The 72089-nt window shown below is 36.6% G+C and overlaps 4 protein-coding genes and 1 pseudogene across 4 annotated transcripts in view; 4 read left to right on the forward strand and 1 right to left on the reverse strand.

Moving 5' to 3' along the window:
- The first annotated feature begins 19923 nt into the window (after nucleotides 1-19923).
- On the forward strand, nucleotides 19924-29139 carry LOC107804505 (hyperosmolality-gated Ca2+ permeable channel 1.7-like; annotated as a pseudogene).
- Nucleotides 29140-30648: 1509 nt separating this feature from the next.
- LOC142167460 (uncharacterized) lies at nucleotides 30649-32342 on the forward strand. Its single transcript, XM_075227611.1, has 3 exons — nucleotides 30649-30964; nucleotides 31063-31199; nucleotides 31326-32342. The coding sequence occupies exons 1-3, from the start codon at nucleotides 30649-30651 to the stop codon at nucleotides 32340-32342; spliced, it is 1470 nt and encodes a 489-aa protein (XP_075083712.1).
- Nucleotides 32343-53251: 20909 nt separating this feature from the next.
- LOC107806662 (U-box domain-containing protein 15) lies at nucleotides 53252-57336 on the reverse strand. Its single transcript, XM_016630864.2, has 4 exons — nucleotides 56706-57336; nucleotides 56083-56199; nucleotides 55043-55468; nucleotides 53252-54590 (listed from the first exon to the last, which is right to left on the reverse strand). The coding sequence occupies exons 1-4, from the start codon at nucleotides 57051-57053 to the stop codon at nucleotides 53532-53534; spliced, it is 1950 nt and encodes a 649-aa protein (XP_016486350.1). The 5' UTR covers nucleotides 57054-57336; the 3' UTR covers nucleotides 53252-53531.
- A 5535-nt stretch (nucleotides 57337-62871) lies between these two features.
- LOC142167461 (uncharacterized) lies at nucleotides 62872-66036 on the forward strand. Its single transcript, XM_075227612.1, has 4 exons — nucleotides 62872-63843; nucleotides 64272-64339; nucleotides 64863-65553; nucleotides 65686-66036. Exons 1-4 carry the CDS (start codon nucleotides 62872-62874, stop codon nucleotides 66034-66036), a joined length of 2082 nt encoding a protein of 693 aa, XP_075083713.1.
- Nucleotides 66037-69393: 3357 nt separating this feature from the next.
- The window catches only part of LOC107806660 (G2/mitotic-specific cyclin-2), a 3191-nt gene continuing 495 nt past the window's right edge, over nucleotides 69394-72089 (forward strand). Inside the window, exons 1-11 of the mRNA XM_016630863.2 lie at nucleotides 69394-69625; nucleotides 69781-69840; nucleotides 69985-70126; nucleotides 70225-70284; nucleotides 70371-70419; nucleotides 70491-70643; nucleotides 70728-70856; nucleotides 71230-71319; nucleotides 71415-71636; nucleotides 71729-71827; nucleotides 71917-72089. The exon at nucleotides 71917-72089 is cut by the window's right edge and continues 6 nt beyond it. Coding sequence (XP_016486349.1) covers nucleotides 69786-69840; nucleotides 69985-70126; nucleotides 70225-70284; nucleotides 70371-70419; nucleotides 70491-70643; nucleotides 70728-70856; nucleotides 71230-71319; nucleotides 71415-71636; nucleotides 71729-71827; nucleotides 71917-72089 — 1172 coding nt within the window. The 5' untranslated portion in view covers nucleotides 69394-69625; nucleotides 69781-69785. The remainder of the gene's footprint in view (nucleotides 69626-69780; nucleotides 69841-69984; nucleotides 70127-70224; nucleotides 70285-70370; nucleotides 70420-70490; nucleotides 70644-70727; nucleotides 70857-71229; nucleotides 71320-71414; nucleotides 71637-71728; nucleotides 71828-71916) is intronic.

The raw sequence follows: 72089 nt of genomic DNA on the forward strand, positions 1-72089 counted from the left end.
TAGACTAAGAACTCAGTAAAACATATTCGAAGCAAGGTAACCACAGAAACTTAACAAGAATCGAGTAGTCATGCTGACACATAGAACCAAACAAAGAAGATCTAGAAAAATTAGGGCCTTTAACATAGGCGAGTTGAAAAAGTAGTAAGAACATAGAATCATTCGAGATATGGAAAGGATAGAAGTTTGAACATACAAATCGGTTTAAACAAAGTGTAGAAAAAGTTTCGAAAAATCCTAACTTTAGAAAAAAGTAAAAACAACTCGAAATCGATAATTTTTGCAAAAGAAGTTCAAGAACAGTGTAAAATATAAAAGGAACAGACTTGAATCGTTTAAAAATAGCACAGATCTAGGAGGTGTAAACAAAAATTAGGGTTTTAGAAGAAACTCAAATAAAAACGGAAGAACCTGTTTAGAACTTCAAGTATCGTAACAAATATAGTGTAACTTTGCTCGAAATCACACCGGGGTAGCCATGAATAGCCAAAACATCAAACCCTAGACATAATTCGGCATGGCCCAGGGCCCTTGAAGGCCTCAGAGAAGATGAGCAAGGCAATGAAGGAGCCATTGGAGGCTTGGGGTTGAAGGGTGGTCACCGGAGAAGACCATAGAATGGAGGCGGTTGAAAAGGGGTTAGGGTTAGGTTGAGAGAAGAGGGGAGACGAGAGGATATATAGGCGGCTCCCTTTTGGAAATGAGGTAGGGTTAGGGGGTCTTAGGAATTAAAAAAGGAAAGGAATCATATGGGCCGTTGATGTGGGAGATCAACTGCTAGGATTTGATTTATGTTGGATTAGGTAGATGAATTCCGAGTTTGGATAAGTGTATATAGGGTCTGGGTTGGGTAATTTAGTAGGAAATTGGGCTGGGTATTGGGTTAAATTTAGGCTACAATTGAAAGCCAAATCTGGCTATAATTTAAATAGCCAACTTTCCCTATTTAATTTATAATAAGTAATAAACAATTTCTGGAAAATAAATGGAAAATAAAATTATGTACCAAAATGATTTAAAATATATACTTATTATTTTAAAAATATAGGGACCAATTTTACACATATAAAAAATAATTATACATTAAATGGGCTAATATTGCAATTATATGCAATTTAGCTTAAAAATACCAAATGCAATTATAAAAATGCATAAAAAATATATTAACCATATTTTGAACTAAATATAGAAATTGAATGACTAAATCACCATAAAAATAATTTTGGGAAATAATTATTGGGGATTTTATGAATAAAAAGGGAGGAAATAAATCAATTTAAATTCTTAAAATTATGGAAAAAATTATAAAAGCCTTGTGCATGCTTAAATATGCATGTATATGCTATTTTGAAGGTATTTATACATATTTAAAAATATACAGAGAAAATTGGGTATCAATAGGCTCCCCCTGTCATTATGGAAAGAGCAGCACCGACGGTACCTTTTCTTTCGAGAGGTCATTCCTTTTCATTGCCGTGATGTAATGAATGATATGGTCTTTAGAGTTTATTATGTCGTTATATATTTTCAGATATGGTGGCATTTTGAAAGTTTAGGGTATGACATGTGGGGCTGCCTCTTTGTTGTATGACTGTTCCACGAACCGACCGACGTCTCTTTTTTGGTAGGAGTTTCGGGGCGCCCGATATCTTGTCGAACCTTTCTTGGTGCTCCCTCATTTGGTTGTGAGGTCCTTTATTCTCGTTTTCCATTTATTCCATTTTCCATTTATTCCATTTTCTTCAGAACAGCCACGAGAGCGTCATTACCTACATCGACAGCGGTGTGAGTGTTACCTGCTTGGGGAGGGGCGTGTTGCTTGTTGTAAACTATTGAGGTGTTTTCTCTTGCGGTGTTCCTACTCGCCCATTGAGCTGGTTTGTCGAGTATGCTGCTCAGGGTACTTGTCAGCCACATCTCTAGTAACTTTTTCACTACGGGCGAGGCTTCTGCTGTCATGGACGTGGAGGCTCCCTTCTCATGCGAAGCGGTTACACTACCATGAGGAGGGGATGAATTAATTTGTCTTGGTGAGGAACTTGCATCACATCTTCCACGTCCTCCCTGGTCACATCAATGATAGTGCCTAGGAGGTTAGTAGTGACACCCATCACTACTTTCAGCCTTTCCTCTCCTTTTCCTGCCATGGTTAGCTTGTACAAACAAGGAAGGAAAAGGTTTTGTTGTTGCATTTTTAGATCTAGAAGAAACTAAACTTTTTAACTAGGAAGTCCCCACAGGTGACGCCAAATTGTTTGACCAAAAAGTGTTAAGCCCTTTTTGGTTAAATCAATTTTAATGAATGGATAAGAGGTAAATCCAAGTTAAAAGTAATAAATCCTAGATCCGAAATTTAACAACTTAGATGATGTGAACTGTATTCTAATCAATAGAATACCGAGTTAATGCTCAATGATTAGAAATAAATATGAGAATGAGTGCATATAATAAATGTGGTAAATGACATTTAATATAATAAGAAGCAATGCGTCACCCAAATATTGGATGAGGTGGACGATTCCTTCTTCAGAGATAACGTGTGACGGCATACAATGACAGTGAACAATATGCCCTTGGATCTTGTGAACTAAAGAAGAATATTATATGATGGAATCAAAGAAGACAAGACAAGCTTTTTGTATATTCTTGATAGTCAATTCTATTACAGGATATTCTTTTACAGAAGTTTCGAATCCCCCTTTTTGTTTTCTCTCTTCCTATTTATAAGGGATATTCCTATAAAACCTTAGAAAGGTACAATGTAAGGGAATATTCAATAGAATATTCCCATTCATAGTTATAGGAACGTTCTAACAATTGTAGCCGTTTCTCTGTATCTGACCTCGGCACTGATTTTCCCCTTTGAGCGACTTTTCGCTACTAGACCATACGTAATCTCAATCTCGGCCTTAGCTCGTCCATTTTCACTTGCCACACTAGATCGAATTTTGATCCATACAGTTTGTAAACCCGATACATGAATTTACACTTTTCTATTTGACCACTCTAACTCGATGAAATGAGTATAAATAAACTACTTTGATCATTGACTAAGCTTATGTGGCAGTGACATATGTGATGTGGACAAAATGAGTGCCCATCACGTAAAAAATGCGCGTGAAACCAATAGTCTAGTTAAGAATAATAAAATTAAAAGGAAAAAAATTTGAAAAATAAAAAAGAAAGTGAAAAAGGACCCCGCCAGTACTCCCCTCCCCTTTCTTTCTTCTCTTTACCAGTAAACCCTCCCCCTTTATCCCCCGTTAGTACACATTCTTCTTATCAAGTTCTTCTCATTCTCTTTCAAATCTTACATACATTGTGATATTGCTGATTTTTCGACGACATATGAAAAAGCATCCTCTCTTTCTAATTCAATCTCTTCCTTCACTGCTATACTAGCCACTATTTGATGAAGAACTTTTCAGAACATTTGACTCTTTATTAGGTCTATGAGTTTTAGAAACTTTGGAAACTTTCAAATTATTCTTATTTGATTTGGGTTCTTGAGATTTGATTGAAGAATGGGTTCCTGAAGATGATTATGAAGATTATGGAGAAGAAAGGGGGCACCTACTATTTTGGATTTGGGGTTGGTCGGAGGCTTTTCCGACAGTAGCGTCTTTTACTGATTTGGAGGGAGGGTGTTTGAGTGGAGAAGAAAAGTAAAAAAATAAAATAAAATTTTGATGAATAAATTTTAGAAATGGGACCCACAAATAACACATGTCAAGCAATAAATAGTCTAGCACATGACGTGTTGTACATGTCAGTGCAATTGGTATACACGCTCTATTAGATGTGTTTATTAGTACTCATTCTGTTAAGTTGAAGTGTTCAAATGAGAAAAATATAAGTTTGTATATCGATTTCGCAAACTAATGCAAGTTTAAGTAACCACGAGGCCATTTGACCTTCCTAAAATGGAACAACGTAAGAAGTTGGACATTTTGGCATTGACTATATATCAAATGTAGAGACAAAACTTACTATTCCACTTCAAATAATCTTGAGAAGACATTACATTAATGAATCCATCAAGTTAAATGATAAAAATAGCTTGTTATTATATATGTAAATTACTACTAGAAATCCGCTAATTTACGACCAGGAAAAGCGACCAAAGTTGGTCGCTTATTGGCCAAAAAGCGACCAAACAGGCGTGGTCGATATTAAGCTGGTCCCTTTACCTTAGGGACCAAAGTTGGTCGCCAATTAACGACCAACTTTGGTCTCTAAGGTAAAAGGACTAAATATTCCGGTAAAGAAAAAAGCGACCAACTTTGGTCGCTTTATTATTTTAATAATATAAATTTGGCGACCAAAGTTGGTCTCCACAGGTAAATTACGTTTTTATTTATTTATTATTAATCAAAAAAGCGACCAACTTTGGTCTAAAAAGAAAATATTATTTTTTAAAATCTGGATATTTGAGACCAAAGTTGGTCGCTTTAGTATTAATTTTTTTAATTTTTTTTAAAAATAAGCGACCAAAGTTGGTTGCAAAATGCAAGAATTAATTATTTTTTAATTGTAGGCGACCAACGTTGGTCGCTATATTTCCAGAAATTATTTTTTTAAAAATGGAATAGCGACTAACTTTGGTCGCTTTTTGAGAAATTTGGGTTCAATGGCGACCAAGGTTGGTCGCCATTTAGAAATTTGTTTTTTTTCCAAGGAAAAGAGACCAACTAGCGACCAAAGTTGGTCACTTTTCTTGGTATATTTTTGGCAGAAAATGCCTGTATTGGCAACTACACCACCTGTCAGCTTACCAAAAATCCTAAATAGGCATTTTATGCCAACAAAAACAACAACAACAACAATAAACAACAACAACAACATTAAAACTAACAAACTATAAAGTTCAATAGAAGTAACACATTAAGCTAACCAAACTAAGTTAAATGTTATTACAAGTCCATTCGAAAACCGATTGTATTTGTCTAGTTGAAAGTGTATAAAAGTCAAGGATTGTTTTGTACATCATTATCATCACCGTATGATGAACTTTCATCACCAAGACGGTATCTAGAAGGGTGTACTTGTCTAGGATGGGAAGAACGATCACGGGAAGGACGGGAGGAATGAGCACGGGGAAGGCGAGCTTCTGGCGATGAGTCACGAGACCGGGGAATCGAAAAATTGCCAGAAGCTAAGAGAGATTTGATCTGATCTTGCATGCCAATGTACTGAGCATCTCTAATCTTTTCTCTCTCCTTGGCGGCTTCTAGCTCGGATGTGACCTTTGTCACAGTCTCCCGCATAAAGGAGAAGCTCTCCCCATCAAGTTGCTCGGCTTGCGAGGAAGTCCCTATTCCTTGCATACCACACTTATAGCGATGTAATTTCTTAGTAGGAAGCCTGTATACCTTCCCCCATTTTGGACCCCCAGCAGCCTGCATCCGAAGGTTGGATTGGGTCACCCGACTCACTAGGTGGCTGACTGCGTATGAATTCCTCCACTTCAGCTGTGAAGCAACCCTATAAGAAAAATTACATTGAATTAGTATTTCAAAATTCATATAAAAGTAAATCAAAATACTTAATGAAAAGTGAAAACTTACATGTACAGTCGAGGATCGGCCCTCGACCCACCTTTCTTGATCCGTCTCTTTCTTCTTCTTTACAATATGAGTCTCCTTGAATAGCTCATCTTGGTTCATCGGACGCCCCAACTTCTTCTCCTGAAAACTCATAAATTTAGTTAATAAACAGAATAGATATACTTTGAAAATTAAAATAAATTAAGCAATTACGAACCATTCTTCTCTTTATTGTCCCTAGGCTGATCGCACCTCCAGTGCGCAAGGATCCTCCCTTCTCAGATGCACGAGCTTTCTTTCCTTTGTCGCTCTTCTCTAAGAACTCTGCGGTAAGCCATTGCCTTTGCAAATCCTCCCATAAATTCTAAAGCAACCAGCCAGGCTTCTGGTTCAACTTTCTAGCTTTGGAGAAACAATGCGACAACCGCTTGCGAGCTTTGAGATAAAAATTTGCAGCCACATCCGCGTTATAGCGGTGTTCCCATACACACTTGATCTGTATTTCAAAAGTTAAGTATTATATGGAAATATCATAAATTCTATATTCGATATATTATACTTAGCTTTTGTTAGCTAATAATTATTCAAAAGTTAAGTGCATTAACTGCTTATAATATAGTATATAGTATATTAGTTCATTAGCTAATATATATATATATATATATAAGCTTTTATCAAATATATATAAAAGCTATATTCGATATAATATTAGCTAATGCACTAATACTTAGTGCATAGTATAGTGTAAGTATATATATATATATATATATATATATATATATATGTAAGTATATATATATATAAGCTATATTCTATAATACATATTTAGATGGAAATATCATAAATATAAATAATTGTACTGCTTAAAAGAACATTTATACCTTAAAGTCATTGAAAATTTGCTCCTTCAGCGCGAATGGGAAATCACTCCAAGACGCATAAGGGCCATCATAAAACTTTCTGGTGGCTTTGGTGATAATCCTTGTCGTAATATTACTAGGGATGAACCTGCAATTTAATAAGAAAAATACATTAATATCTTAGTAAAACTATACAAAACAATAAATGTAAAAATAACAAATAACTCTTACCCATCACCCTCAAGGATTATGATGATCCTGCCATACTGATCATAATGCACCTCCTCGTCATCATCAACATCACCGTCCGGAGCATGTATATCAGAGGCATGTGTGAAAGGTGTAGGGGGGTCAGAGCTAGTATCTCGCAGGCGAAGGCCTGAAATAGGTGGAGTTTCAGATGAAGATGGCTGCGAGCCCTGTGCTGCGACATAGTTGTATGGCCCGCAAGTGGACGTGACACTGATAGTTATGACCCGAGTGGCGTGACCTGAGTGGCTGTGACACTGATGCCTGTGATCCATGTGGATGTGACATGGATCGATGCGATCCATGCGATGCAGATGGCTGTGATCCACATGGTCGTGCGACAGCTGGACTGTATGTCGGACGTACAGTCCTATGGCCCTGTGACGAAAGACCTGGTGTCTGCACGAAGGTGTAGGGCTGGTGATGTTGTGGCAGCTCAGAATAGCCCTGGGGTGGAGGCAAAGTCATAGGCATAGGCATAGGCATCTCTAAAGAGGCAGGAAAAGATGGAGGATTATCTTCTACTCTCCTCTTTAGTTTCTTAGCCTTTTCTCGACCCTTGCCTGTCATCTGCATAATATAATACATATTTAAATTGAAACATATAAAGAAACTAGCTATAAATGAGAGTTATTAAAGAAACCAACTTTTTAAAGCTCATCGACGTATAGTTCCTCGTCCGAGAATTCTTCTTCCTCACTAGTTTGAGCTTCATTAGTTGATTCTTCTTCCTCGTTTTCTATAATTCTTACTTCATTTATATCAACTTCTTCCAATATGTGTTCAGGATGTTCCAAATCATTTTTTAAAACTTCGTCCACTATTTGGTCAACACTGGAGATATCGTTTTGATATGCAACATCTAACACATTCTCGACTTCCATCCTACCCACATGCTTAGTTTTTATTACAACCCACCAATCAGACTTATTCCGCCGCAATGGATAAGGAGCATAATACACTTGCCTAACATTATGTGCAATTATGAAAGGATCATAACGATCATACTCCCTCATATGATTAACCTCAATTATGTTGTATTGATTGTGTACTCTTGTACCTCTTGTTGGATGTGGGTCAAACCACTTGCATCTAAAGAGTATCAATTTCTTATATGGCCAACCTGTATATTCTAGTTCTATTATTTCTTTGAGCACACCATAATGATCAATATCTCCATCTTGGTTGCCATCACCACCTTGAACCCACATCCCACTGTTGTTGCTATTTTTATTTTTAGAGCAATCCTCTGTATGAAACTTATAACCATTCACAACGTACTTAGACATTGTTGTGACTTCAACCCCAGGTCCCCAAGATATATCTTTCAAAAATTGATTTACACCATTATTTGGATCATTTACTTACATATTGTTAAAAAAATTCATAAGTTAGCATAACTTTCAAACATTGTTTACCTACATAGTGTTAGAATATTTTAAGGAGAAACTTACAAATTGTTTGAACTATGTATCAAATGTCGTATATACAACATCATGGCCAAATTGACCCACGAAGTGACTGTGACACATCAAATATTTTTAGTAGTTGCATTGAGATGTAATCACAATAATTTTTATATTTTGATAACCACTAAATCAATACTTACTTGAGAAATGGTACAACTTCGGGACAATTTAGCAACACGTGAAGTGTAGCTGACTTGAGCTCTATATCACTCAAACTTCTCTTTCTAACATCCTTAGAACATCTGCCTGCTTGATTGAATATGGACATAGGCGGATATAATGGATCATTCCTAAGGTCGACCTTGTGCCTGTTGGGCCTATTCCTAGCACATGGCACATTACTCTTAAAATAATAAGAACAAAAATGAGCAGTTTCCTTTGCAAGATAAGTTTCGCATATAGATCCTTCAATCCTATTCCTCTGCTTAACAAATTATTTGCATTTCCCAATTGTCCTACATAATTTCAGGTTAGCCAAGAACATTCAAATAAAACAGAAAATTACATCAAATATATAATATTACCTCTCAAAGGGATACGTCCATCTGCATTGAACAGGCCCTCCAAGTCGTGTCTCGTGTACAAGGTGGATTGGAAGGTGTTCCATCACATCAAAAAACCCACATGGAAATATCTTTTCCATCTTAGAAGAAGTTACACAAATGTTCTGATCCATCCAGTGTAGGTTTTCTTCCCTTAATGTGGAAGAACACAAGTCTTTGAAAAATTAACTAATCTCTGTGATGGGTTTCCAGATTCTTTCAGGCAAACCACAAAATGCAATACGCACTAAGGTGTCTATGAAAACATGACAGTCATGACTTTTCAAATGGCTCAACTTCCCTACTTCTATATCAACTTTTTCCCCAAAATTCGACGCATAACCCTCAGGCATCTTCAATTTCGTTACCCAATCACAAATCTACCGTCTTTCCTCCAAAGTGAATGTGTAACTTGCTTTGGGCTTGAATATCTTATCATTGTTTGCGGTCTACAAGTGTAATTCAGGCCGCCTGCAATATTCTTGTAAGTCCATTCTAGCCTTCGGGTTATCCTTTGTCTTACCTTTAACATCCATCACTGTGTTGAACAAATTGTCAAAATAATTCTTCTCAATATGCATGACATCAAGGTTGTGACGGGAAATATTATCCTTCCAATAAGGCAACTCCCAAAATATATTATGTTTTTTCAAATTATGAGTAACACCGTATCCATGGAATCTATAAGGTGGAGCTTCAGTAACTTTACTGAAGTTCTGGACCCTCTCCCAAATTTCCTCACCTGAAAGTATCGGAGGTTGATAATCATATTCTATTTTATTCTTTTTGAATGCATTTTTCATCCTTCTAAACTCATGACCCTCAGGAAAGAATTGACGATGACAATCAAACCATGATTGCTTTCGGCCATGTTTCAAAGTGAACGCTTTACTATTTTCCATGCAGTAAGGACAAGCTAGCTTCCCAGCAGTCATCCACCCAGACAACATTCCATATGCAGGAAAATCGTTAATTGTCCACATTAAATTAGCACGCAAATTGAAATTCTACTTGGTTGATATATCATATGTTTCAACACCATCGTACCACAATTGTTTTAGCTCATCAATCAAAGGTTGAAAATATACATCTATCAAACTTTTCGGATTACGTGGATTGGGGATAATACAATTTAAGTATATATATGGACTAGTCATGCACAACTCGGGTGGTATATTATAAGGTGTAAGAAAGACAGGCCAACATGAATACAGTGTCGCAGATACAAAAAAAGGCGTGAAGCCATCCGCACACAAACCTAACCGAATGTTCCTTGGTTCACTAGCAAAATCTGGATATGTCCTATCAAAGTGCTTCCAAGCTTCTCCATTTGAAGGATGACACATAACACCAGGTGGTCTTCTATTTTCAAAGTGCCATCTCATATGAGGAGCAGAACTCATCGACGCATATAACCTTTTTAGCCTAGGTATAAGAGGTAAATAATGCATTGCCTTGATAGCGACCATCTTCCCGCTGGAAAGCCTCTTGAAACGAGGCTTTTCGCAAAATTTACAACTGCTTAAATTTGCATCAACTTTATAATATAACATGCAACCATCTTCACAACAATCAATTCTCATTGACGAAAGTCATAACTTAGAAACTAATCTCTTTGCCTTATAGAAATCACCAGGTAATTCGATATCGGAGTCAACTAGTTCACGCATAAGGTCAATGACAGAGTCCATGGCTCCTTGAGAAATGTTCCAATCAAATTTGATACTTAGTAATCTAACTGCAACAGACAACTCAGAGTGCAGACTTCCTTTACGTAGTGGACGACTAGCTTCCTCTAACTGTTCATAAAAATGTTTTGCTTCATCATTAGGAGTTTGTTCTACATTTTCATTGGGCTCACCCCTAAGTGCATTCCAAAAGCATCCGCAACCATATCATGCATTCTGGAATCACGATTTGTATTCTCCACCGACCTACTACTTTTACCAACAACCATATTATGAAATATCCCATGGCTACCATCGATCTCTCCATGATTAGTCCACACAAAGTAATTCGCTATAAACCCCTTACTATAAAGATGAACCTTAACATCCGTCGGTTTTCCAAACTTCATACAGTTGCACCTAACACAAGGGCACCTAATTACTCCTTCATTTATGTATGGCGGAAGTGACATTGCATGTCTAATAAAGTCATCAACCCCTTCTACAAAATCCTCCCGCAATCCCCGCCGATTAGGATAATTCCTATTGTACATCCAAGTATAATGTTCCATCTATATAAATAAAGCAAGAACAAATTAAATTAGTTAATTCATATCCTAATCTTTTTTTAGTTAACTAAAAGTCTAATTCATATCCTAAAAGTCCAATATGACCTTAAGTTCATAATTAATACATTAATAAACTCCTCCCTTTAATTCTTTTTTCTTATCTTATAAATGTATAATGCATAGTTTAAAGCATGAATTTAGTACTCTTATTTAGGTATTGCTCCTCTTCTAAGACAATGGATTGTTTATTTTCACAATTGAACTCAATATATATTAATACAAGAACTAAAAGATTATAATTTCTACCTTAAGTTCATAAATCTAATGTAGTTCAAACCAAAAACCCTAATACTAAATAGACAAAAACTCTAAAAAATTACATAAAATTATATAGCAAAAATTAAAAATTAAAAAGCTACTAAGGTAGATTACTAATCTTGGTAGATTAAAAGGAGGATTAAAAAGCAGTGGTGGCAAGGGGTGGGGGACAGCAGCTCCGGCGACAGTGGTGGCGGCGAACAACGGCTCCGGCGACAGGTTTAGCAGCGGCTCCGGCGTGGTGGCGCGCGGTCACAGTGGTGGCAAGAGGTGGGGGGATTGATTTGTGTAAGGGAAATAGAGAAGGGGGAGAAAATAGCGACCAAAGTTGGTCGCTATTTTACAAAAAAATGAATTTACTTTTTTTTTCTATTTTGATATTAAATATATATATATATATATATATATATATATATATATATATATCTTAAATTGAATTAAAATCCTAAATTTCTACTATATACATATCATATATCGAATATAGTTTTTATATATATATTTCTACTATATACATATCGAATATAGATTATATATATACACACACACACACACACACATATATATATATATATATATATATATATACTTACACTATACTTTTTTAATACAAGGAACGAATAGTACTACGAAGCGTGCGTGTGTGTGTCTATATATATATATATAATATATCGAATATAGTGCATATATCGAATATAGCTTATATATATATATATGTGTGTGTGTGTGTGTGTGCCTTACATAATCAAATTATGTATTTTGTTCCTTGGTTTATAACAACTTATTTACCTCTTTATATAAAGGTATTAGAAAGATCTTATAAAGACGGGAGTGGTAATATTACTAAAGCAATTTATCCGCCTCAGGCTCCCTTTATTCTACCTAATAATACTGGTATTACTTTCACTGCCTTTCAAAAATTTATTGATGATAATGTGGCAGCTATTAGTATTGCAGAAATTAATAAATTGATTTCTCAAAACAATTATTTGGGTTTATATGTTAAAATTTTAGGAGAACATATTGGTTCTCTTGATAAAAAACTTGATGATTTGACTATTTTAATAAAAAAAATGGGTACTAAGAAAGGACCAACTGATATTGCCTCCACTTCAGGAAGTAAAACAGTTGATCAAAACATTCTTACCCATATTCAAAGACCTCCTGAGATTCAGGATTTTAAATTTAAATCTCTTGATGACTTAGCTCAGCTTTTAGATAAAAAGCTTTCTGGTTTAAATATTAGACCTATTGATTTATCAAAAAAATTTGCTGATAAAAAGGAGACCGTTTCTGATTATAAAACTGAGACTTGGTCAGAGTTTAATAAACTCAAAGGGATTGTTAAACAAAATCATAGGTATGCTGATAAACCGAGAATGCAGACCTATTATTATCCTCGTCCTACTCCTCAAGATGTGTTGATTGAGGAACGAGATTGGAATCAGTCTAATACGTCTTATAACGGTTCCGAAATTTATGAATGGAATCTTGATGGTCTAACTGATAGACAATTAACCATTCTCGTACACAGAATGCTCATGTATTCGACTATCTGTAAAAGTGTTAAAAATACAGATAGAACTATTTGCAAAATGATTATTGCAGGTTTTACTGGCCAACTTCGTGGCTGGTGGGATAATCATTTATCTGTAGAGGAAAAGGCGTTCGTTATAAATGCCACGGCAACCGACGAAGGTGTTGATAACATAGGTATGGCTCTAGTAGTGGGTAGAGAAGATGCAGTTTATACTCTTATCCTTACAATTTTAGAGCATTTCAACGGTAGATTTACCTCAAACCATCAGACCGTCCGAACTTTACTTAATGGACTTAGATGTAAGACCCTTAGTGAGTTTAGATGGTATAAAGATACTTTTATGAGTAGAGTTATGGAACTACCCGAGAATAGATATGAGCACTGGAAAGCCAAGTTTATAGACGGCCTCCCTTCCTTATTTGCTGAAAGAGTAAGGAATGTGTTAAAGGGTAGTTGCGGAGAGATTTTGTATAATAATTATACCTATGGTAAGCTTATAGGTGTTTGTACAGAAGAAGGTCTTAAATTATGTAATGAGCTAAGACTTTCTAGACAGCTTAAGATAGATAAGCTTAAAGAAAGGTCCCAAGTAGGTGACTTTTGTACCCAGTTTGGTTTACCCGGAACTTCCACTCAAAACAGGAAGAAGAAAACCAAATATCATAGGTACCCTAACCCGGATAGCCCGTATAAGAAAAAGAGGTCTAGATATAGGCCTAAGGAAGAACGTGATACTAGAAAAGCGAACAGGAAATCTACTCGATTTGCGAAAAATAGATCCAAACGTGATCTCGCTGATATTAAGTGTTATAAGTGTGGAAAGTTTGGTCATATTTCTCCAAACTGCAAGCTTCAAAAGCTAAAAACCTTAGAACTCGATGATGAGTTACACGATAAGGTTTATGGCTTGTTATACACTTCAGGATCAGAATCTGACTATTACTCAGAGACTGAATCTGAAGCTGAAGTTGAGTTAATTGATTTTTCTGATAATAATAAAAATGTTGATACTGCTTGCACTGCTTGCAAAGGTGATATTTGTGCATGTGATAGTGACGAATTTTATAAATTGAAATCACAATTTGATGATCTTAATATAAAAACTATTACATCTGACAATGTAATAGAACTTTTAAAAGAAGTTACTGATGAAAAACTTCGTGAAAAAATTATTACTTTAGCTGCAAGTTCAAGTTCTAGTAGTTCAAAAACTGTTGAAAAATACAAAAACGAATTTGAACACTTTGCACCATATTCTTTATCTGAAATAAATAGAAGACTTCAAAAGTCCAGTACTCCTAGTCGAGATACTTCTTTTGATGATTTAAAAGAAGAAATCGAAAATTTGAAAAGAGATATTAAGTCTCTTAAGCAAAATCAAATGATTTGCGATCACCGGATTACTCAAATTGAGAAAAATATTTCTCTACCTGAATCTTCGACTAAAGGATTTTCTGATTTTTCTAATGATAAAGGAAAAGAAATTTCTGATGAAAAATCTGATTTATTTTTAGGTATGATGCAAATTGTTACTGCACACAAATGGTATATTAAATGTACTATTTTAATTGATAATAATTTTTCTATAACGGATATAGCTATGATTGATAGTGGTGCAGATGTAAGCTGCATTCAGGAAGGATTGATTCCTACTAGATATTTTCAAAAGACTACTCATTTGGTGAAATCCGCTTCTGGTCATGCTTTAGATATAGAGTACAAATTGCCTAATACTCATATTTGCCAGAATAAAGTCTGTATTCCACATTTTTTCTTTTTGGTAAAAAACCAGTTATACCCTCCAATCATACTTGGAACACCTTTTATTAATGCTATTTATCCGTTTAATAATATAGATAAACATGGTTTTTCTGCTACTTATCAAGATAAAAGGATAAGCTATTCCTTTGTTACAGATCCCGTAACTAGAGATATTAATGCCTTGATTAATATGAAACAAAGGCATGTTGATTCACTACAATTAGAAATTCTTAGTATGAATATATTTGATACTATACAATCTGCAAAAGTTCAGCAGAAGATTAAATTAATTGCTGAAAAAATGGCCGTTGATGTTTGCGCCGATCACCCTAGTGCCTTTTGGAACAGGAAAAGGCATATTGTAACTCTTCCATACGAAGAAACCTTCTCTGAGGATGATATTCCTACTAAATCTCGACCTTGCCAGATGAATGCTGAGCTAGTTGAATTCTGCAAAAACGAGATTGATAGTTTGTTACAAAAGGGTTTGATAAAACCCTCAAAATCTCCTTGGTCATGTTCTGCCTTTTATGTTAATAATGCGGCAGAGAAGGAACGAGGTATTCCTCGCTTAGTCATAAATTATAAACCATTAAATAAACATCTGAAATGGATTAGGTATCCTATCCCTAATAAAAGGGACTTGCTATCCAGATTATATGACGCCAATATATTTTCAAAATTTGATTTAAAATCTGGTTATTGGCAAATTCAAATATTTAAAGAGCATACTTATAGGACTGCTTTTAATGTTCCATTTGGGCAGTATGAATGGAATGTTATGCCATTTGGTTTGAAAAATGCCCCTTCTGAATTTCAAAAAATTATGAATGATATTTTTAACCCATATTTGGATTTTATCATCGTTTATATTGACGACATATTGGTATTTTCTAAAACTCTGGAGATGCATATTAAGCATCTTGATATTTTCAAGAAAATTGTTATACAAAACGGTTTAGTAATCTCTAAACCCAAGATGAGTCTATTCCAAACAGGTGTTCGTTTTCTAGGTCATAATATTTGCCAGGGAAAAATTACCCCAATACAAAGATCTATTGATTTTGCCTCAAAATTTCCTGATGTTATCACTGACAGGACTCAATTACAAAGATTTTTGGGAAGCCTAAATTATATTTCCCCTTTTTATAAAAGTTTGTCACGAGATCTAGCTCCTCTATACGATCGGCTAAAGAAAGATCATAAACACCCTTGGACTAACCAACATACTGAGTTAGTCAAAAATATTAAAGGGCGTGTTAAATCTTTACCATGTTTAACCCTTGCCAATCCTACTTGGCAAAAGATTATCGAGACAGATGCGTCTAATGTTGGATATGGAGGGATTTTGAAACAAGTAAATCCCAATAATAAGAGTGAATACTTAATAAGATTTCACTCTGGTAAATGGACCGAAGCTCAAAAGAAATACGCTACTGTGGCGCATGAAATGTTAACAATTGTTAAGTGTGTATTAAAATTTCAAGACGACTTATACAACCAAAAGTTTTTGATAAAACTGATGCTCAATCGGTTAAATACATGTTTGACAAAGATTTTAAGCACGATGCTTCAAAATTAATATTTGCTAGATGGCAGGCTCAGCTAGCACCTTTCGATTTTGAAATACAATACAAAAAAGGAATTGATAATTCCCTTCCGGATTTTCTATCCCGGGAATATTTAGAATAGATTATGAATTATTATACCATGTTTTTGGATGATAAGGTACTAATCACTATTCTTAAAGTGATTAAATTAAATAGAGACTTACAAGAAGTTATACTTGATAGATGATATCAGCACTAGAATTATGTTATCCTTTTTAATTAATAATGATTTGCAATCACTTTTTAATTAATAATGATTTGCAATTTCCGCAGAATGGACCCTTCATGGGTCACCCGGGGCAGAGGTAGGGGAAGATCTTCCCCTAGTAGGACTTATTCTCAGGGATCGTCATACGGATCCTCATCAACCTCTCCAGTAATACAAAGAGGAAAAAAGAGTTTGATAAACTCAAAGGTACCACATACAGGAGAATCCTCAGGACATTCTATACATCTGGAAGATATTCCAGAAGACAGTCCGTTATACGGACATCTGCAGGCTTATTTAGCATCTAAAAAGCAAAGTGATACTTTTGCTTCAATTGCTAAAGAGGAAGACAATGATGATATCAAGTCATATGAAAAGTTACCAAAAAGAGAAATGATATTTCTCCTTGAAAACTCTGAGATTCAGAGAAAAGAAGAACCGTGGAAAATATTTCAGAGATATCTGATTAATGGATTATACTATCCGGGTGAATCATATAAAACTCGCACCTATTATGAAACTATCCTGATCAGTACAGGTAGTGCAGAATTCCAGCACTTTTCAGGTTATAACACAAATGAAAATGTTTATAACTTTTCAAAGGTCATTATCAAACAGATTATATCTGTTGAAGAATGGGGTATTTCCACAATGAAAGAAAGGCAGATAAGCCTTAATAAATCACCAATGAATTTCACTTATTGGGATTATATTCAAGCATTTGATATAGTGCTTTATTATAACAATGAAAGACATAAGCATACTTGGTTTATCAAGGTATGCGCCAAGGTATTTACAGGACCTATCCCTAACTGGTTTTTAAACTGGTGGTCATACCACGGTCCTACTACCAAAATTTTGCCTGAACCATTCCTGAAATTATACAAAGAATGGACAAAAGCCTCTCCGTTCTTAACAGATTTATATCACGCAGATCATATCTGCTATTTAGAAAAAATTGATCAGATTTACTTCTTTATTGAATTTTCTATCCCCTGGATCCATAAATGGACCCCGGAAATGGGTTATACGGAAGAACAAATCCCTTGTTTATATAGGGTATTCTACAACAATTTTTGGGACAAATTGATGAAAACTGATCCCAAAACAAAGACGTTATACGGCCAAGAATTATTAGATTCTATAAAAACACAAATTCATTTATATGTGACAGCCCCTCAAAAAAGGATAGTAGAAGAAAGCACTGTTAAACATATTGCTCGGAGAATATCAATCCAAGATGGAGATAAAATGGATTTGATAAATCAATACTTAGAAGGGTTGAAAAGAAATCTGCTCCAATCACTAGATCAGTGTGAAAAATCAGACACTTCAATGAGAAGTGAGACGAGTGGTGATGACCTCGTAGAAGATACTCAACCTATACAGCCAGAAATGATATTATCTGACAGAGAAATTGACAAGGTAGAAGAATTCCTCCAACAGATGCAAAATATGGACAAAAAGAAGACTTGACAGCTTATCAGCCGCCAGGACCCACTTAAACAGTAGATACACTGTTCATCAACAGTAGAAACACTGTTTATCTACAGTAAAAACACTGTGTAGGGACCCAGATGTGGGACCCATTTTACTATTCAAGATTCTTTTTTTTTGTTATTTAAGAATGCTTCTTCATTTGAAGAAGAAAGAGGCCGGAACCCCCCCTCTCTCTCTACTTTCTCTCTCCTCTCTCTCTCTCTCAACCAACCCCCTTTTGTAAACACTTAGTTCATAGCTTAGTTTGTAAATCGAGTTCAAGAATTAATAAAAGTTTTGAAGTTCATCTTCAGGGCCTTGCTTCTCGGCCTACAAGGTACATATTTATTCTTCTTTTAAGTATTTTTAGTCTCTCTCCCTAGCCGTGACTATGTCCGGCTAAACGGATTCATATCTATGTTGAAGCACTAATTTCTCTTGCATATTAACCATGAAGAATCCAGACTCTTTCAAAATATAAAGAAATTTTAATATAGTTTCTTGATTTGGTTCCAAGATGGTGGTACAGTCGGTTCTGGTACTACTCTTATTGGCTTTGCCTTAGTGGCTACGTCTAGCCAGCTGTGACATTAAAGCCCGCTGAAGTTGTCAAAAGGGCTATCTCTTTCACAGTTAGAACTGCTAGACACATGGGCTCAGTAAGAGTATGTATCGGGCTTAGACAGGCCCCTTGCTTGGGTAAAAGGATATAGATCCTTCCATACAGTCATTAAACTATAATAGAATTTCCGTATATTTCGAATCCTTATTGGTCGTGCGGACTACCGCCAACCTTTAAAAGTGTACTAAAGCAGCTAGATCTGGATGGTCGTGCGGACTACCGCCCGCCTACCTAGATCCTGGTGTGAAAAATGGTATCAGAGCCTAGGAATTTTCATGGTAATTGTGTAATAGATATGAAAGCTTTAGCATAGATATGAAGCTTTTGGAATGGATCTGGGAGAAACAAGTACTAAAAGTACTAGACTTGAAGAGGTAGATATACCTCAAAACCTTGATTTGCTAAATAAATGGACAATTCCTAAAGTTTCTATAAAAACCATTTATGATTATGGTTGGTTTGATAAACTTTCTTCTAAACAATTGATAAAAACGACTGAACAGTCTTTAGCATTAAATTCATCTGAACAGACTATTCGTTTGTTAAACAAGCATGATATAGATTTATATAAACATCATTACCATTATGTGCATATTGGTATGGTTCAAATTGCTTTTAAACCTTTAACCCTTAAAGGGTTACCAGAGACCTTCTTAGCAGCTCTTAGAGATGCTAGAAATCTGAATTTCAGACAGTCTCTAATGGGTTCGATAGAATCTACAGTGGCCTATGGTCCAGTATATTTTAATACTCAACCCAATTTGCAACTATCTCTTTCTGATGTTAATATTCTTGATGCTTTAACTTTAAATGTGAAAACGCATGGTTATAATTATGCGCCTGGTTCTGAACTTATATGTCTGTCCTATAGGATTTATTTCAAATTATTATCTACTTTAAATCCGAAATGTAAGTTATACGATACTTCGGATCAGACCATATTGGTCGAAACCAATTTTGCAAAGTCCAAGGTCACCACTAGGAGACCTATCAGATGGGAGGAAATTAATTTTCCGACTACATGGACTTTAAATTCTGTTATATCCCCAAGTCAGATTACTAACGACTTGTCAAATACTGAATTTTCGCATGTCACTCAAAATCCGGATGGTAGGATTTGTATTCAATTTGATGATAAGTCTACTATTTATAATAGACATTCTTTTTCTAATCACAGACTTCTACCTGCTATGCAACATATTTCCCCTGTTGAACCAGTTTACGGTCCAGCTCGCAATCGTGCGGCTTCTTTTCACACACACACACACACATATATATATATATATATATATATATATATATATATATATATATATATATATATATATATATATATATACATATAAATAAGCGTATATAACTTATAGCTAAGGCATTCGATATAAAATCATATTAATAATGTATATATTATCTATTGTAGTAGTATGTTATGAGTTAATCACGAAACTTAACTAGATTCGATATTAAAGAAATTAAATATTGGGCTATCCGTTTAGCATCAAACTTTTCAAAACGCTGTTATGACATGGTCTCGCCCTCTCTAAATGCCGGCCGTGCCGTGTCCATTCTTGTTGCCGCCCTCTCAGGTCCCGCTACCGACCAATTCCATCCAGCTAAGAAACTCTAATTACTATGTCCTCTCTTTCAAAGCAAACTCTAATTCTTCCTTTCTTCAGACTTCTTATGATAACAAGAAAGGCGATAGCTGTTATGTGTTCTCTCTTTGGATGATTTTGTGTGCCAGAATCTGACGTCGTCGCTTTCCCTCTGGCTGTGGCATTTTTCTGGTTAGTTTGTACTTCGGTATTCTTCTGTAGCTGAAATTTTAAGTCACAGTTCTATTGGATAATCAAAATTCTTCAGGCTTGCTTTATTTATAGACCACTTCTTTTTTCAATTAGCCAGTAGTGGTGAATGTTGCTGTCATGGGATAAAGTTTGTTGCCATGTGATCAGGAGGTAACGGGTTCGAGCCGTGGAAGCCGTCTCTTGCAGAAATGCACGGTAAAGCTGCGTACAATAGCTGCCCAGTAGTGGTGAATGTTTCAAGAGTCAACCATCATAATGACAAAGCTATCCCAAGCCCTCAATGTCATATTCCCTAGTTATGGGCATATAATGACAATCATGTGAGCAGAGGTGAGGTGGAGCCAAGATTTCAAGCTTATGAGTTTGGGATTTTAGTCGTTTTAATTTACTGAGTTCTAAATTAATAGTTTAAATATATTTAATTAATTTTTATAACAAATACTGGATTCAGCCGAACCCCCTCCACCCCTGCATGTGAGTGCTTTCTGAAAGAACTGAAGTTGGATTTTCATTTCTCTTTTTACAGTTCCCATGCAGCTTATAGGTGATTAACATATTATGTTATCTCTTTAATTTGTTCTCTACAGTAAGCACAGTAGCCTGTAGGAATTTCCTATTTATAGTACATATTAATATTTTCTTACTTCACTGAGTAGTAATCGTGTCATTATGTTACATGTTTTCAACAAGTTTAGGTGACTTATGTAAGTTTTGATGGTTAACATTGGAGGATGCTATAGTCAAATTATTGATAATTGCTAAAATTCCCCAGTTAGGAGTGTCCTCAATCTGCAGATCCATTTTCCAAGCGTTCTTCTGTCCTTACTAATAAAGCAAAAATTGCTGGAACTGAAGTAACAACATTCCTGTTAACATTTCTGAAATACGAAAAAAAAAAGCAAAGCAGTTCCTCTTTGTTCATACGCATAATATCAATGAATTTTATGCTTTCTCATCATTCCCAGGTCTAATTCCTCAGGTATTATCTCATGTTCGACTCCTTCATTATCACATTATATCTTTAACAGTGGGTCGTAAGAATGGAGATTGATTTGTTCCAGAATGAAAAATATGAAAGAAAAGAGAAGGATAAAGCAAACAATATCTCTTATTTTATACTCCCTTCGGTCCACAATAAGCGACCAATTTGCTTTGGGCACAGCCATTAAGGAAATACTAAATTCTAGACGAAATAGTTAGTGTGGCTAAATTACCCTTCATTAAATATTGCACCATAGTTATATTAGCACTTACTTTTCTTCTCAAATGTAAGTAAATGACTTTTTAGGATACTTACATAAGAGTAATTTTGGAAAAACAAATTGAATTTTTTCTTGATTATATAAATGAACACTTATTTTGGACCAAAATAAAAAAAGCAAATTGGTCACTTATTGTGGACCGGAGGGAGTATACATACTATTAGTGAAATCTACACTTTTTACCCTATCATTTCCTTTAGAAATATTCTAAAAATATTCCACTCAAATAACAGGTGACATCTAACATTTCAAGGGAGACATGGCTAGTGTTCAAGATATTTCTGTTTCAGCTGTGATCAACCTACTATCTGCACTCATTTTCCTTTTGGCCTTTGCAATTGTACGGCTTCAGCCAATCAATGACAGAGTGTACTTCCCTAAATGGTATTTGAAGGGTATACGAGCAAGTCCTAGAAGTTCTGGAGCATTTGTTAATAAATTTGTAAACTTGGACTTCAGAACATACATTAGGTTCTTGAACTGGATGCCTGCAGCTGTAAAAATGCCAGAACAAGAGCTTATAGATCATGCTGGTCTTGATTCTGCAGTGTATAGACGGATTTACCTTCTTGGGTGAGTCCCACAAGGTTTGCGTTATTCCTTTTGCATTTCATAAGGAGATGATAACAAAGAGCTCTATTTGGAAATTTAGAACAAAGGATAAGTAAAAGATATTGGAAACTTGTTTTACAAAGTTCCTTGTATATTATCTAACTCCTGAAATATCAATGCAGCTTGAAAATCTTTGTTCCTATCACAATGCTTTCTTTTGCGGTTTTAGTGCCTGTTAATTGGACTGCTGGGGAAACATTAGAGCACATTGAGGATCTAACATTCAGTAATATTGATAGAGTTTCCATATCCAATGTCCCTTCAGGATCACAAAGGTGAGGGTTAACTTGTTTCCATTTTGTATTAGCACCTCAGCTTGATCTTGTTGTTGTAAGTGGCTACTTGATTCTATCTAACCATTTTTTGTGAAAGGCATTTGTTGGTAGAGTATGTTCCACATTGAATAATTAGCTTGATGAATAAATGCACATCAGAATTCATTAATATGTTTGTCAAAAATTATAAGTTGCTGTAATAAAGGGATTAAAAATAAATTCATGTATGTTTCGTATGTTTGTAAAAAGATATTAATGAACATGTAGTCATGTACCTGTGACAAAAAATCGATACTTTGTTTTCTTCAATTCTATAACAAAAAACAGAAAGTGTACCAAATAGCGCTCTTCATTTAGTATTGCTGGCAGGCCGAGGGACTACAGTTGCCTTTATTTGCAATATCTCCTTCCATATCCACACTAACCATGATAAACTAGTAATTATAGTTTCCACACAAAATTATAGTAAATGAATGCAAAGAATATTTTTTTTGTTGGAAATTTGATGTTTTTTTGGTTTGCTAAAGGAGGAGACTTATGCCTTTGCAGATTTTTCCAAATGAAAAGCTTGTCATATTCTTTCAGGTTTTGAGCACACGTGATGATGGCTTATGTATTCACATTTTGGACTTTCTATATTTTGTACAAAGAATACAAGACAATATCAACAATGAGACTGCATTTTCTTGCCTCTGAAAACTGTCGGCCTGATCAGTTCACGGTGGGTGCCATACGTATTTTGTTGACCATAAATGTTACGAGTGTTTATACATACAATGTTTGGTCAGTTACCAATTCTGATTCCTCACATGGGTCCTTGTTAAAAATATCCCACCAGATCCTGATGAATCAGTGGACGAGCACGTTGAACATTTCTTCCGCATGAATCATCCAGATCATTATCTGTCACATCAGGTTTGTACTGTATTAGAATATTTATGTACGAAGTATTTCAGTATTTGACAGGCAAAGATATATCATTTCTCTTTCTGTTTAGGTTACGTAGTCAAAGTATGTGTGGTCTGGCATTTATTTAGAAAAAAATATGTTCTGTCTAGCTTAGTGATTATGAGAAATTTAGGAGTAGAACCATTTTCATTCTTATTTACTGTGGTATTGTGCAGTTACTACAACAGATGAACCTTAAATTGATGTTACTTGTAGGTTGTTTACAATGCAAATAAGCTTGCTGAATTGGTGGAAAAGAAAAAGAGTTTCCGTAATTGGCTTACGTACTACCAAACCAAGTATGAGAGAAACCCTATGAAGAGGCCAAAAATTAAGGTATTATGCTTTGTTCAGCAAGACTTTATTTCCATTTCATTGCCTGTTTCTGCTTCTTGTTAAATGTATTGAGTTTCTGCTCATAACTGAGTCTCATATTCTGTCATGTATAGACAGGCTTTTGGGGCCTTTGGGGAAAATCTGTGGATGCCATCGACTATTATATGACTGAAATTGAGAAGTTGGGCAAAGAAGTAAGTTTCTCTGACCATGGGTTACACTTGCTTCTAATTCCTATGTCTATTTTATATGGCGAACTCATTTATTTGTTATGTTACATTCTTTTTTTTCTTGTGAAATGAGCTGCCTGTTGATAAAGCAAATGATGTACACAGCAGATGTATGTTAAGGAAGAAGCAACTAAAACACACTCTGCTTCAATGGATACTTGGTTGAATCTAGAGACATAAATCTGCCAATAGGGAACTGTGTAAAGGACATATAAGCCTTCCAAAAGCCTGAGATTGTTATGCAATACAATTTGATAAATCAATTAGTATGAAACAACTACAAAATAATTTGTGTCTTAACCACAACTTAAGGTATTAACTAGATCTCATACCTATCCCTACACTACAACAAGTCTCTAACTAGTCTAAAATACTGAATCTAATGTAGCATAAAAACAACAACTAAGCCTTAACTCGTAAGTTCAACGTATAAACAAGTACCATGTCATTTATGTACAGGGAATCAAATGATTTTTATTTCTATAAACCATCAGACTTTTCTGGTTTGACCCCTTCTATCGCTAAGATGATGCTTTGGAGGTAACAGATTAGTAACAAAATGTAAATTTTGCTGGTGGAGAAAGCTTAAAGAAGTTAACACATATTATAGCGAATCTTTCATGGCACTACAGTAATTGGCTTTCCTCTTTGATGTAGGAAGCTGAAGAAAGAGAAAAGGTTATAAGTGATCCCAAGGCAATCGTTCCTGCAGCATTTGTCTCATTTAAATCTCGTTGGGGAGCAGCTGTATGTGCTCAAACACAACAATCAAGAAACTCAACCAATTGGTTGACAGAATGGGCTCCTGAACCACGTGATGTCTATTGGGGTAATCTTTCAATACCATATATTCAACTTGCTGTCCGGAGACTGCTAATGGCTGTTGCTTTCTTCTTTCTTACTTTCTTTTTTATGATCCCTATTGGATTCGTTCAAGCATTTGCAAGCATTGATGGCATCAAAAAGGTTCTTCCGTTCCTGAAGTCATTAATAGAAATGTACGTGATACTTCTAACTCGGATAAATTTGCTACATGTGTGCTTGTAGTTTTTTATAAATTCAAAAAAAAAGTGTAAGAAAACATCTGAATATACTGGATGTGATTGACAATGTTTTTACCTGTTCTATATTAGCTTTTAGAGTTGATCAAATGAGCTAAACTTTGGGAAAGACTGCTTTTTTGAAATTTATTTGTCTCTGTTAGAACAACTGCGATTCATAAGTAATGCGTCTATTAGGTGTAGTTTCTTGGAAAGTAAAGAAGTCGTATAAACTATTAAGTTGTTTCACTTAGTAATTGAGTTGTTCCCCTCAATGTTAATGTGAATTACTTGTAACAGTTACCTTGCCTATATCTTGTATGGAGTCACTTTTGCTATATTGCAATGAATAGAGTCAATTCTTAAATGTTATTTTGAATATATTTGCACTTGTGGAACTTCTTGTACATTAAAAGTCAATTTCTAATGTCCGCGCTGCTGGAATTTCTTCTACAAGGATGTTGTCAAATCATTTGTCCAAGGTTTTCTACCCGGGATTGTATTGAAGATATTTCTGATTCTTCTTCCTATGATTCTAATGACCATGTCAAAAATAGAAGGCTTTACATCGCTCTCATCTTTGGACAGAAGATCAGCATCTAAATATCATTTGTTTGTCATTGTCAATGTGTTCTTTGGAAGTATCATTACTGGTGCTGCATTTCAACAGCTTCAGAGGTTTCTCGACCAGTCTCCAACAGAGTGAGTTTTGTTTCTCATCTAAAAGGATGATATATAAACATGCTGACTACTCTTTGTTTGGAGTGCTTTCCTTTGTTTAAAGGTTTACTACTTTCTGTGATCAACATATAATATTGCTGCAGCTGAGATGAGATAACTCCTTTCGTTACTGATGATATACTTGTTAGACCATGCGCAGCGGAAGCAAGCATACAATCCAGTATCAAATACATGTAAACTAGACAACGCAATAGTAACGAGATTAGAAGTACTAACCTCTTGAAGTAGTTGCACAAACCTTCCAAACAGCGAGAATCCAGGGTTGCAGTCTTCCGCTATTTGCCTAGTAAAACCTTGGACGATTTTGCTATTGGGTGGGCAAGAACAATACAACTGAAAGGTAAGTTATTAGGTGGAACTAGTCTTCCTTTAATAGACCCGAAATTAAGCCACAATAGGGGCTCAAAAACGTGTAGGAGTCTGCAAATAGAATCCTACTCTAACTCAAAAGGATAACTTTTCTCTCAAGCTACTTTTTACCCAAGTCTGTCTAGGTTTTTACTAGGTATAACAGAGACCACAGAAATAATAAGAGGCTACTAATTATAGTATTAATTCGAAATTAGCATGAATTAATTCTTACTATAATTAATTGCAATTTATTCCACTAAAAAACTGCAATTAATTCATGCTAATTTCGAATTAATACTATAATTAGTAGTCTCTTATTATTTTTTGGTCCCTGCTATACCTAGTAAAAACCTGGACAAACTTGGGTAAAAAGTAGTTTGGGAGAAAAGTTATCCTTTTGAGTTAGAGTAGGATTCTACTTGCAGAATCCTACACGTTTTTGAGCTCCTTTTGTGGCTTAATTTCGGGTTTATTAAAGGAAGACTAGTTTCACCTAATAACTTACCTTTCAGTTGTATTGTTCTTGCCCACCCAATAACAAAATCGTCCAAGGTTTTACTAGGCAAATAGCAGAAGACTGCAGCCCTGGATTCTTGCTGTTTGGAAGGTTTGTGCAACTACTTCAAGAGGTTAGTGCTTCTAATCTCGTTACTATTGCGTTGTCTAGTTTACATGTATTTGATGCCTGGATTGTATGCTTGCTTTCGCTGTGCATGGTCTAACAATTGGTATCAGACGTCGTCTTACATCTAACTAGATAATGTAATACTGCATGCATAGAGTAATATTAAAACGTGTTATTTATTGATACATGTTTGGGATGATTATTCTATGTTAAAAACGTGATTGCATTTATTAGTATCTTAATTCTGTAATTCTGAAATTATGAATTAATATACACATGTATAAACAATGGTGTTACATTTAAATAACATTATGTTTAAATTACGTTTATTGCTGAATAGCAATTTTTTTTGATAAAAATGTGACTGTGTTTTTGAATGTTATTAATTCTGTAATTATGGGTTAATATACATATGCATAAACAGTGAATTAATACCATTAATCTGTTTTAGTTGAGTTATGTACATAATCATAGTGTTATATTAATAAAAACTTGACTGTTTTGTATGATATTAGTTCTGTAATTTTGGATTAATATACAGAATTATGAACAGTACCGTTTTTGACTATTGAAAAACATATTGTTTTTACAATTCTGTCTAAACACGTTTTTATTAAACAAAAAAAAATTATTTTGAGTCCTGAAATCATGTGTTAATAAACATCAGTATATTATGTGATTTGAACAAGTCAAAATAATTAAAAACCCTTAAAACGCCAAAAACAAATTCTAGAAATTTTAGAATTCTGAAATTCTGTCGAACTCCGATTGACCTCAAATTTGACGATGTACGTCGTTTTTTAAACTTTCGGGGTCGTTTAGATGGAGTTTTGGCCTTTTTTTCTTTTTTCTGGAATTTTTTTTAATAAAAAAAATATTAATAGAAATCTGTGGTGGTAGGGTTCAATTCTCATTGTTTCCAATCATGTTTTACAATAATATAATGAATTTATATGTTGACATAGGTCTTCTTCCACATCGGATAAATTCATTATAGATGATTACTGTAGTTTTGCCTCTAGTTATTTCATTACTTGTATTAACTCTCCAACTGAGTTACATGTTGATAAAATGAAACTAGAGTTTATAAAAGTGATATTTACCTATCTTAAATTAACAGTTTACTCTCCATCTGAGTTGGTCCTGTTTAAATTTATGGGGTTAATATCTTACATCACTCATATATTTTGCATGAATAGTTAAGTTTTCCTAACGAATCTAACTGTTCAATGAGCACGATTATATGTGTAATGTGTTGTTTTGAATCATTCTAAATACATATCTAATAATCTATTTAATGTGAATATCTCTCAGATTAACCATGTCTTCATTCAACCCACTTACCTCAATTTTGAACCAAAACAAGTTAGAAGGACCGAATTATGTTGACTGGAAAAGGAACTTTGATATTGTCCTAACTGCTGAAGGCTACAAATTTGTAATCACTGAGGAGTGCCCAGAAAAACCTGAAAATGCTACTGATGATCAGGTTAAGGCCTATGACAAATGAGTTAAGGCTGATGAGATGGCGCGATGTTACATCTTGCCTCTATGGCGAATGTTTTGCAACATCAGCATCAGCATCAGTCTATGGGGTCTGCTTATGATATGCTCGAAAGTCTCAAAGAGATGTTCGGTGAGCAAAATCGTGCAGCTAAGCAGACAACCATGAAAGCCCTTTTGAACACCAAGATGGCTGAAGGATCATCGGTCAGGGACCATGTTCTGAAGATGATGAGTCTTCTGAATGAACTGGAGGTCCTTGGAGCTATGATTGATAAGGAGTCTCAAGTTGAGATGGTCCCGCAGACTCTGCCTGACAGTTTTCAACAGTTTCACTTGAACTATAATATGAACAAAATGGATTTGTCACTAGTGAAATTGTTGAATGAGCTGCAAGCGGCAAAATCTATATCAAACAATAAGCTCCAGTTATGGCACTCAATGTTGAGAAAGCTTCGGTTTCTAAGTCGAAAGACAATAAGAAAAGGAAGAAGGCTCAAAAGGTTCTGGCACCTGGTGGTGCGGCTGGTGTGAAAAAGCCCAAAGGCAAGTGCTATCATTGCAAGCAACCTGGGCATCACAAGAAGCAACTCCCTGCCTATCTGGCAATGTTGAATAAGCAAGGTAATTCAAATTTAAATGTCGTTGAAACTTGTTTAGCGACTGTTTCTACCATGTTTTGGTGTGTAGATTTGGGAGCCACTAATCACATCTACACTATTTTGCAAGGGTTTCAGGAAACGCGGCGGCTAAGTGAGGATGAAGTTTGCGTTTTTCAAGCCAATGGCGAGCCAGCACCAGCTTTAGCTTTAGGAGATATTAGAGTTTCGTTTAGTAATGATAGAGTTTTAGTTTTAAAAGATGTTCTCTATGTACCTTCTATTAGAAGGAATTTGATTTTGGTTTCGAAAATAATGGATGCTGGTTATAATGCTTATTTTGGTAATAACTCTGCTATTATTAAGTTTAATAAATGTTTTATCTACACTGCTGCTAGAGTACATGACCTTTTTATTCTTGATATATCTCCTCATGTGCTACAACAACCAAAGAACTAAATAACATTAATCTACCACATAAAAGAAAACGTATTTCTGAATTGAGTCAAACTTATTTGTGGCACTTACGTCTAGGCCATATAAATCTAAATAGGATTTCGAGATTGGTCTCTGATGGACCTTTGAGTTCATTGAAAGTGGAGTCACTACCAACATGTGAATCCTGTTTAGAAGGCAAAATAACCAAGAGACATTTCCCCTCAAAAGGAAATAAAGCCAGTGATAAGCTAGAATTAATTCACTCTGATTTGTGTGGTCCTATGAATATACAAGAAAGAAGTGGTTTTGAGTATTTTGTGACTTTCACAGATGATTACTCAAAATATGGATATATTTATCTGTTGCGACGTAAGTCTAAATGCTTTGAGAAATTCAAAGAATTTAAGACGCAAACGGAGAAACGACATGATAAATATATCAAAACATTGCGATCTGATCGTGGTGGTGAATACCTTTCTGCGGAATTCATAAAATACTTATCAGATAATGGAATTACATCTCAATTATCTACACAACAAAATGGTGTGGCAGAAAGAAGAAATAGGACCCTTATGGAAATGGTTAGATCAATGTTAAATTATTCTGATTTGCCTTCTTCCTTTTGGGGATATGCTTTAGAAACAGCAAACTACATCTAAATTTGGTTCCTTCAAAGTCAGTACCTTCAACTCCAGTAGAATTGTGGACTGGGTGCAAGCCAAATTTACGGCATATTCAGGTTTGGGTTATCCAGCACATGTGCTGAAAGGGAAAACGGATAAATTGGAATCAAGGACAGAAGTATGCATTTTTATTGGATATCCAAAAGGAACAAAAGGCGGTTTGTTTTATTGTCCCAAAGAAAAGAAGGTAATTATTACGACAAATGCCAGATTTTTAGAAGAGGACTATCTAACGAACCATATTCCTAGAAGTAAACTAGTTTTACCGGAATTAAACAATGGAGTAACTAAAGACTCATCTCTAGAACGTATCCCGGAAGCCATTATTGACATACCACTACATTATCGTAGTGGGAGAAATGTCAATAGGCAGCAGATTGCACAAGAGCAATTGCCTGACATTTCACTACCCCAAAGTAGTGGGAGTAATGTTGAGCAACCTCAGATTGTTAAACAACCTAAAATTGTTATGCAACCTGCACTCCAGGAAGAAGTTAATGATATCCCAGCACTGCAAGGTGTGGAGGATAACATTGAGGCTTCAGTTCCAGAAAATGATGTTGTGATTCAACAACAAAATTAGCCTCCACCTGTAGTGACTAGTCGTAGTGGGAGAATTATTAGAAAACCTCTCCGGTTTGTGCTCTTGGGAGAATATTATGATAGAATCCCTGAAGAGCCTAATACAGAACCTATTAATTACGATGAATCACTACATGATATAGATGCTGATAAATGGGTTAATGCTATGAAATGTGAAATGGAGTCCATGTACTCCAATCAAGTCTGGGATCTTGTAGAACCATCTACTGGTCTCAAACCCATAGGTTGTAGATGGATCTATAAGAATAAGAGAGAAGTGGATGGAAAAGTGCAAACTTTTAAAGCTAGGCTTGTTGCAAAAGGGTTTACTCAAAAAGAAGGGATCGATTATGAGGAAACTTTTTCGCCGGTAGCCATGCTTAAATCCATTAGGATTCTCTTATCCATTGTTGCTCATTACAATTATGAGATCTGGAAAATGGATGTCAAGACCACTTTTCTAAATGGAAGTCTTGATGAGTGCATCTATATGAGTATCTAAGCAGGAACCTTAATGCACTGAAAGAGGAGAAGTACTTCAAATTCCATCCAAATTGTTCCAAACTTAGCATCACTCATCTGTGCTTTGCAGATGACCTCTTAATGTTTGCTAAGGGGGAAATAATTTCAATGCAGCTGCTACAGGAAAAATTCAAGATATTCAGAAAAGCTTCAGGGCTAATAGCAAATCAATCCAAGAGTGCAATATATTATGGAGGAGTTGCAGAGGTACACAAGTAGGAAATTCAACATGTCCTAGGTTACAAGGAAGGAGAACTACCATTCAAGTATTTAGGGATTCCATTAGCCACTAGAAAACTAAAACTGGTGGAATGACAACCTCTAATCAACAAGATCACAACAAGAATATCATCATGGACTGCAAAGAAATTATCATACGCAGGGAGAGTACAGTTGGTGAAATCAGTATTGTTTGGCATCCAATCATATTGCGCACAATTATTCATTATTCCAGCTAAGGTGATGAAAGCAATTGAAGGATATTGTAGAAGTTACATCTGGTCAGGAACCAATGAAATCACCAAGAAATCATTGGTAGCTTGGAGCAAGATATGTTTGCCTAAAACAGCAGGAGGTCTGAATCTCACTAACCTCAGATTGTGGAACAAAGTTGCCATAATTAGAACTTGCTGGGATTTGAAGAACAAAAAAGAAATTCTATGGATTAAATGGATCCATGAATACTACATAAAATCTCAAACACTGGAGAGTATGACTATCCCTCTACAAGCTAGTTGGATGGTCAAGAAGATACTCAAGGCAAGAGAGAATCTAGGATATGTACAACCAGAAGATATGAAGAATAAAAGTATGATCAGGAATATCTATCTGAAAATGGTTGGGGAGCTGCCTAAAGTAACATGGAAAAATATCATGTGTAACAATGAAGCAAGACCAAAGGCAAGGTTTATCACTTGGTTGCAGCAGCAAAACAGATTACTAACAGCTACAAGATTAGAAAAATGGGGAATTCAAGTGGATAGTCGATGTGTCATGTGCAAAACAGTAGCAGAAACAAGAGATCATTTATTTGTTAAATGCCCAATAAGAAGATATATATGGCAGAAGATTATGCAATGGATACAGATCACCTGGAGAAATTTGAATACATGGAACCAAATGCAACACTGGATAGAACAGAACACCAAAGGGAAGTCTGCCAAATCAAGAATAGTAAAGATGATATACACAGAATATGTGTATGCAATCTGGATGGAAAGGAACAAAAGGATTTTTGAGCAAAAGGAGACTATAGAGGACACAGTGGCTAGAGAGATTGCATATATTTGTCATGTTCGAGCTAGTAGTACTAATAAGAGGATGTTGCAACACTGTAAATTTCCTAGGTAGTTAGAACTAATAGTAAGATGTGTAAGTAGGAGGATATACAGAGAGATAAATGCTTAGAGAAAAATCAGACTGAGTATAAAGTTTGATCGATTTGTAAATACTTTTGGTTATTAATGAAAACTTTAATTACCAAAAAAAAACTCTTTGTGTCTCAAAGAAATTTGTGACTATACGAACATCATACTTGCGATTTTGCAAGAAATAGCTCAAGGGCCAAAACGCGAATACACCTCGAATACTCGGGGACTGTCATCGACAGTCAATGCATTCGAGTCATCTAAACTCGAATTCATAAGACCTCAAAGAGGCATCCCCTCGACATAAAGGCCAAGGCCATCATACTCGGGGACTAACCTTTTAAACAAGTTCGAAGGGTTATCGGGAAACAAGCCCAAGAGACATACCCGAAGGCTACGACCATATTAAAGGCTACAGCCATATTAAAGGCTACGACCGAAATAATGCGGCTCGGAGACGTCCGACTTCCTCTATAAGTTAAAGGCCTACAAATACTTTGAGAAACCGGCTAAACTAGGCTACCTTCGGCAAAAGCAAAAAGGGCTCGAATAATTTAAAGACTACGATAATATCAGCTTTCGAAAAAAGCCTCAAGAGGTATTCAATTATCGTAACACGAGCTGATTGTAAATGAGGTTCCGATCGATCGAACCTTCGAAAAACCCAACGGGTACAAAAAACACATGCTAAGCCATAAAGAAATTTTCACTAAGTCTTTTAACCGAATAGAGGGAAAAATTATAGCCGTCTTAGAGGCCGAATTGGCCCAACTCAAAGAGCCTAAGAGCCGACCTAAAAGAGCCTAAGGGCTAATATAAAAGAGTCTAAGGGCCGAAGCATGCGGAGTTCGAGACTTTACTCTCACTCAATTCGGACTCAAGAGCCTCGTCATCCCGAGCTCACATTAAATCAACTTAAACATAGCTAGAGGGTTAACAAAAGCCTTAAGAGGTATTATACTAATAGTTCGAAGATCGCCCATTGATTACAAAAAAACTAAGGGTTGTTATATTCAGAATCCGAGCTGATGTTCACTTGATCATTGAAGTTATCAAAATTTGTAACAAAATGAAGACAAAGAAGAATTTTATACAAATCGGAGATAAAGCAAGAAGAAAGGGAATTCCTTATATTCACATAGAGTATTTACAACGCCCGCAAAGGGCCATACACAAAAACAAAACAAAGGAACCTAATCTACTTCGGGGCCACATCCCCGGGAACTACATCTCTGGAAGCCACATCCTCGGGAGCCGTATCTTCGGGAATCTCCTCCTTGGGGAATTCGTCCTCATCTCCCCCGCTCTCGAAGCCACTAGCGAAATCCTCGTTATCGGAGAGTAAAGCGGCAGCCTCTTCCTCCAAAGTTTTTGCTTTTTCAATATCAGTAGAGAGGTCGAAGCCACGAGCGTGCACCTCCTCGAGAGTTTCTCTCCGAAACGGTTGCCTGGCATGGTCGAGGGCACATGATAACTTAACTTCAGCCGCACTGGAGATCTCTTGTGCCCGAGTGTTAGTAGCTTCAACATCAGCTCGGTATGAGGACACAAATGCCTTTGCCTCAGATTTAGCCTTCGCAAGCTCAACGGCTAATTTAACTTCGAGCTCCTCAACTTTGCAGCTCCGGGCCAAGCTTTCCTCCTTTGCATTTTGAAGCTGGCGTTCGATTGAAGTTAGTTGTTCCCGAAGCGTATCTTTCTCTGAGGCGAGACTGTCTGTGTGTTGCTTCCACCCTAGGGTCTCGGCCTCTTTCATGTTGAGCTCTTCTCAAAGCTGCTCCACCAGCTCGCCCTTCTGCTGGGCCTGCAAAGTTGAAGTGTTAGTCACCTAATCGGATAAATGCATAGCAAATCCTCAAAGGCCATATTACCTTTTCAATAAGCTCGGTTTGGTCTTGACGAGCCTTCGCCAGTTTGGCTCGAAGATCGCTGATTGTAAGCACGTGATTTTTGCCCAATGAAAGAATTACTCCCAAAAAATCCAAAATAAAATAATTTTCCTTTGTGTGCAATTTTAGAATTTTTGTGGCATTTTTGATAATTATTTGTATTTATGTCTGTGCGTGTTTATTGGTTAAATTAATAAAAAATTACAAAAATATGTCGCATTTGCATTTAGTATTTATTTAAGTTTGTTTTACAAAATCATAAAAATAATGTACGTTGCATTTTTAGCATTTAACGTCTAAATTGTGTGATTTTTATAGTTAATTGCTATTTAAATGTGCGATAATTGTTATTTGGACAGATTTTTGAAGTTATAACAGATTTTGAATCAGGGCAGTAACAGTAGTTTTAGGGGTAATACGGGAATTAACCAATTGCAGATTATTTAATTATGGTGGGGGGCAAGACGTAATGATAAAAGCAAAAAGGAAAAGGTGGATAATGATGTCTTCTTTTCAAAAAGAGGGAACAAGGGGGCCCACTTTGACTACTTTTCAAAAAGAGGGAACATAGGGGCCTACTTTGACTACTTTTCAAAAAGAGGGAACACGGGGGCCCACGTTGACTACTTTTACTAAAGTAAAAGTGTGGGTAATAATAAAAGTTAAAGGGGAAAGAGGTAAAAGGGGGTCTTGCTTTGTATATAAGGGGGGATGATGAGATTGAAAAGAGAGGAGAGTTTTGGAAGAGAATTGAGAGATAGAAATTGAAAAACAAAAGGAGAGAATAAGAACTGAAAAAAGATCTTCTACTTTCCTTCATTGTATGAAATCAGCATTAATTGCTATTGTTTCATCGAAGCTTGAAACTTCTTTCTTGGTTGTAGTCTCTTGGGTTTTCTGCTATTTCTACTGTTACTGGTCTATTCCTGTGTTGCTGGACTGTCGTTGCTGTGCTGCATTGTTACTACTACTGCTGCTTCTCATCTTTATCTTCTCTTGTTTCCAATACCAGGTACACGACTGTAATACTAGCTATTGCAAGTTAAAACTGTGGCAGCATGAATACACATGAAGAATGGAATTTTGAAGTTTTAATTTCGCTTTTTCTTTCTTCCTTTTATTGATTGTATTTAGGTTATTTCATGTATTACTGAATAATAATTGGAATAAGAGAAAATAACATAAGTTAGTCTTTAATGAATCGGCTCGGCAAAACGGGTTAATTCGCTAGTTATGAAGGTTTTAAGATTATCAACAGTAGGTTAATCGTAAACAAGTAGCTAAATTTAGCTAAGGCATGAATTTGAACTAAATTTCATGAATTAGGCATTAAGGCATGATTTGAGTTCAAACAAGATTAGAAGAACGTTTAAGTTTAATAAACTTTCTAATAAGGTTTAGTAATTATGGTTAAATCTAGTTTCAAATGGTTATGAATAATTAATCTCAATAATTTTTTATAACAATGCGAGTTTTAATCTAGCTATATTTGATTCTTTTGAATATTAGTTGTCGAATTTTATTTTTAATAATTTCGATTTTTTTTTTTGTAAAATTCCTTTTCATCAATATTTGTATTAATCTAGCAATTAGTATGCCATGCTTTCTTAAATAAATAAAAAGGCTCGTAATTAATTAGGATTTTCTTTCTTTATTTTAGAGACTAATTTTAATAGAAAAAATGTAGTCGCTTTAGGATTTGTCCATTTAAAATAAATGAGATGAGCCTCGCCTAGTAAAATGTATAGATTGCGGGGCCCTCACAAATGTATGCATTAATTACTTAGAACATCGGAGTTGACCGTCTAGAGAAATTTTACGGCTTTTCCCAAAACAACAATACGCTAGTCGTTCTAGGCGCGTCTTTAACAAATCATTTTCTTAAATATGGGTGTGCATTTATGTAACCCAAATCCAAATCTCAACGGAGTCGAAATGTGTCGATAACCATGGGTGCATTGATTGCGACGTGGTCTGAAATACGTTTTCACAATGTTGCAATTCTCCGTAAAATAATAATAATAATAATGAAAGCGGTAAAGAGTTAAAATCTGCACATAAGCTCATAATTGTATAAAAAATCAGATAAACAAGCCGAATATGACAATTGAGCGACCGTGCTAGAACCACGGAACTCGGGAATGCCTAACACCTTCTTCCGGGTTAACAGAATTCCTTATCCGGATTTCTGGTTCGCGGACTGTAATACAGAGTCATTCTTTTCCTCGATCCGGGATTAAATTGGTGACTTGGGACACCCTAAATCTCCCAAGTGGCGACTCTAAAATAAATAAACAAATCCCGTTTCGATTGTCCTTTAATTGGAAAAACTCCTTCACCCCTCGCGGGGGCGGAAAAAGGAGGTGTGACAGCTCTGGCGACTCTGTTGGGGAATATTAACCCAGAATCACTGGTTCAGGGCTAGAAATTCGAGCTTAGATAAATTGTTATATTTGGCTTTATCTGATTTTTGCATGTTTGAGCCTAATGTGCTAAATGCTGCTTTTACCGCTTTGATATTATCTGAACTGTATATAAACTGTGTCGAAACCATTCTCTTCTTACCTTCGGGGATGTGCTTACTGGTTGAGACTCCCTATTCTGTTAGTGTCATACCTTGAAATAAGAAAGAGGCCGGACAAGTTACTAAGCCGGATGGCCCTTTGGTTCCCGGAAAGTTGCCCCCTCCTCGATTTGAGTTGTCCGCTCGGGTACACAGTCTAGAACACCGACTCAGGTTTTGAACATAGACTAACATGAATTCATGTTGGATCCCTAGTAGGAACGATTATTTGCATCATGTTGCTTTGACTTATGGGACTCAACACAGGGGTTGGGTCCGTCTAGGACTAGCAACCTGAAATGAAAAGACCATCCTGCAACATCCTGTTTGCTTTACGCATTTATTTGCTTCAAACTTGCATGCTGACCGACTTCGAAAAATCAGGAATATTAGAAAATTATGGAAAAAAAGAAGAGCGAGGTAACTGTGTAGAGAATTAATCGCCTATTTTAGGAAGAGAAAAAAAACAATACCCAAATAATGTCGAAATTCTGCCGAAAATCTTGAAAAAGTGAAGAAAAGAAAAATGTTTTATTTTATTTCACTCAAAAAAAAAGAGTCTTTTTATTTTTTAAGTTTGGAAGATAGGTTAGTCATTTTGGTGAAACGAAAAAAAAATCTTCACTTTGTCTTGTTTTCAAAATAAAAAAATAGTTTATCTTGCCATGAAAAATGAAAATGAAAAAGAGTCTTATTTTTAAAATATTTTTTTTATTTGTTTATGAAAATGCCAAAAATGAAAATAAAAAAGAGTCGTGTGTTGAACGTGGTTTTATTATTTGTTGCAAATATATATATAAATCCAAAAAGTATTTTTCTTTATTTCCTTTCTAGAAAAGTTTTTTTTAGACCCCCAATTTTCAAAAGAAAAATCCAAAAATATTTTCCACTATTTATTTCATTAGAAAGTTTTTTTTAATTGTTTTTTTTAAATTAAAAAAAATATTTTCTTCTAATTTCTTCAAAAAAAAAATCCAAGAAAAATATTTTCATTCTTCTTTCAAAATTGATAAAAAAATTCAAAAATATTTTTTAGAAGCATTTCTTTCAAAAATGCTCCCTTTCTTCTTTATAAGTCTTTCCTTTAAAAAAAACAAATAAAAAAAAAGGTTAGTTCATTTACTTCATTCATCATTGCCCGAACTACGCTGGTTTGATTCTCACCGGATGTGAGATACGTAGGCAGCCCTAATCGGGTCCAACCTCCCCTTTTGCTAAAATAGCCAAAAAAAATGTCAAATTTTAGTTTCATTATAAAGAAGTCAGGTGACGCTTTTTGTCAAAACATAGCTGAATGTTCCCGAAAGGAACGCAGGAAGGCTGACTTTGCATAAACAGCCACCTTTGGGTCATTTTTTTTTAGATTTGGTCCAGTCGACCCACACAGCCTTAAAAATCTTCGTCCTAGAGGCGCTGAAAGGCCGTGTTTGCAATACCGGATTTTTTATTATTCTAATTTGGAAAAAAAACAAGAAAAGAGTCATAAAAATTTGGGTCACGCTGTTTTGTCAAAAACAGCCGAATGTTCTCGAAAGGGACGCCGGAAGGCTGATTTTGCGTAAACGACCATCTTTGGTCATTCTTTTGGGTTGCGACCAGTTATCCCGCACAACCTTAAAATCTTCGTCTCCGAAGTGCTGAAAGGTCGTGTTTGCAAAACCAGGTCTTTTATTATTTGAAAAACAAGAAAAATAGCCAGTGGTCAAGTGAATACCGTTTGGTTTTTAATTAAAATAAGCCGACCCGGTTTCGGTGATGTCTTAAATCGTTCTTGCCGAGATAGCCTTATAGTATCTTTCGGTTGTCGAAGGGCTATTTTCATAAAAGAACAAACAAGTTTGTGAAAGGTTGTAAAGTAATCCTTCCCGACCTCAAAATTCAGATGAAATTGGGAAGGGGCCACATTTGAAAAAATAACCGTTTGGTTGCATTTGTCAAACGGGGAAAGAAACTGGCCGTTCGTCTTTGAGTTTGTAATTCTTTGATTAGAGTATGCAGGCTATTTGATTTTCGAGGCCGTTTGTTGTCTTTTGTCAAAGTCTGTTAGTATGGTCAGTTTTTAAACTTTTGTAATCAAGTTTGTTTTAATATGAAAATTGAAAAAAAAATATTTTATTATTATTTATCTTTTATTAGCCCGAACTACACAAGGTCTGATTCATGCGGGGTCATGATACGTAGGCAATCTCCATAAGATTCGACCACAACAAACAAAAAATCAAAAAAAAGAGAAAGAAAAAAAGAGAAAGAAAAAAAAAGAAAAAAAAAGGGAAAAAAAGATGTTGTTAATAATGAGGACAGACTGAGTCCATTCTAACCTGTTTTGTCTTGAATCGCAAAGAAAGTTAAGGTGGTTGGTTTGTGGTAAGCCGGACAATGACACCCAGAATATCGCGCATAATCCTTTACCTGCACATCATGATACACACTTTGCGGGGATCAGGCCTAATGACAGAAGCACTCGAATCCTATTGGGGACTTGTTGACTGAGGTTGATGATATTGAAGTTGGCAATGGTCTGGGCAATACTGATGCGAAGCTCAGTGGCTAAGATGCCAGTTTTGATAAAGTGGGAGGATGCTCCGTTCCTTGGTTAGCAAGAGAGAAGCTTTTGGTGGCTTATTTTATTGTCATTTCTGTTGTCCGGATTATTAGGGTTGTAATTCGGATATTGTCTTGTGTCAAACTTTCTTATCTTTCCATTTTGTCATAGCGGCTTGTTTAAGTTTTGTCCAGGTTGTTTTACGATTTTATTCTGGTTTGTTTTTGTTTGTTTTGTTATTCAAACCATTTCACCGGTAGTCTAATGCAAAATCCGGTCTTTTATTATTTCCAGTCATCTTTTGTTTGGTCCTTTTATCATTTTTGTTCAGCGCTGATTCTGGTGACATGACATGCGCACACAGTTTGGGCCTGATCTTAAAAGATAATCGTAAAACCATTGGGAGGTGATCAGAACGTTTAAAGGAAATAAGAACGGTTTGAGATTATGTGAAGCCCGAGCCATCTGAAACTGGGGCAAATAAAACATAAAGAAAAACCATAAAATCAAGTGAGAGTATTGCCCAATGGTGCTTTAAAAATGACAAAAGAAAAAGGCAAATGTATGCATATGGTTATCAAGTCCGGCACAATCAGAAGATGTGGTGAATATTTAATGGTGTTGTTTGTGCTTGGCGTGTTTTGAAGATTGGAATGACGAAGACATTTTATTCTGCTATCTAAACACTTTCTCCTTCGTTAACCCTTTGAGCCTTATTTGTTTTATTTCGTACCCCTCTTTCGGAATCAGTAGCAAAGAGTAGAAACACAAACATAAAAAGATAAGAAAAGAAAAAGAAAAAAAAACACAAAAAGAAAAAGAAAAAAAATCAACAAAACGACAAAAGAAAAATGAAAAAAAAAAGAAGAAAAGAAAAAAATGATAACAAAAAAAAAAGAAAGTCAGAAGAAAATAGAGGATTTGGGAACTACGTTTGACCTGATTCCTCAAAGAGGATACGTAGGCGCCTCACGGCTCGGTCATAATGGTCATAGTGTGCATGGTGTAGTAAAAATTAAAAAAAATATATATAAATAATCCCCAAGCAAAAAAATAGGGCAAGCGTTGCGCTTGTTGTAAACAAATATGGTTCCGAAGGTTGTAATTTTGAACCTCAAATTGATTTGTTTTTGAGCCTTTAATACCCTTTCTTTCTAGCCTATCCAAAGACCCACATTACGGTCCAAAGAAAGACCTTCTGATCAGTCTGCAAAAGATGCCAAGTTAGACAAATGAGAGTCTTACCGGTGAACATAACACTCTGTTCCACAACAGAAGGGACTCTAATCCCCAGTAGAGAGAATCATACCGGCAACACTCCAAATCCCCAGTTGGAAAATGATACAAATGAGAGAGTCTTATCGGTGAAAATCTTCACGGACACTATAAGGCGATGAAAGCTGGGAAAAAAAAAATGAGAGAGGCTTGATAGTGAAAACCCTTCGGGCATTACAAATCGAATAAGATTGAGAATCAGATGGAGAATCGCCAAATGAAGATCTTGAAAGACGATTGACGGTAGAGGATAGTCCACATGCGCATGTCATGACCATTAGAGTCGGTATCTGCGTTTGATAGGTTTTTATTTATAGTTTCTCTTGTTAAAGAGTCATCTTTTTCCTTTGTCTTTTATTCGGTTCCCTTTTTGTTCATCTTTCTCCTTTCATAGCAAATTCCCCAGTAGAGTCTGTTTGGTCAGAACAAGTAAGAAATGACTTCAAAATCTGCCATCAGCTTTCCAATTAGGCAAGACCAGATCTGATTAGAAGATCCAAATGGTCTAAGTCAGGAAGGAACAAGCGCGAGGCTAGTGTCAAGAAAGATATCCCCAGCAAAAGGAGATTGACAAAAGGATTGACGAGTGTCAAGAGGGATATCCTTGCCGAAATCAAAGGTTATTAAACTTCAAGGCCAAGGCCCGTGGACAAATCAAGAAGAGCAATGGGCATGATTTGGGAAATTCATGCGAGACTAAAAGGTCGGGGAAATGCCAGTTTCCGAGCTATGCCACAAAAGAAGAAGGATATCCCCAGCAGAAAGGGATCATCCCCAGCAAGTTTTTGGAACGCAGAGCAGGGAAGGAGAAAGGGAAAATCCATCCCCAGTAGGAGTATCACAACCAACCACCACAGTCAAACCTTAAAAGGAAATGGCATTGATGGCGGAAAGGCATGCCATAAGGGAGATTATCAAACTGGGGCAGAAAATTTTCCTTTCATTTAGAAAATTTTCTGAAAGTCAGATACCCATTCGGGGAAGAATAAAGATAGCACCAGTCTCAAGGGAAGTGGTCTTTGAACCAGTTTTACCCCAAGCATAACAAGTTTTAATAAAGGAAGTTGTTCCCCAGCGGACAGAACAAAGGGATGAAACTTGTGCTCGGAAAAAGCAAAAGGCCAGTATCATTCCCAGCAGCCTTCAGAAGAGTGAAGCACTAGTTTTGAAGGAATCAAAATCTCCCAGCAGTGTTATCCTCAACAGCGTTATCCCCGACTGATAACATTTTATCCCCAGCAATGTTGAGAGAGAAAAGTTTTGAAGGAGGTAGTTTTTGAGAAAAGGGGAAGAAAGGAGATTCCCCAATAATATTATTCCCCAACAGGTAAGTAAATAATTCCCCATCCGTGTTATCCCCAGCAGTCGCGGGGAAAGACAACACGAGCTTTTAAAGGAGAAAATCATCCCCAGCAAGGCCACAAATCGGCCACCATTTTAAAAACTGATAAAATTTTCTTTGCTTGAGAGTTGAAACAGGAACAAAGCAGCGCAAGGGAAAAAGAAAAGAAAAAAAAAAGAGGAATTACCAAGGTACGTTTCTCAAACCTTTGATCTTTATATTTTCCTCCTAGGATAAAAGTCCTAGTCTGATGAAATTTTCTCCTGAGATATCAAATCTTAGTCCGATGAATCTTTCTCCAAAGCTCTAAAGGAGCTTGATTTATTTTTAAAAGTATTAGAGTTGAAGTCAGGAGCCCGCCTGGAGAATGGAGGTGTTAAAATTTAAGAAATTGTTAAAGTCAGGAGCCCGCCTGTAGAACGGAGGTTGTTAAATTTTAAGTTGTAGAAGTCAGGAGCCCGCCTGGAGAATGAAGGTGTTAAAATTTAAGAAATTATTAAAGTCAGGAGCCCGCCTGGAGAATGGATGTGTTAAAATTTAAGAAATTGTTAAAGTCAGGAGCCCGCCTGTAGAACGGAGGTTGTTAAATTTTAAGTTAAAGAAGTCAGGAGCTCACCTGTAGAATGACAATTTAAATTTCAAGTTTTGAAGTTGGAATACATTTCAGTCTTTACATTTAAGTTGAAGAAACTGGGTTCATCCGCCCTCGAATAGGATATTTTGGGTTCATCCGCCCTCGAATAGGATATTTTGGGTTCATCCGCCCTCGAATAGGATATTTTGGGTTCATCCGCCCTCGAATAGGATATTTTGGGTTCATCCGCCCTCGAATAGGATATTTTGGGTTCATCCGCCCTCGAATAGGATATTTTGGGTTCATCCGCCCTCGAATAGGATATTTTGGGTTCATCCGCCCTCGAATAGGATATTTTGGGTTCATCCGCCCTCGAATAGGATATTTTGGGTTCATCCGCCCTCGAATAGGATATTTTGGGTTCATCCGCCCTCGAATAGGATATTTTGGGTTCATCCGCCCTCGAATAGGATATTTTGGGTTCATCCGCCCTCGAATAGGATATTTTTTTGGGTTCATCCGCCCTCGAATAGGATATTTTGGGTTCATCCACCCTCGAATAGGATATTTTGGGTTCATCCACCCTCAAAATAGGATATTTTGGGTTGTTGAAATCAGGAGCCCGCCTGAAGAGAGGAAAGACGTTTTATTTTTTAAAGTTGTTGAAGTCAGGAGCCCGCCTGAAGAGAGGAAAGACGTTTATTTTGCAAAGTTGTTGTTGAGGTCAGGAGCCCGCCTGAAGAGAGTAAAGGCGTTTTGTTTTTAAAAGTTGTTGAAATCTCGCCAGCCTAAAGAAAGGAATGACGTTTTAGTTTCAAAGTTGTTGAAGTTAGGAGCCCGCCTGAAGAGAGGAAAGGCATTTTGTTTTTAAAAGTTGTTGAAATCTCGCCAGCCTAAAGAAAGGAATGGCGTTTTAGTTTCAAAGTTGTTGAAGTCAGGAGCCCGCCTGAAGAGAGGAAAGGCGTTTATTTTGTAAAGTTGTTGTTGAGGTCAGGAGCCCGCCTGAAGAGAGGAAAGGCGTTTTGTTTTTAAAAGATGTTGAAATCTCGTCAGCCTAAAGAAAAGAATGGCGTTTTAGTTTCAAAGTTGTTGAAGTTAGGAGCCCTCCTGAAGAGAGGAAAGGCGTTTATTTTGCAAAGTTGTTGTTGAGGTCAGGAGCCCGCCTGAAGAGAGGAAAGGCGTTTTGTTTTTAAAAGTTGTTGAAATCTCGTCAGCCTAAAGAAAGGAAAGGCGTTTTATTTTTAAAGTTGTTTAAATCTCGCCAACCTAAAGGAAGGAATGACACTTTATTTTCAAAAGTTGTTGTTGAAATCAGGAGCCCTCCTGAAGAGAGGAAAGGCGTTTTATTTTTAAAAGTTGTTGAAATCTCGCCAGCCTAAAGAAAGGAATGGCATTTTATTTTTCAAAGTTGTTGAAGTCAGGAGCCCGCCTGAAGAGAGGAAAGGCGTTTTATTTTTAAAGTTATTTAAATCTCGCCAACCTAAAAAAAGGAATGACATTTTATTTTCAAAGTTGTTGTTGAAGTCAGGAGCCCGCCTGAAGAGAGGAAAGGCGTTTTATTTTTAAAGTTGTTTAAATCTCGCCAACCTAAAGGAAAGAATGACACTTTATTTTCAAAAGTTGTTGTTGAAATCAGGAGCCCGCCTGAAGAGAGGAAAGACGTTTATTTTTCAAAGTTGTTGAAGTCAGGAGCCCGCCTGAAGAGAGGAAAGGCGTTTTATTTTTAAAAGTTGTTGAAATCTCGCCAGCCTAAAGAAAGGAATGTCATTTTATTTTCAAAGTTGTTGTTGAAATCAGGAGCCCGCCTGAAGAGAGGAAAGACGTTTATTTTTCAAAGTTGTTGAAGTCAGGAGCCCGCCTGAAGAGAGGAAAGGCGTTTTATTTTTAAAGTTGTTGAAATCTCGCCAGCCTAAAGAAAGGAATGTCATTTTATTTTCAAAGTTGTTGTTGAAATCAGGAGCCCGCCTGAAGAGAGGAAAGACGTTTATTTTTCAAAGTTGTTGAAGTCAGGAGCCCGCCTGAAGAGAGGAAAGGCGTTTTATTTTTAAAGTTGTTTAAATCTCGCCAACCTAAAGGAAGGAATGACACTTTATTTTCAAAAGTTGTTGTTGAAATCAGGAGCCCTCCTGAAGAGAGGAAAGGCGTTTTATTTTTAAAAGTTGTTGAAATCTCGCCAGCCTAAAGAAAGGAATGGCATTTTATTTTTCAAAGTTGTTGAAGTCAGGAGCCCGCCTGAAGAGAGGAAAGGCGTTTTATTTTTAAAGTTATTTAAATCTCGCCAACCTAAAAAAAGGAATGACATTTTATTTTCAAAGTTGTTGTTGAAGTCAGGAGCCCGCCTGAAGAGAGGAAAGGCGTTTTATTTTTAAAGTTGTTTAAATCTCGCCAACCTAAAGGAAAGAATGACACTTTATTTTCAAAAGTTGTTGTTGAAATCAGGAGCCCGCCTGAAGAGAGGAAAGACGTTTATTTTTCAAAGTTGTTGAAGTCAGGAGCCCGCCTGAAGAGAGGAAAGGCGTTTTATTTTTAAAAGTTGTTGAAATCTCGCCAGCCTAAAGAAAGGAATGTCATTTTATTTTCAAAGTTGTTGTTGAAATCAGGAGCCCGCCTGAAGAGAGGAAAGACGTTTATTTTTCAAAGTTGTTGAAGTCAGGAGCCCGCCTGAAGAGAGGAAAGGCGTTTTATTTTTAAAGTTGTTTAAATCTCGCCAACCTAAAGGAAGGAATGACACTTTATTTTCAAAAGTTGTTGTTGAAATCAGGAGCCCTCCTGAAGAGAGGAAAGGCGTTTTATTTTTAAAAGTTGTTGAAATCTCGCCAGCCTAAAGAAAGGAATGGCATTTTATTTTTCAAAGTTGTTGAAGTCAGGAGCCCGCCTGAAGAGAGGAAAGGCGTTTTATTTTTAAAGTTATTTAAATCTCGCCAACCTAAAAAAAGGAATGACATTTTATTTTCAAAGTTGTTGTTGAAGTCAGGAGCCCGCCTGAAGAGAGGAAAGGCGTTTTATTTTTAAAGTTGTTTAAATCTCGCCAACCTAAAGGAAAGAATGACACTTTATTTTCAAAATTTGTTGTTGAAATCAGGAGCCCGCCTGAAGAGAGGAAAGACGTTTATTTTTCAAAGTTGTTGAAGTCAGGAGCCCGCCTGAAGAGAGGAAAGGCGTTTTATTTTTAAAAGTTGTTGAAATCTCGCCAGCCTAAAGAAAGGAATGTCATTTTATTTTCAAAGTTGTTGTTGAAATCAGGAGCCCGCCTGAAGAGAGGAAAGACGTTTATTTTTCAAAGTTGTTGAAGTCAGGAGCCCGCCTGAAGAGAGGAAAGGCGTTTTATTTTTAAAGTTGTTTAAATCTCGCCAACCTAAAGGAAGGAATGACACTTTATTTTCAAAAGTTGTTGTTGAAATCAGGAGCCCTCCTGAAGAGAGGAAAGGCGTTTTATTTTTAAAAGTTGTTGAAATCTCGCCAGCCTAAAGAAAGGAATGGCATTTTATTTTTCAAAGTTGTTGAAGTCAGGAGCCCGCCTGAAGAGAGGAAAGGCGTTTTATTTTTAAAAGTTGTTGTTTAAATCTCGCCAGCCTAAAGAAAGGAATGGCATTTTATTTTCAAAAATGTTGTTGAAGTCAGGAGCCCGCCTGAAGAGAGGAAAGGCGTTTTATTTTTAAAAGTTGTTGAAATCTCGCCAGCCTAAAGAAAGGAATGACATTTTATTTTTCAAAGTTGTTGTTAAAATTAGGCGCCCACATGTATAACGAGAGTAATACTTTTCAGTCTTTACATTTTATGTTTCAGGCGCCCACCTGTATAACGAGAGGAATACTTTTCAGTCTTTACATTTCATGTTTCAGGCGTCCACCTGTATAACGAGAGGAATACTTTTCAGTCTTATACTTTAGGTCTTGAAATCAGTAACCCCTCCGGAAGGCAGAAGGTTACAACAGGAATCCCCAGCAGGAAACAATAAAAATCCCCAGCACCGGGAAGCAGAAGGTTGCAACAAGAGGTCCCAGCACAAGTTCAAGCGCATAAGTCAAAAAGAAGAAAGACGCGTCTTGAAAGAAGCGTCCTGTGAACATTAAATTATGCCCAACATAACAAATCTGATGAAGAAAGTCGTATCCCCAGAGGAACCACCGAAAAGCTTAATGAAGGAGGCCATATCCCCAATAGACCGAACAAAATGATGAAAACTGGTATTCAGAAAAGCAAAAGGCCATTGTCATCCCCAAATTCTCGGAAGAAAAGCACCAGAAGAAACACAAGCCGACAAGAAAGCAAGGCAACAAGAACAAGTTGAAGATAGATGAGATCTTATGATCTGTAGTCTAGCCTAGCTTCTTGTTTTCTTTTAAGCACGGTGTAACAAGGAGATCGGTAAGCAGTGGTAATAGCATGCAACAACAGTAACACTGCAGTCCCATGGTAGTCCCAGCTACCAAAACTTCCCGAACTACATTAACCTGATTCCCCTTTAGCCAAGGATATGTAGGAAACCTTTGAAACAAAGGTTCGGTTAAATCTTTTTCAAAAAATGCTTCACACGGAGTACTCGGATGGGCAAAAATCGCTCACTTTATCTTTGCACGAAAACCCTTCGTGTCTTCGGGCAAAGAGGGGCAGCTGTAAGCACGTGATTTTTTCCCTATGAGAGAATTACTCCCAAAAAATCCAAAATAAAACAATTTTCCTTTGTGTGCAATTTTAGAATTTTTGTGGCATTTTTGATAATTATTTGTATTTCTATCTGTGCATGTTTATTGGTTAAATTAATAAAAAATTACAAAAATATGTCGCATTTACATTTAGTATTTATTTAAGTTTGTTTTACAAAATCATAAAAATAATGTACGTTGCATTTTTAGCATTTAACGTCTAAATAGTGTGATTTTTATAGTTAATTGCTATTTAAATGTGCGATAATTGTTATTTGGATAGATTTTTGAAGTTATAACAGATTTTGAATCAGGGCAGTAACAGTAGTTTTCGGGGTAATACGGGAATTAACCAATTGCAGATTATTTAATTATGGTGGGGGGCAAGACGTAATGATAAAAGCAAAAAGGAAAAGGTGGATAATGATGTCTTCTTTTCAAAAAGAGGGAACAAGGGGGCCCACTTTGACTACTTTTCAAAAAGAGGGAACATAGGGGCCTACTTTGACTACTTTTCAAAAAGAGGGAACACGGGGGCCCACGTTGACTACTTTTACTAAAGTAAAAGTATGGGTAATAATAAAAGTTAAAGGGGAAAGAGGTAAAAGGGGGTCTTGCTTTGTATATAAGGGGGGATGATGAGATTGAAAAGAGAGGAGAGTTTTGGAAGAGAATTGAGAGATAGAAATTGAAAAACAAAAGGAGAGAATAAAAACTGAAAAAAGATCTTCTACTTTCCTTCATTGTATGAAATCAGCATTAATTGCTATTGTTTCATCGAAGCTTGAAACTTCTTTCTTGGTTGTAGTCTCTTGGGTTTTCTGCTATTCCTACTGTTACTGGTCTATTCCTGTGTTGCTGGACTGTCGTTGCTGTGCTGCATTGTTACTACTACTGCTGCTTCTCATCTTTATCTTCTCTTGTTTCCAATACCAGGTACACGACTGTAATACTAGCTATTGCAAGTTAAAACTGTGGAAGCATGAATACACATGAAGAATGGAATTTTGAAGTTTTAATTTCGTTTTTTCTTTCTTCCTTTTATTGATTGTATTTAGGTTATTTCATGTATTACTGAATAATAATTGGAATGAGAGAAAATAACATAAGTTAGTCTTTAATGAATCGGCTCGGCAAAACGGGTTAATTCGCTAGTTATGAAGGTTTTAAGATTATCAACAGTAGGTTAATCGTAAACAAGTAGCTAAATTTAGCTAAGGCATGAATTTGAACTAAATTTCATGAATTAGGCATTAAGGCATGATTTGAGTTCAAACAAGATTAGAAGAACGTTTAAGTTTAATAAACTTTCTAATAAGCTTTAGTAATTATGGTTAAATCTAGTTTCAAATGGTTCTGAATAATTAATCTCAATAATTTTTTATAACAATGCGAGTTTTAATCTAGCTATATTTGATTCTTTTGAATATTAGTTGTCGAATTTTATTTTTATTTATAATTTCGATTTTTTTTTTTTTGTAAAATTCCTTTTCATCAATATTTGTATTAATCTAGCAATTAGTATGCCATGCTTTCTTAAATAAATAAAAAGGCTCGTAATTAATTAGGATTTTCTTTCTTTATTTTAGAGACTAATTTTAATACAAAAAATGTAGTCGCTTTAAGATTTGTCCATTTAAAATAAATGAGATGAGCCTCGCCTAGTAAAATGTATAGATTGCGGGGCCCTCACAAATGTATGCATTAATTACTTAGAACATCGGAGTTGGCCGTCTAGAGAAATTTTACGGCTTTTCCCAAAACAACAATACGCTAGTCGTTCTAGGCGCGTCTTTAACAAATCATTTTCTTAAATATGGGTGTGCATTTATGTAACCCAAATCCAAATCTCAACGGAGTCGAAATGTGTCGATAACCATGTGTGCATTGATTGCGACGTGGTATGAAATACGTTTTCACAATGTTGCAATTCTCCGTAAAATAATAACAATAATAATAATAATGAAAGCGGTAAAGAGTTAAAATCCGCACATAAGCTCATAATTGTATAAAAAATCAGATAAACAAGCCGAATATGACAGTTGACCGACCGTGCTAGAACCACGGAACTCGGGAATGCCGAACACCTTCTCCCGGGTTAACAGAATTCCTTATCCGGATTTCTGGTTCGCGGACTGTAATACAGAGTCATTCTTTTCCTCGATCCGGGATTAAATTGGTGACTTGGGACACCCTAAATCTCCCAAGTGACGACTCTGAAATAAATAAACAAATCCCTTTTCGATTGTCCTTTAATTGGAAAAACTCCTTCACCCCTTGCGGGGGCGGAAAAAGGAGGTGTGACACTGATCTCCCCCTCTTTTTTGACATAGAGTATCTTAAGGTTGTCCCTCTCTTCCGTGAGCTTCTTGAGCTCGGCCTCACATCGAGCAAGCTCGGCTCGAGACTTTGAAAACGCTTCTTGATGGAGCGTCATAGCCTTCACAAAAGGGAAAAGTTAGACTCAGAACGACAAGGATAAAGAACATGCGTAATTTTAAAGGTAGAAACTTACTTTTTGAAGAGTCACTGGGCCTCATCAAAAATAAATAAGGCGTCAGGATCGGGACCATCCTCGATCCTCGCAAGACACTCCCGAAAATGTCGCTCCCTTCATGGGTCGTTCCCACATTAGAAGTCCTCATGACCTGGGCATCTCGGAATTGCCCTTCAGAGAACACCGGGTCCGGCGGCGAATCATCTACATTGATTACCCCAAGTGATACACTTGGGATATTATCATGTCTTTGAAGGGCCTCAGAGTTAGGCTCTTTGAGCTCACCCACCAAGTGTCCCTCGGGACGAGGCACACTTTTTCCACCTGATGGCACGGGGACTTTGCTCGAGCTCCCCTCCGAAATTTCTTCGGCTCGAGATTGAAACGCATCTGCCACCATCGGTTCAGCAACCTTTGGAGCGTCAATGTTTCCTCTTTTTTGAGATACCAACAGGCAGTCGTCATCTTCTCCCTCTTCATCCTCATCCCGAAGACGTTGGGCCATTTTTGGAGATAGGACCACGTATCGGCCTTAGGCTTTCGATCCTTGATTTTCTTTGACTTCGGGGAACTTGTAGGCGACCCTCTTTTCTTTTTCTTTTCCTTCACAGGATTTGGGATTTCATCTTCACCGGGCGGGGGCGGCCGCATAGCAACGACGTCTCCGAGGGCTGCATAACGAAAAAGTAAGTACTCCACTAAGAAACATAAACATGTAAATAAGAGAACTCACCATGGTTTTCAGCTTCCCATCGACCCTTGGCTAAGTCACGCCAACAATATTCTGCATATAAAGAAGTGGAGGCCAGTTGCCGGACCTAACCTGCAAGGTCCGGGACCGTGCGAGGAAACCAAGGAACAGCTGCACCATCAGAAAATGATTAGATCGGGTAAAGGATGAGATCGAGAAAGAGTAAGAAAAGCAAAATATTAAGTCATTATCGATAAATCTATATTTATGTTTCATGTTCCATTCCTAGGGGAATGGCACCCTCTCAGCGAGGATCAGATCGGAGGTCCCGATTCGGACAAACCGGCTCATTCATCCCCGGTCCTTGTCCTCATCGATTCTAGAGAAAAGAGATTTTGAAGATCGATGCTGGAGCTTTATCAGACCACCTCGATAAAGGCGGGGGCTATATAACATGATCAGGTGGTCGAGGGTAAAAGGCATCCCCTCGACCTGGACCGAGAAATACCTGATCAAATTGATGATGCGCCAAAAAGAAGGATAGATCTAGCCAAGCGTCACCTGGTATTGTTGGCAAAAATCGAGAATAATTGGGTCTATGGGACCCAGTGATAGATCTACGGGACCCAATGTAAAAGGGTAGGTATACACTCTTAAGTATCCTACCTTGTGGGTGGTGATGTCCTCTTCGGGGAGGGGATCACCCCATCCTTATTCTCCCAATTGCAATCCTTTTTCACCTGCTCAAGTTCATCTTTAGTAATCAAGAAGGTGTATCGAGACATGGCGCAGGTTTATCGATTTTAAAATCTGAAGTTATATCACATGGCCCGGGAGTGCACTCCTCGATACGAGGTGGCACCACTGTTCTACCCCTGGCCGACCGCGATGATGAAGAAGCTTTCTCTTTCTGGGGAACGGTCTTAGATGTTTTAACCATTGTTGTTGAGAAATTCAAAAGAGGAGAAAGAGTAGATGTTGTAGCAAGGGCAAATTGAGAAGAGGGTGACCTCAAAGAAGTTGAAGGAGCCAAAGAGATTTTAAGAGTGATTTGAGAAGTAAAGTTTGCAAAAATTATGAAGTTGGCCTATTTATAGAGGCCGCTTAAGCGTTTTGGGGAAGCCAAATAGCCGACCATCAACTGTTGATGGCCTTGGGAAACTGTGCAGATGCGACCTTTCAGTCACTTTAGTCACCGACGTCACAAGATTGGCATCATGATCGAGGCATCGAAGGGTTGAGAATCAAATCGTTTCTTATCATTTTATTCTAAGAAACGCGGGGACTATTTGTATACGGTCAAAATCATAAGAGGCTCGAAGACCTAAGTGCTCGAGGAACATCGGAGCCAAGTACGACAGTGCCGTTATGAGTTTGTTACAGAAGGACAAGATTCCCGCCACGTCCCCAAGATCATGGCGTAAATGCCGGAATTGATTTGTACGAATTACTACAAATCCGTACTAGGCGGTTATACAACTGTCCCAATAAGATTCCTTACTGTAAATAGAAATGTACCTTATTTAGGGTTTCCCTATTATATAAAAGAGACCCCAATCATTTGTAAACATCATCAATCATTGGCAAAGAATATACTCTCTTACTTTTTCGCTCATTGTTCATCAGAATTGTCCTTTAGCTTTATTATTCTTGCCTTATTGTCCTTGGTCCATCTCGAGGTCCTTTTGGCTCGAGGTCGATACTGCCTAGCAATATTGGTTTGATTTACTCATTTCTTTCATTTATACGCTATACTTCTTGATTATTAATTAATATTGAACTAAATCACATATTTTTCAAATTAAATTTAATTGTTACTCGTATTTTCGAGGTAAACAACTTTTTATATCATCAGTAAATAAAAATTAATTCTATATGAAATAATAATAATAAATTTAGTTGATTGCATTAAAATATTAGATACAAAGGCCGTCACACTGACAAAATACAAAAGTGGCTGGTAGGCTAAACCTAATTGTATTTGCTAGCCAAAAACTATATATATTATATGCATAGAATACACATATATACAAAACGAATATATATATTTTGTTGGCTATTACTTTTTGGGAGGTTAAAAATATACATTTCTCAATATATTAAATAGTATTTGAACCAAACTGCGACTAAAAGTTTTTAAAGTCATTTGGTAACAATACCCATATTAATACTGGTCTAATAGCTTTTCGTGTTTGCTGTTTTCGCAGAAGTTTGAATCATTTATTGCTTAGATTAGAAAATGCATCTAGATTATTCTCCATATTAAAGAAAAAATATTTGCATTCTTGAAACGATCGTGTGACCAAAAGATTAATGGTTCAAGTCACAAAGAAACTCTTTTGCGCAAATATAACATGTCAGTACATGCAATACACTAATCAGATTCTTTCTCGGACCTCACACATAAGAGAGAGGTAAGTACACTCTACTGTTAAGACTTTCATCTTTATAAAACCTCGAATTTACAATAAATTACAACCTAGCATGATATTGGAAAGATTTGTATTCATAACTCTAATTTTCATCAAAATGAAAATGAATATGAAATGTTCTCATATTTGCTGCAAAAGTGAGTTGGTCCAGCAGATTTATGGACTTGATTTTGCCTTAATAATTCACAAGTTTTCAGCAGGAAAACAACAACAACGACCCAGTGAAATTCCACTAATAGGGTTTGGGAGTATAGTGTGTACGCAGACCTTACCCTACTCTGAAGGGATAGAGAGGTTGTTTCCGAAAGACCCTCGGCTCAAAAGGACAAAAAGACAAACGGAGACAATATAAGTATCACCACAGAAATCATAGGAAGAATAGGAAACAACCTATTTTTCCTGCAATGCGAAGCAAACAGTCAATGCGGAGACACGTGCAATGAATTGACTCGCTTTCGTCGAAAATTACAACGCATAAACAAAAACAATTTTTATACATAAACAAAATATACAAGAGAATACAGGTTGAAAACCAAGTGTGGCATTTTCGGATATTTTTGAATCCCCTTGTCAAAAATCCTGGCTCCACCACTGTACAGTATACACAATCTCGACTGTTTGACTCACAAGAAATAAAAAAGAGGAAAACAAAAAGATTGAAATTTTACAAGGATATACAATTCCAGCTAAGTCAGTAAGTACAATTTTTGACTTTGCATTGTCAGTATGGAATCTGCTCAGTTTTAGTCATAAGCTGTAATATTGATTTTGCTTTCCTTTGTCCTCGGTCAGTTCCCTCTTTCCCTATCTCTACTAAATGCTCATACACACCATACTGTAGAGCAGCAAGCATAAGATTTGAATTGTGTGTACTTAACTCAAGAAGCACAGCTGCTGAACATTCTTTGTTCTTTGGAGTACCATCTCTAATCAAATTTACAAGAGTTTCGATGAACGAAAGCTTTCCAACTTCCTGTCTACCTTCTGGATGTGTCGTTAGAACTAACAATATGGATAGAGTCTCATCAACCATGTCTAAATGTTTTTCCTCTAGTAGTTGAAGTAATGGTGCTACAATCCCGGCTTGGATCGCTATACTTTTGTTTGTGTGGTTGAAACATAGATTGAAGAGTGCAGTTATAGCATCCTTCTTCCCTCTGATTGTCCCATTTTTCAATAGATCAATCAATGGCGGGATACCATTTAACGAACCTATAGCTACTTTATTTTCATCAAGCATTGATAAACTAAACAATGCTGCTGCAGAGTTCTCTTTAGCACCAACACTTCCATTTTGCAATACCTCAATTATTGCTGGAATGGCGTTTTCTTTGGATATAAGTTTCTTATTTGATTCGTCGATTGACAAGTTTAAAAGAGCTGTGACAGCATGCTCCTGGATTTTGGAATCCGGATAGGACACTAATTGCACGATTGATGGGATTCCTCCGCTGTTAGCAATGAAAGTTCTTTTCTCCGGATTTTCTTTTGATAGCATCCGAATATTTGTCACAGCCTTTCTCTGCACTTCTAAATGACACGAGGATAAGTCTTCAATCAACGACAATAGTTTTTCATCACTTCCAGCAGAAGGACTTTCGGGGTTTGTAGAAGCCTGCTTTGTTGGAAGTTGAAAGTTGTTCTTCAAACACCATTCCTCTATTAAATTCTTTAGAGCAAAGTTTGGTGCCAATGACAAGTGTGTCAAAGTTTCCCCTGTTTTCGGACATGTACGATGATTAGTATCCAACCAATGCTGTATGCTCTCTCTTTCATATGTCTGCAACAGATAACAAGTTGGAAACAGAAAAGTTATTAACACTTCACTAACTCAGCTACTATACATAGATAACTTGAAGAATTTTCATGGATCAGTTCACTAGTTAAACATTCTTACACGAGTGTAGAAACCCTAACCTGATTCTGATACTAATTGTTACGGAAGATTGTGGGTTAACTAGCACACAATTATACACGAAGCAAATAGAAAAGAAAAATAACACAAGGATTTAATGAGGTTCGGCTAAGCCTAATCCTCAGGGCAGTATACTACAAAGAATCTCCAACTACAACCCTTATACATCTCAAGTAGTCCTAAATCTGTAAGAGAATGGTTTTCCCAATCCTACGGCAGACAATAGGTTTTCATTTCTCAAATTTATTAGAACAGTGGGTTTTCCAAACCTATAGGCAAGGGAAAAATTCAAGAATAACAGAGCGAAATGTTCTTACCTGTCCAGTTGAAACAATAACCGGGTCTGTCATAATCTGTAACGTGATCGGACAGAGGAATTCATTGGGGATCGCCAAAGAAGTGGATTTCTCAAGAGCTTTGGGAATAACAGGTTCGTCAAAAATACCAGTTTCTTCCATCCCTGCTAACCTTTTCAATTTGTTTAAAAGATCTATGATTTGTTGCGTGCTCTCAGCATTCTGTGCTCGTCTTTCTTTAATCACTTTTCTTATTGATATTGTTTCAGCCTTTAGGTCCTCAACAGTATGCAATTCCAGCTTGTTCGCGAGCCTCTCTATGCTAGCACTATCTGCATTTCTGTCATTCTCTGTGGATAATGATACCATTAGATCCATTGCAAGTTCCATATCTTGAGTATCGATTCGTTTCCTAGCTCGTTTGAATTGAACGAGCATCAACTCCACCTGAATGTATCACATCATGAATATATTATTCACATTGTAAGCTGCAGTACTATCATATCAGCAAAATAGGTACAGACTGTTCTACTCAAGAATGTTAAGTAAACTAAACATTTGGACATTACGAGCAGGTAACTTTCAACAAAACGATAGCAAAAGGGAGCAATCTCAAAAAAGAGTTCCTAAACAATTGACTCCATCATAAGATCCCATCGTGTATCTAACAGCGCACCACGCAAAATGCACCTTCAATTTATTAACCAGCTCAAGAATGCACCCTTCTTACCTTTTTTGATATAGAATAAGATGAAGGATGACTAGTCTATATCCTGTATCGATCATAAAATCACTCTATAAATAAGTCAATTCTTTGTGACCTCGTACAATTCACGATATAGACTTTGGTCTAACTATATGCCCATTCAGCTATGCTTCCATCGGCTCATCTATGAATAAATAAACAATGTTTAACAGCATTATATCAACTATTATGCCTCAATCTCAAACTAGTCGGCTATGTAATCCTCAATTACCACTCTACTCTATTTGGCCCCTTTCATCTAATTCTTTAGAAGATAATATTGTGATTCATAAAATTGATCTTTAAAGGATCTGACCTGTTCCTTCTCTTCATCTGAAATTCCAAGTTCTTCATAAGGCATACCATCCAAAGCATGACTTAATTTTTCATACACAGAATGAAATCTCCGCATTACAGCCTCGCTTTCTAAAGCCTGCATAACAATGTACAAAACGATAAATAAATCCCCGCAACATATATTCGAGACACATAATATAATTAAGAGTGGCCTTTCTAATAGCTTAAGCTTTTAAATGAGGTGGACACACAAATTAGCATGGTACTAGAGCATGCTGGAGGTCTTTAGGTTCAAACCTCCTCGCCACCCATAATATTTTCACGTGTTTGGTCCATGAAAATGAATCAGGCCCAAACATGAAGGGGCGCCTTGAGACATAATATAATTATTCAGTAATAGTTAAAAACATAGTATCTCTCTTAATCTTTTTGAGGTGGTTACACAAATTGACATTTATCACCTCCTACCAAAAGTAAAGCATGATGATAATACGCATGAAAAAAGGACAGCTGGTGCACTAAGCTTCCGTTATGCGCGGGATCCCTGGAAGGGCTAGACCACAAGGGTCTATTGTACGCAGTCTTACCCTACATTTCCGCAGGAGGCTATTCAGAATTAATAAAACAAAGAATTTTGCTAACCAGGTAAAGTTTGCTACCGCCATGACAAGATTTTAACAATTTCTTAGCAGAATGGAATGCCTTCTTCATCTTTACCAAACATTCAATACCCGATTCAGGAATTTGCTCTTCAAAATCTCTAATTTCTTCCAAAAGAGGTAATAAAAGCTTCATCCTTCGAACAAGATTACGACTTTCTTTTCTTTGAGTCCTCCTATATTCAGCATAAGAACTTACAGTTTGAATTATACCCATTAATTCATAAACCAATTCTCTTTTATCTTGTGGGCTAGTTTGACAACTTGATCCATTTTCTTCCTCCATTGTAAAACCTTGATTTTCAATATCCTTTTCCCCAGCAGTTACCATTTGTAAATTAAATTAAACCCCCAAAAAACAAGCCCTAGAATCCAGATCAAAAAGCTATGATTTTGGCTTCAATAAAGGTTGTTTTTTTGGAGGATATAATTGGGGAGAGAAAAAACAAAACCCTTAATTAATTTCGATGGAATTTTCAGGCTTTGATTTTCTCTTTTTCGGTCAATGTTCTGTCTCTGCTAATTTTACCCGCGTTACATGCGGGTGTGGATTAGAGGAGAAGAAAATAGGAAAAATATTTTTGCGGCTTTGGAAATGCCAAGATTTTGAAATTCCGTTATCTTAGCGGTTACCCTTTATCGCGCTTTAATTCCACGTACAATTAATATATTGTGTTTTTTTTGTTTAATTCCACGTACATTTCCACGTATATATGTGTGTATATATAAATATATATAAATAATTTTTTTTTTTATTTCTCACCCGGTATTCGGTACCCACATTGGGGCCCGACTAATCCGGATTCGCGCCGGGAAGTCCCATATTGGGGGGTAAAGCGCTCCCTAACAAAGGCGACTCCATACCTAGGGCTCGAACTAGAAACCTCTGGTTAAGGATGAAGGAGTACTTACCACTCCACCACAACCCTTATTGGTAGGGAGAGTATATATAATACTAAGGGAAAAAGGAGATAAAGGTTCCAACTCATATCGTGCAATTAGCTATGAACTGGAATTAGCTATGAACTTTGTCACTAATTCTCTCGTAGCTAACATAGTTTTTTGATAATCTGTCGCTAATCCATTACTTAGTAGGATTAGCAACGGATTTTGGTGTTTAATTAGCTATAGATTTTGCTCATCACTAATTCATGGAGTATTTGTTTTAGTAGCTAGTATAAGTATCTATTATCCCAAGAGTCATGATCGCTTATTATATTAAGTTATAAAATGAGTCTCACATATCTAAAAGATCGACATTTCAGTATTTACTACTCAACTTGGAATTTATTATCTAAAGAGATTTCATGCAATTAAAAAATTTAGTTAAACTATGAGTTAAAACGTATAAAGTCATAGGAACATATACTGTAGTTACGCGGAACATATACTGTAGTTATGTATGCAAATTTTACCATCAATATCCATATCCATCGCATGAACAGGAGCCTTGGAATATCGGTAAAGTTATCTCCGGGATCGCGGGTTCGAACTATGGAAGCAGCCACTCGTGTTTGCATAATGGTAGGCTATCTACATCACACCTCTAGGAGTGCAGCCCTTCCCCGGACCTTGCATTAGGGTAAACTATCTACATCACACTCCTAAAGGTGCGTTCCTTGGGGTACTCTGTGCAAGGGCTGCCCCTTTTATCCATATACTATCACATGCTGTTCCCAGCTATTTTCCATGAGACTTTGACCTTCTTTTGGATTATTTCGTTTTATCACATCATTCGCATCCACAAAAAAAAAAAAAAAGAGAACCTAAATTTTTGCTATTTATTCAGAAGTTTTTTTGTGTGTATGTGTAAACCTGCGCCATTTGTAAGCCAAAAAAATACCATCTTTAAGTATTGTTCGTTTAATGTCATGTATATATATATATATATATTTAGAAATAAAGATAGATTTGCAAAAAGCTTATGACTCAGTGGAGTGGATATACTTGGAGCAAATCATAGTGGAACTAGGATTTGCTGCACAATTTATCATATGGGTCCTAGAGTGTATGTAAACAGTCAATTATACTATATTGATTAATGATGAACCATCAGAACCTTTCAATGCCGCCAAAGGACTCAGACAAGGTGATCCCATGTATCCTTTCCTCTTTACCATTGTAATGGAATACTTGAGTAGGAGCCTGAAAGGAATGACAGATGTGGCAGAGTTTCATTATCATCCGAGATGTTCAAAGCTAGCAATCACACAGTTGGGTTTTGCAGATGATCTGTTGCTCTTTGCCAGAGGTGACATCTCATCAGTGACTGCACTACATCTTTGCTTTAATCAATTTTCTGAAGCCTCGGGTCTAAAAGCAAACTTAGGAAAAAGTTCAATATACTTTACTGGAATGAGCAAAGATGACAGAGAGAGAATCCAACATGAACTGGATTTCCCTAAAGGTGAACAACAACAACAACAACAACAACAACAACAACAACCCAGTATAATCCCACAAGTGGGGTCTGGGGAGGGTAATATGTACGCAGACCTTACCCCTACCCCGAAGGGTAGAGAGGCTGTTTCCAGGAGACCTTCGGCTCAAAAGCAACAGAAGCCGATATATTAGTACCATGAAAATGCATAATAAAAATGCATAATAAAATAACACCGATACAATAGATATGAAATACAGAATACGAAATACGAAAAAGATGGTTGGTATAGTAAAACTAGCAGGTAAAGCCCTGCATCAATAGACGACCAATGACATTCTTAGTCCAACTCCTAACTGGCTAGTCTCACTCTATTGTGCTGTAGAAATATTCACAACTCTCCCCTAACCTACAACCTTAATACTCGACCTCCATAATTCCCTGTCAAGGGCCATGTCCTCAGTAATCCTAAGTCGCGCCATGTCCTGTCTGATCACCTCTCCCCAATACTTCTTAGGTCGTCCTCTACCTCTCCGCGTGCCCACTACAGCCAGTCGCTCACACCTCCTCACCGGTGCATCAGTGCTCCTCCTCTGAATGTGCCCGAACCATCTGAGTCTTGCTTCCCGCATCTTGTCCTCCATGGGGGCCACGCCCACCTTCTCTCGAATATCTTCATTCCTAATCTTATCCATTCTTGTATGCCCGCACATCCACCTCAACATCCTCATCTCTGCTACTTTCATCTTCTGGATGTGTGAGTTCTTTACCGGCCAACATTCAGTTCCATATAACATGGCAGGCCTAACCACTGCTCTATAAAACTTACCTTTTAGTAACGGTGGCCCTTTCTTGTCACACAAGACTCCCGACGCTAACCTCCACTTCATCCACCCCACCCCTATACGATGGGTGACATCCTCGTCAATCTCCCCGATCCCCAGGATAACCGATCTAAGGTACTTGAAACTACCCCTCTTGGTAATGACTTGAGAGTCAAGCCTCACTTCAACTCCCGCTTCCGTCGGCTCAACTCCAAATTTGCACTCGAGGTATTCCGTCTTCGTCCTGCTCAACTTGAAACCTTTAGACTCAAGAGCATGTCTCCAAATCTCTAGCCTCTCGTTGACGCCGCCTCGTGTCTCGTCAATTAGAATAATGTCATCAGCAAATATCATGCGCCATGGCACCTCCCCTTGAATATGATGAGTCAGTGCATCCATCACCAGGGCAAATAGGAATGGGCTGAGCGCAGACCCTTGGTGCAACCCGTAGTAACTGGAAAATGTTCAGAGTCGCCTCCTACTGTCCTAACCCGAGTCTTAGCTCCATCATACATGTCTTTAATCACCCTAATATAGTCAATCGGGACCCCTTTATCCTCTAAGCAGCTCCATAAGACCTCCCTAGGAACCATATCGTACGCTTTCTCCAGATCAATAAACACCATGTGAAGGTCCTTCTTCCTATCATTTAAATACCTTGGGGTTCTGTCGACCAAGAAGCTTTCCCTAATACACTGGCAACCTCTTATAGAGAAGATAGTGGCAAAGATCTCATCATATACTGCAAAGAAACTGTCTTATGCAGAAAGAATTCAACTTGTCCAAATTGTTTATTTTGTGGGCAAGCCTACTGGGCCCAACTGTTTGTGCTACCTGCTAAAGTCCTAAAGACTATTGATGCATAGTGTAGAAGCTACATATGGTCGGGCTGCAATACCATCACCAAAAAAGCTCTGGTTTCCTGGGATAAAGTTTGTGCTCCAAAAGGTATAGGTGGTCTTAACCTGACAAATTTACACCTTTGGAATAAAGTTGTTATAGCAAAGACCTACTGGGATCTAGCACACAAGCAGGATAAACTATGGATATACACATATTATATCAAAGGTCAATCAATAAACTCTATGGCTATACCTAAACAGGCATGCTGGATGGTTCGGAAGATTATGGAAGCAAGGTCCACACCGGAGGAAATGCAATGCAATTTCAAAACTAGAAGGAGTATCACAAGGCAAATATACATACAACTGATAGGAGAGGAAACTAGAGTGTCATGGAAATGCATGATGTTCACCAATGCTGCTCGACCAAAAATAAGATTTACGCTATGGTTGCAACTGCAGGACAGGCTACTAACTGCTGACAGATTAGCCAAATGAGGAGTTGAGATAAATACTTAATGTGTGATGTTCCAAAGCTCAGAGGAAACTAATGAGCACCTCTTCCTGGAATGCGAATTTGCTAAATAAGTATGGCATAGAGTGCTTCAATGGGCACAAGGACGACCAATAAACACAGTGGGATGGCAACAACATCAACAAGAGATTATTAGTAGAACAAAGGGGAGATCTCAAGCTGCACAGATTTTCAAGATGATATACACGGAATATGTCCATAGCATTTAAATCGAAAGAACATGAGAATCTTTGAGAAATTGTATAGAAATAATGAGTCATTAGCTAGAGATATTGTTTGTGTTTATAGTGTGAGAGCTCCAAGTAGAATTAGGAATGAAGTTCTTACGTTTAAATTCTAGAAAAGCTCTCTTAGATCATGTAGTAGTGGAACAATTACTTGGTTAGCTAATTGTGTTAGTTAGCTACGAGTTTGTACAGTTACTTTGGTAATAATAAAAATATTTAGTTACCAAAACAAAAAAAACGTTAATTCTTGATATTCTTAAAAATCAAATAAAGTTTTATTTAAGATCGCATTTGGTTCACATTTATCCTATGACCATGAACCTAGCCATCCAAATATGCCACATAATATAAGTACTCGGTTTAACAATTGTATAGATTATTGGAACCGGAAGAGGAACCTTGAAGCAACGATAAAATTGTCTCCATGTGACCTATAAGTTCAAATGAATATCGCATAATTGTATTGATAAATGAAATTTTAATATAATGCAAGTTGGCAAAAATATTTAGCATTAGAAGTTCTTGATCACAAAGATGAAAACCTGCAAACCACGAGATTAAAACTTAACCACTTATTTTCCCTAAAAGAATTACTACATTATTAATATCTAAGGAGATTGTTAAGATTAATTATATCTTCCACTTGTTTATATAGTTAGTGTATTAGTGTTAGCTTAGTTAGAGAGTCAGTTAGTTGTCGAGTTTGGGCAGCTATCAGTTAGCTGTCAGTTAGTTGGTTAGCTTAGCTCTCTCTCTTTACATACTTTTATATAGTGGGAGGAGTCCCATTAGTTTTACATAGTTTTTGAATGAATAATATCAAAACTCTCTTCCAGAATGTTCTTCTCATCGAACGACTTCGAGTTCACAGCACTAAGCTTCCGCCATTGTTGTTGTTGCATTCTTAGCTCAGCTAAGGAAGAAGCTACTGTTCAATTACCGGAATTTAATATGGTATCAGAGCAAGGTCAGAAGCTCCGATTCACTTTTCCAGATCTATTGAATCTAATTTCATCATCCTCGATTTTGTTTTGTTCATGTGCATGCAAACTTTGGTGATTTGATCTCATCGATTTCAATACATTTCTCTTAGAATCCTATATCAGAGTTCTAGTTTTGTAGTTGGAATTGTCCTGGTTGATTAGTTGAGCTTTACGCCTCGTATGAGATGGCTACTGATGGAGATGTTGAACAACCTGCACCAACTGTGGTTGTATCTCCTAGTCAGCCAATTGTTGATACTAGTAGTCCTTTTACATGCATCCCTCTGATAATCCGTGAATAGCCTTATTTCTTGTTTTATTTGATGGATTTGGTTATCGCTTATGGAGAAGAGGTGTAATGAGAGCCCTATTGGTGAAAAATAAACTAGGCTTCATCAATGGTAACGACAAAAAGCCAGATCCAAACTCCTCAAGCTATCGATTGTGGGAGAGATGTAATGATATGGTAACTTCATGGATTTTGAATTTATTGGAAAAGGAGATTGCAAACAGTGTTGAATATGTGACAGATGCAATGGAGTTGTGGAAAGAGCTTGAAGATCAATATGATAAGACAAATGGAACAAAGCTCTACCAAATTCAAAAGGAGATTAACGACTTGTCTCAAGGAGCACTTGACATTACTAGCTACTATACAAAAATGAAGAAGTTGTGGGATGAACTTACTACTCTAATTACTAAATCTCATTGCACCTGCAATTGTACATGTGGAGCAAGGGAAAGTATGCACAAAGCAGAACATGATAGAAGATTAATACAATTCCTTATGGGGCTGAATGAAACCTACACTGTTGTTCGAGGAAGTATCCTCATGATGAATCCTCTTCCCATAATTGCACAGGCCTTCTCATTACTGATTCAAGAGGAAAGACAAAGAGAAATTAAGCCTCATAACCACTTATCTCTTGAGTCATCAGCCCTAAATGTCAACACAAATAGGACAACATCATTCAAGACAAATTATTCACCCAACAACTCTCAGTGCTATAGAAACAGACCCTTCTGTGATTACTGTAAGAGGCCAGGCCACACGAGAGAGAAGTGTTATAAACTTCATGGCTATCCTCAAGGCTCCAATCAAAATCAGAATCCAAATATAAGTCACAATCAAGCTTCCAGTTTCAATCAAAATCCAAGACAAAACTATAACTATGGGAATAACTCAGGTGTAAACCAAGGTACCAGATTCAATAGGGGAAATAGAAGAGTGGCTAATGCACATGTAGCAGCCGCAGATACTCAACATACTGGTGATAAAAGCTGCAGTGCTCAAAATTTCAGTCTCACAAAGGAAGAATACAATCAACTTGTGAATCTACTACAGTAGTTCCAATCAAGAGGAGGGACAGATAGCCCAGACAATGTCAACACTTCATCAACAAACTTTACAGGTATCATAGCTTGCACCTCCATTATTGATTTTGGGAAACTCTCATGTGAATGTTTCAAAAACAAACTGATTCATGGATTATAGATTCAGGGGCATCAAATAACATGACGTTTAATAGATCCTTACTAACCAATATAATAACTCTGCATTATCCCCTACTTTTCATTCTCCCAAATGGCTAAAAAGTGAAGGTGACTGAGATTGGCAATATTTTACTTACTCCTAAGATCACTTTGAATAGGGTAATGTTGGTTCCTTATTTTAAATACAACCTGATTTCCGTTCATTCTCTAGTTTCTCATCTTAATTGTCTTGTTGCCTTCATCAAGTCCTGTTGTATACTGCAGGCCCCTTCAATGAAGAGGCCTCTGGTGATTGGTAGAGTCAAATATGGACTTTATATCTTATGTCCAAGGTGCTTAAAGAACAACAGTACAAGTCCTGGAGCAAATGTCATTGATTTTCTGTCCACCCTTGTCACTCAATGCACTTGTAACACACAGTGTCCACTTCATTCTATTGTAAATACAACATCTCATGCCAATAAGTGTGTTTTCTCATCTTCAATTGTAAATAGTCCAAGTGCAAGCAATGAAAAAATAATTTCTTTCTCAGAGTTCATCTTCTAATTGTTCTAGTCCTTTTTCTCATCTGTGTATTGGAAACAATGTAGATGTTCTGTGGCATAACAGACTTGGACATGTTCCTTTTGTGAAAATAAAAAGTATTTCCTCTATCCCTGTAACCTTTTCTCCCAAACAACCCTTTAATTGTACCATCTGCCCAATGGCCAGATAGAAAAGGCTCACATTTCCTAAAAAAACTAATACAACCAATAGGATTTTTGAGCTTCTACATGTTGACTTATGGGGACCATATGATGTGCCCACACATGACAAGTACAAATATTTTATTACTATTGTGGATGATTTTAATAGGACCACTTGGGCTGATCTCCTATCCATTAAAAGCAATGCTTACCAAGTTCTTAAGGGATTTTTTAGTTTGGTGGAAAATCAATTTGGAGTAAATGTTAAAGCTGTGAGAATAGACAATGGATTGGAGTTCACCAACACAGAGACAAACATGTTATTCCAATCCAAAGGCATCATACATCAAAGAGCTTACCCTTACACTCCACAACAAAATGGTGTGGTGGAAAGAAAACACAAGTACCTCCTTGAGACAGCTAGGGCTCTCCTCTTTCAGTCTAAATTGCCCCAAAAATATTGGGATGAATGCATACTCTGTGCAACCTTCCTCATAAACAGGTTGCCTTCCACTTCTATCAATGATCAAACTCCATATGAACTGTTGTATAAGAGAAAGCCAAATTACTCTCACCTAAAGAGTTTTGGCTGCATGTGCTACCCCACTGTGCCTAGGCCTCATAGAGACAAATTTGAACCTAGAACAACACCACATCTTTTTGTTGGCTATCCTTTCAACACAATGGGATACAAAGTTCTAAGTCTGGCTACTAGAAAAATCATTGTTTCCAGAGATGTAGTCTTCAATAAGTCTATCTTTCCATTTGCAACCAATTTGGATATATCTTCCCAATTTTATGTCCCTCATTCAATTCCTTTCATTGAACCTCTATGTGAGAAACTTCCTGACAGTACAAATGTTACATAGCAAACATCTGAACATTTGAGTGTTCAAAGGAGTAATGTTGACAACACAACTAATCTCATGTCACCTACACATGATCATTCTTCATCCATGACACCAAATTCTCCAACACAATTTTCATCATAGGATCATACTGAACAGTCTCATGAAGAACCTATACAACTGAGACAGTCATCAAGAACACATAAGGCACCCAGTTATCTACAAGACTATGTACATTCCCTACCTAAACTTAAACCAAATACCAACTCCCTTAGTGCCCTGTTTTTTGTAAACTACCATGTTGCCTCTGATCTACTAACTCCTAATAGTCAAGTTCTTGTGAGAAATGTTTGTCATGACAAGGAACCATCATTATATGAGGAAGCAACCATTGATCCTGCATGGCAAGCTGCAATGACACAGGAGTTTGAGGCCCTATATTCCAACCATACTTGGTACCTAGTAGCTTTACCACCAGGAAAACAAGCAATATGATGCAAATGGGTTTACAAAGTGAAGCATAAAGCTGATGGTAGTATAGAAAGGTTCAAGGCCAAATTAGTTGTGAATGGCTACACACAACACATAGGAATTGACTACACAGAGACATTCTCCCCAGTAGTGAAGATGACAACAGTGAGAGCATTAATAGCCACAGCAGTGAAGAAGGGTTGGTGCATATCTCAGCTAGATGTAAACAATGTCTTCCTCCATGGAGGGCTTAATGAGGAAGTATATATGCAAACCCCTCCTAGACTTGTTGTGGACAAACCTGGACTAATATGCAAACTAAACAAATCTCTCTATGGTCTAAAACAAGTTAGTTGACAGTGGTATGCAAAATTGACTGAGGCTTTATGCTCAAAAGGATATACACACTCCATGAATGATTATTCACTCTTTTATAAGAAAAAAGGAGATTCATTGATATATGTTGCAGTATATGTTGATGATGTGTTGCTTACTGGAACTGATCAAGAGGAGATCACACAGTGGAAAGACTCCTTGCATGAGCAGTTTAAGATCAAAGATCTGGGGCAATTGCACTTTTGGGCTGGAAGTAATGTACAAGGATGATTGTGTGATAATTTCTCAAAGGAAATTTGTGTTGGACATATTGAAGGAGTATGACTGCCTAGACTATAAGTCTTGTTCTTCACCCTTAGACCCTACAGTAAAGCTAAAGGCTAAAGAAGGTGTCATTCTACAGGATCCTACATACTACAGGAAACTGGTAGGAAAGCTGAATTTCCTAACCAACACTAGATTGGACATTGCATATAGTGTTCAACACTTGAGTCAATTCATGCAAGAGCCAAGAGAATCACATTTGAAGGCAACTTTCCATCTGCTTAGGTATCTGAAAAGTGATCCCACTCTGGGAATCTTCATGTCCATAGATGCAGTTTGTACAGTTAGAGCATATTGTGACTCTGATTGGGCTAGTTGTCCTGATTCCAGGAGATCCATCACAGGCTATTTGGTGCTTCTGGAAAATAGTCCTGTTAGTTGGAAGTCCAAGAAACAGGAAACTATATCACTATCTTCTGTAGAAGCAGAGTACAGGGCTTTAAGGAAAGTAGTGGGGGAACTAGTATGGTTGAGAATGTTGTTTGAAGAACTACATGTCCCCTTTTCAATGACTATTTCAGTGTACTGTAATAGTCAATCTGCACTTCATATTGCCAAGAATCCAGTCTTCCACGAAAGAACCAAACACATAGAAGTGGACTGTCACTTTGTGCGCAATCAATTACAAGCAGGGTTAATTTCACTCCACCACATTGGAACATACAGTCAACTGGCAGATATTCTGACTAAAGCCTTAACTGGAATCAAACATGGTGCCACATTAAGCAAGTTGGCTGTGTTTGCAACACCTCCAACTTGGGGGGGGGGGGAGGTGTTAAGATTAATTATATCTTCCACTTGTATATATAGTTAGTGTATTAGTATTAGCTTAGTTAGAGAGTCAGTTAGTGGTCGAGTTTGGACAACTGTCAGTTAGCTGGTTAGCTTAGCTCTTAGTTGGTTAGCTTAGCTCTCTCTCTTTATATACATGTGGGAGAAGTGCCATTAGTTTTACATAGTTTTTGAATGAATAATATCAAAACTCTCTTCCAGAATATTCTTCTCTTCTCATCGAACGACTTCGAGTTCACATCACTAAGCTTTCGCCATTGTTGTTGTTGCATTCTTAGCTCAGCTACTGTTCCATTGCCGGAATTTAATAGAGATAAACAATTATGATGAAGAAAAAAGAAGCTAAACAATTATATTTCCCAGTGTGATTTCTTCAAACATTTTAAGCCATTTTCCATTATAAATTTTGTCATTATTAGCATTATCATAATTCATTGAATCTATAAATATATAAATTTGTGACATAAGCAGTTATTCTCATTAATCCTCCTGTTTATTTTTGAACTAGTTCCAAAATTTTAAAGATTGATTATACAGTACAGAGTACAAGAAATTAACAAACTGCGAGGTCTCTGCAAATATGCAGATTTTTGGCAATTTGGTACGGCATTTTTTCGTATTTAGTTTTGGCTTATTCCATTGGAGACTGTAACCAAAATTCATGATAATTCAAAAATATATATTTACGAACAAAATTCAGCTCTTTATAATTTAATTTCGCTAGTAGCACTTTCTTTTTCTATATGATTCATTGGATTGCTCAATGAAATATTTAATAGCTAGTGGTCCAAGTTTTTGACCAGCACTATCTAATGAATATAAATTACTTCCTATTTTTTTTGGGTATATAAATATAAAATTACTTCCCTATAAAAGATAAACTTATTAATCCTCCTTTTGACTGAAACCTGACATCTGTTTTACCCATTTTGAAAGTTTATTTCAGATTTATATTCGGATAATACATCCATAAAAGTAATCAAATCACAAACAATTATTTATTATTTTGGGGTATTATCACTTTTAGCCCGCGCAAAAAATTATTTATATTTGATCGCCGAAAAGCGTGTAAAATCAATATAATTTTTGTAACAATATACAACAACAACAATAACAACCCAGTGTAATCCCACAAGTGGGGTCTGGGGAGGGTAATATGTACGCAGACCTTACCTCTACCCCGAGGGGCAGAGAGGCTGTTTCCAGGAGACCCTCGGCTCGAAAAGGCAACAAAGGATACTATATTAGTACTATCAATATACTCATAATAAAACAACATAATTTTGAAAGGTGCTATACAATGTCATTTTTTCTATTATTTTCGTGTGTGAAGGGTGGAGGAGGGATGAAATTAAGAAAAGTAACTAATATTTCCAACAGATTAGATTAGATTCGTTTAACGTAGTCGAGCATACGAGGAATAAAAACTCATACGACATTTTCAACTCGCAAGTGATGTAGTGAAGATTCAAACTTGCGACCATCGTTGCAAGTGAACATTCAATAAAATTGTCGTTCAATCATATTCGTTTCGATCACCTGAATAGCGATCATTCCATTAGACAAGAAATAGCTAAAATTTAATTTAAAGTAACTCAATAAACTTCCATAATATAAACATGCTTTACTTATTAACAAATACCATTATAAAACAATTCATTTTCCTCAAAAGTTGTATTAATTAATGGGAGAAAATAAAATTGCCCAAAAGGAGTAAAAAAAAACAATTGTAATCTAAAAGCATTGATTATTTGAGACAAAAAAAAAGTGAAAAAAAAGCAAAGATATGATGAGGAGAAATGATTTTGAAAGGAGAAAGGTCAAGGTAACCGTTAGGTTTCAGCTCGGAACTTCGCGACCTTTCATCCAACGGCCATAATTTACTAGCCGTTACTTTCAAAATATGAACAGACATATATCCGATGTTTACGACTTAATTCCATATACCCATTTCCCATTTCACTCTTTAATGATTCTCAAAATCAACCCCAAGAACAATCTTTAGAGAAAAGAAAGAAAAAAAAAGATAAAGAGAGGGATCTTTGACTCCATTGATTGATAAATTTTAATGGGGTTCTTCTAATTCATAGTCTCTCTCTTTTTTACTGAAATCATTTAAGGTTCTTTCCACTCAAAGATTTGATCTTTTGTGATAATCAGTGTAAGGGATTAGTCTATTATTGGGTTTTCATTATATAAAATTTCTTATCTAGCTAAATTCTTGGTGATGTTTTCTTGGTTTGATTATTCAATTGGGTTTTTAATTTTATTTTTGTATCTGGTTTTACATGTGTTGTGGATTTGACTTTTGAGCAGTCAAGATGGTTGGATCAGACGAGAACTTTTCAGGTGTGATGAGGGCTTCAAATCTTCAAGGTGAGTTTTATTAATATTTGATTAATTTCTTTTGTTATGTTATGTGTTCTTGAGTTTGTGTGTTTTGCTTCTTTTGTGTTTGTGGATTTGACTGTTACAAAATCCTAATTTATGGATGGGAAATGTATGTTATTTTGTTATTAGGAGGATTAAGGCCTGTTGTTGGAGGAGGAAAATTGACTGCAGGAGTTGGACAAAATAGAAGGGCACTTAGTACAATCAATAGGAATGTAATTGGAGCTCCCCCTTTACCCTATGCTGTCAACAAGAGAAATGGCATTTCTGAGTAAAAACTTCTTAAACCCTAGAACTCCAATTCCATTTCTAATTTCACTTGATTTTACAACCTGTTTTGATTTTTATTTATTTTTCATTTCTTTCTAGCAACAAAGCCAATGCTGCTAACAAAATCCCTCCTGTTCCGATTCATCGTCCAATCACAAGGTTTGACTCTATTTCGTGTCCTAAATATTTATTTACACCTGATCTCAAATTCGCTTTAATTAACTGTGGAGTTCTTGACATTTCAGGAAGTTAGCTGCACAAATCGCAAGCAAACAGCAGCAACCTGCAGTCGAGGTACATTTTTTAATGCGATCTTGGTCTATTTTAATGACTGAGCTGCTGTTAATATTGTTGTATTTCCTTAGGTAACAAAGCCACCAGTCCCATTGGCACCAAATAGAAATGAATCAGAAGACTGCATTATTATCGATGCTGAAGAATACAAGGCTACTGGTGATTCTTCCGTGCCAATGTTTGTGCAACATACTGAAGCAATGATGGAGGAAATTGATAGGATGGTAAATTCTGACATGATCTATATAAATTGGAGGAATTTTTTTGTGTGTGGATTGCCATTGATGTTGGTTTATTTTATGATTTAGGACGAGGAGATAGAGATGGAAGATGTAGAAGACTGTCCAATTGTGGATATAGACAGCACTGATAAAAAGAACACGCTTGCAGTTGTGGAGTACATTGACGACATCTATGCTTACTACAAGAAGACTGAGGTAGAAATATTACTCCACTCTCCCTTCTATTATGTGTATAGGATAGGATATGGCCTGTAGTGTTTGTAGACCTCTCATATTTTCAACTGTTTATTTAATTCCTATGGATATGATCCCATTGTGTGAAAGAGTGGTACTAGTTCGGCTGATCCACCTTTATGATCATTAAGCTTAATAGTTTGCCATGTTATTCACAAAATTTAGGCATTTAATTTCAGTATAGACTTACATATCTTTAGCTAGTCCGATAATGCAGAGCATCGAATGTAGCTACTTTATGTTTCCATCTCTTTCTTTTTCCCCTATATGTAGAAGTGTATATTTCCCCCTTTTGTTTAATGGAATAGCTGCTATGTGTCATTTTCGATTGCAGGTTCTTAGCTGTGTCCCTCCAAACTACATGGAACAGCAAATTGATGTTAATGAAAGGATGAGAGCCATCCTAATTGACTGGCTGATTGAGGTATACAACCAGTCTGTTGCATATCATTTCTGAATTTTATGAAGTAGAATATAGTAATTTTGGATCTCATTAATGTCTTTTTCCAATAAATAAAGGTACACTACAAGTTTGAACTGATGGAGGAGACCCTGTATTTGACTGTGAATCTTATCGATAGATTCCTAGCAGTTCAGTCAGTGATTAGGAAAAAACTTCAACTTGTCGGAATAACTGCATTGCTTCTTGCCTGCAAATATGAAGAGGTTTCTGTACCTGTAGTGGAGGATCTAATTTTAATTTCTGACAAGGCTTACACCAGAAATGAAGTGCTTGTGATGGTCAGTTTAAAGACCAAAATCTTATAGTAATGTTTAACAGGAAACATATTTCCATAGCTGTATGACTCTTAACTGATTTCTTGTCAACGCAGGAAAAGTTGATGGTTAATACCTTGCAATTCAATGTAACAGTGCCTACAGCATATGTGTTTATGAGGCGATTTCTTAAAGCCGCTCAGTCTGATAAAAAGGTTGGTTAGACTTCTTTACCAGAATATTACATTGAATATGACATTCTGAATTCCAACTCATTTAACTTGTTGTTTAATGTTTAAATCAGGTGGAGCTCATGTCTTTCTTCTTGATAGAGCTATGTTTGGTTGAATATGAGATGCTTAAATTCCCACCATCAATGCTAGCAGCTGCTGCTATCTTTACTGCTCAATGCACTCTTGGTGTTTCTAAGGAGTGGAATAAAACCTGTGAGAAGCATAGCAGCTATGCTAAAGATCA

This window comes from Nicotiana tabacum, chromosome 12, assembly GCF_000715075.1.
Source record: "Nicotiana tabacum cultivar K326 chromosome 12, ASM71507v2, whole genome shotgun sequence".
NCBI lineage: Eukaryota > Viridiplantae > Streptophyta > Magnoliopsida > Solanales > Solanaceae > Nicotiana > Nicotiana tabacum.

Excerpts from the sequence above, each read along its gene's own strand:
- LOC107806662 (XM_016630864.2), bottom strand. The coding sequence starts at position 57,053 with ATGGTAACTGCTGGGGAAAAGGATATTGAAAATCAAGGTTTTACAATG. Across the intron at positions 56,200-56,705 it reads GCGGTAGCAAACTTTACCTG|GCTTTAGAAAGCGAGGCTGT; the intron begins GTTAGCAAAATT and ends ATTGTTATGCAG. Across the intron at positions 55,469-56,082 it reads CAGATGAAGAGAAGGAACAG|GTGGAGTTGATGCTCGTTCA; the intron begins GTCAGATCCTTT and ends TGATACATTCAG.
- LOC142167461 (XM_075227612.1), top strand. The coding sequence starts at position 62,872 with ATGAGAGCCCTATTGGTGAAAAATAAACTAGGCTTCATCAATGGTAAC. Across the intron at positions 63,844-64,271 it reads AGGAAGAATACAATCAACTT|GCCCCTTCAATGAAGAGGCC; the intron begins GTGAATCTACTA and ends TGTATACTGCAG. Across the intron at positions 64,340-64,862 it reads CTTTATATCTTATGTCCAAG|GACCACTTGGGCTGATCTCC; the intron begins GTGCTTAAAGAA and ends TGATTTTAATAG.
- LOC142167460 (XM_075227611.1), top strand. The coding sequence starts at position 30,649 with ATGGAGTCCATGTACTCCAATCAAGTCTGGGATCTTGTAGAACCATCT. Across the intron at positions 30,965-31,062 it reads TGATGAGTGCATCTATATGA|ATGACCTCTTAATGTTTGCT; the intron begins GTATCTAAGCAG and ends TGTGCTTTGCAG. Across the intron at positions 31,200-31,325 it reads ATTATGGAGGAGTTGCAGAG|ATCACAACAAGAATATCATC; the intron begins GTACACAAGTAG and ends CTAATCAACAAG.